General features: G+C 33.5%; 2 protein-coding genes and 1 pseudogene across 2 annotated transcripts; all 3 read right to left on the bottom strand.

Moving 5' to 3' along the window:
• Positions 1 to 28,066: 28,066 nt before the first annotated feature.
• Positions 28,067 to 32,251, bottom strand: LOC139850057 (uncharacterized). The gene is made up of 3 exons (XM_071839655.1): positions 31,126 to 32,251; positions 29,365 to 30,984; positions 28,067 to 29,247 (listed from the first exon to the last, which is right to left on the bottom strand). Exons 1-3 carry the CDS (start codon positions 32,249 to 32,251, stop codon positions 28,067 to 28,069), a joined length of 3,927 nt encoding a protein of 1,308 aa, XP_071695756.1.
• A 2,868-nt stretch (positions 32,252 to 35,119) lies between these two features.
• On the bottom strand, positions 35,120 to 37,980 carry LOC139850049 (inositol oxygenase 5-like; annotated as a pseudogene).
• On the bottom strand, positions 37,828 to 41,142 carry LOC139885821 (replication factor A protein 1-like). The gene is made up of 8 exons (XM_071869574.1): positions 40,632 to 41,142; positions 39,410 to 39,683; positions 39,236 to 39,323; positions 39,020 to 39,144; positions 38,852 to 38,939; positions 38,649 to 38,766; positions 38,394 to 38,560; positions 37,828 to 38,294 (listed from the first exon to the last, which is right to left on the bottom strand). The coding sequence occupies exons 1-8, from the start codon at positions 40,806 to 40,808 to the stop codon at positions 38,138 to 38,140; spliced, it is 1,194 nt and encodes a 397-aa protein (XP_071725675.1). The 5' UTR covers positions 40,809 to 41,142; the 3' UTR covers positions 37,828 to 38,137.
• Between the last annotated feature and the right edge of the window lie 30,947 nt (positions 41,143 to 72,089).

Below are 72,089 nucleotides of genomic sequence, written 5' to 3'. Positions count from 1 at the left end.
TTGACATGGGAGGAGTTTAAGAAGGAATTTTTCCAAGAATACCGAACTTCTTCCGATCTTGATAGAATCCGTGAAGAATTGCACAATTTGCAACAAGGGTCAATGGACTTGGTCACTCTTAAGTCTACCTTCTTGGCAAAGACTCATTTTTGTCCGGAATATGTGGGTGATGATCACAAGCTAATGAAGGATTTCTACCGTACTTTGAATGATGAGTTCAAGGGTAAGATTAGCCGGGGTATGGCTAAGTCTTTTGATGAGTTATTCGAATTGGCTCGGGGTTTTGAGCAGGAAGTTCCAAGAAAGTGCGATTTCACGTTTTCCAAAAGAAAGTTTGAAGGTTCTAGTCATTCTAACTTTTCAAAAAAGAAGAACAAGAACAAGAAGGGTTCCGAAAGTGTCAATAGTGTGAAGAAGGGCGCTACCTGTGGTTTTGGGAACTTTGTCCCTACTTGCTACAATTGTGGGGTACGTGGACATATGGTTCGAGATTGTCCGAAGCCAATTTCAACAAACAAGCTCACTTGTTTTAATTGCAACAAAGAAGGACACCGAAAGTCGGAGTGTCCCGATTTGCGAAATGATAATGTTAAGCGTCTAGAGAAAGCGGCGGGTACGGCTAGGGGTCGCAACTATTTGATGACCAATGATGAAGCCAAACAATTGAACGAAGTTGTCTCAGGTACTTTCATGGTTAATTCTAATCCGGCAAGGATTCTTTTCGATAGCGGTGCAAATTTGTCGTTTGTGTCTCCTAAATTTGTGCCAAAACTTAATAGACCGTTAGCTAAGTTAATTCATCCGGTAGAAGTCGAAATAGCGGACGGCAAGACGGTGCTAGTGGTCGATGTGTGCAAAAATTGTGATGTTGTGTTTGGTGCCGAAAACTTTAAGATAGATCTCATTCCGATGACTTTGGGCGACTTTGATATTGTTGTGGGTATGGATTGGCTCGATCGTAATAGAGCCGATATTGCATGCCATGAAAAATTTATTCGTGTGAAAACCCCAAGTGGGGGAAAGTTAATTATTCACGGTGATAAGCGTAGAAGACTTGTGCCGATATGCACTTTTGCACGGGCACGTCGTTTCCTTGTTAGTGGTGGCATGGCTTTTCTTGCCCATGTTGTTGATACTCGTGATGAGCCACCACCCATTTGTGAAATTCCGGTTGTTAGTGAATTCGAAGACGTTTTTCCGGACGAGTTACCGGGTGTTCTGGCAGAAAGACAAGTTGAATTTCGCATTGAGTTGATTCCGGGAGCTATTCCCATTGCTAAAACTCCTTAGCGTTTAGCACCGACGGAAATGCAAGAGTTGTTAAATCAAACCCAAGAGTTACTTGAGAAGGGTTTTATTCGACCGAGTGCTTCGCCATGGGGCGCTCCGGTTTTATTCGTGAAAAAGAAAGATGGAAGTATGCGGATGTGCATCGATTATCGGGAGTTGAATAAGGTGACGATCAAGAATCGTTATCCATTGCCTCGGATTGACGATTTGTTTGATCAACTCCAAGGTGCGACGTATTTCTCAAAGATTGACCTACGGTCCGGCTATCACCAAATGCGGGTCCGTGAGGAAGATATCGAGAAAACGGCTTTTCGAACACGTTATGGGCATTTTGAATTCGTAGTTATGCCTTTTGGTCTTACGAATGCACCGGCGGCATTCATGGATCTTATGAACCGAGTGTGCCAACCTATGTTGGACAAGTCGGTAATTGTGTTCATTGACGACATACTAGTCTACTCGAAAAGTATGAACGAACATGAACGTCATTTGCGCGAAGTATTGAAGACTTTACGAAAGGAGAAGTTGTATGCTAAGTTCTCCAAATGCGAATTTTGGCTAAGGGAGGTTCAATTCCTTGGCCACATTGTGAACAAAGACGGCATTCAAGTAGATCCGGGGAAGATAGAGACAGTGAAGAGTTGGAGACAACCGACTACGCCTACGGAGGTCCGAAGTTTTCTCGGATTGGCCGGTTATTATCGTCGGTTTATCCAAGACTTTTCTAAGATCGCTTCTTCATTGACGAAGTTGACAAGGAAGAACGCGAGGTTTAATTGGGAGAACGAGCAAGAAATTGCTTTTCAATTGTTAAAAGAGAAGTTGTGTCAAGCTCCGATGTTAGTGTTGCCGGAAGGAGTGGAAGACATGACGGTTTATTGTGATGCATCGTTAAATGGGCTCGGGTGTGTTCTAATGCAAAGAGGTAAAGTCATCGCTTATGCCTCACGACAATTAAAGGAACACGAGACGAGATATCCGACTCATGATCTTGAGTTGACGGCGGTTGTACATGCGTTGAAAATTCGGCGCCATTACTTGTATGGTGTCAAGAGTACGATTTATTCGGATCATAAGAGTTTGAAACACCTCTTTAATCAACGAGATTTGAATTATCGTCAACGTAGGTGGATGGATGTGGTGAAAGATTATGATTGTGAAATACTTTATCATCCGGGCAAGGCGAATGTGGTCGCGGATGCGTTAAGTCAAAAGAGTCATCACCTAGTGTTACGATTGGGATTGTTACGTATGATTATTACTAACGATTTTCTTGAAAAACTTGGTGTGATTCAAATAGAGGCTTACGTTCACAACAAGCATGCGGAGCGAATTGTGGGGCAATCGGAATTCATCACTATGGGCTCGCGTGGTTTGTTGTCTTTTCAAGGAAGGGTGTGGGTGCCTAAGATGGGTGATTATCGACAAGTGCTACTTGATGAAGCACATAAGTCAAAGTATTCCATTCATCCGTTCGCGACGAAGATGTATCTTTACTTGAGGAAGGATTATTGGTGGCCGGGCATGAAACGTGATGTTGTGAAGTATGTTGAGTAATGCGTCACGTGTTTGCAAGTTAAGGCCGAGCACCAAAAGCCGTATGGTAAGTTATAACCGTTAGAAATCCCGAAATGGAAATGGGAGCACATTACCATGGATTTCATCACAAAGTTACCTAAAACGGCGAGAACCCAATTTGATTCGATTTGGGTGATAGTTGATCGATTGATGAAGAATGCTTTGCTTCTTCCCATTAAAGAAGCGATATCGTCGGAGACTTTGGCTAAGTTGTTTATCAAGGAAGTCATCTCTCAACACGGTGTTCCTATATCTATTATTTCGGATCGAGATACCCGTTTTACATCTCGGTTTTGGGAAAAGTTTCATGAAGATATGGGTACGCAATTGAAATTGAGCACGACGTATCATCCTTAAACGGATGATCAAACCGAACGTACGAATAAAACTTTGGAGGATATGTTACGGGCGTGTATTATTGATTTTGGTGGTAGTTGGGACGAGCACTTACCTTTGGTGGAATTCTCGTACAATAATAGTTATCATACTAGTATCGGGATGCCACCTTATGAGATGCTTTATGGGCGAAGGTGTCGAACTCCAATTTGTTGGGGTGAAGTGGGTCAAAGGGAGATCGGGAGTACCGATTTGGTATTGGAGACGAATAGCAAAATTGATGTGATTCGAGAGCATTTGAAAAAGGCTCAAGATAGGCAAAAGTCGTATGCCGACAAACGTAGACGAACGATCGAATTTCAAGAAGGTGACATGGTGATGCTTAAGGTTTCGCCATGGAAAGGTATTATTCGATTTCGAAAACGGGGAAAGTTAGCTCCTCGGTTTATTGGGCCATTTAAGGTTTTAGCTCATGTTGGTGAGGTCGCGTATCATTTGGAATTACCCGAAGAGCTTGCGGGGATTCATAATACATTTCATGTTTCCCATCTCCGTAAGTGTCTTGCGGATGATTCATCTTGGGTGCCATTAGATGAGATTGAGCTAAACAATAAGTTAGAGTATATTGAGGAGCCGATTGCTATACTCGATGAGAAGGTCAAAAGGTTGAGGCATAAAGAGGTTAGGACCTTTAAAGTTCAATGGCGACGGAGTAAGGGTTCCGAGTTTACCTGGGAGCCCGAAGAGTTTGTGTTGGTTTATCTTTCTTCTTGTCATGCGGCTTAGATCGTGAGGACGCAATCCGAATAAGTGGGGGAGAGTTGTAAGACCCGTGTATTTTTCCTTGTACATACGTGTGTTTAAGATTCTTGTATTGGAAGTTTTGTTGTACATGATTAAAATGCAAAAGAAGCTGAACTGGGCATTTAGCGCGTCGCGCGGCCTTATGGCGCGCCGCGCCATTACGGGCTGACAGATTCTTCCTTCTTTTCAAATTAGATATTTTGGGGGAAATTTGGTAAAATCACTTTGGGGTCCGACTTTAAGGCCCCAAATCAGTTGTTGGAGTCTCCTTTACTCCATTTCCATCTACTTTATCATCATCCATTAATTCTAGTGAGAGATAGTGATTCAAGAGTGAGAAAGCTCCATTTAAGGAAGAAGAAGCTCATTTCGGGTTAGACCTCGGGTATTAAAGTTGTTCATCTCCTCTTTTGCTACGTTTTGATAGTTGTGGTAAGCCCTAAACCTAACTTCCTTATTTTAATTGTATAAGAGTTAGGTTTTGTGTAAGTGATGAACATTAAAACCCATTTTCTAGTAATTTGGGGGTTTTGGGTGAATTTGGGTCATGTAGACCCAAAGATGACTAATTAGGGTTTTCAAATTATCAAATTATGTTTATGAGCTTAAATTAGTTAGTTAAATCACTAGCACACTTAAATATATGTAAAGGGGTGTTAAGTGGGTTAGTGGATGACCCGAAATGGGAGTATTGACTTTAAATGGTCAAATGGGTTAAAATGGTCCTAAGTGGGTTAATGTATGTGTTTGATGCATAAACCTTGTATTGGAAAGCGTCTTAGGACTTAACTTGGCTAATGATTAGGGTTTTGGGGATGTTAACCCAAATATTAGGGTTATGGTTGCAAATGGGTCAAAATTGCACCATGGGTCAAGATAACCCTAGAACGGAGTTTTAGTGGGTTAACCAACTTGGCTTTGTGATTGATATTATGTATTATGTAATAGGTGCGTTACATTGAAGTTGAAAGCTCGGTTATCTCTCACCAAGGCGTTGAGGTGAGTGGAATAATTATATATGTATGTATATAGTTTATTTACTTGTGGGGTATGGGTTGAAGTCCGATGTTTACGGTACCATACCCTAGAGTATATTGTGTTGTTGATGAGGGTTTAAAGTTCGTTGTTGACGATACCTCACGTATGGATTTAAAGTTCGATGTTGACGATGCCATACGATTATTGTAGTGACGTTGATGAGGGTTTAAAGTTCATTGTTGATGATACCTCATATGTCGGTTTAAAGTTCGGTGTTGACGATACCACATTAATGTAGGCGAATGGGATTAAAGTTCGATGTTGACGATACCATTCGTTGGGCTAGCCTTGAGATCTTGAGTACTATGGATGTTGTGAACACCATCATTATATTTGCGTTGTAGCATAGTGTATTGTTGTGTTATATGCTTTTGTTATACTAGCTTTGTGTTCGTGGTTCTTAGCGTTATACATGTGAAGGTTATGCTAAATATGTAGCTAGTATGTATGCGGATTTGGTGTAAGTGTTTGCAAGTAAGTAAGTTATATATGTGTGTGTATAATTATTGCATTCACTAACCTTTGCTTACCCTCTCGTTGTTTACCTTTTTATAGGTTCGGTTGTGGACAAGGGTAAGGGCATCATCTTGGATTAGAGATCCGTCGTTGCTAGAGAATGCTTTTGGGCTATTTAGCTTTTGGAGTATTGACCGAGACTTGGGTAGTTTAATCCCAAACACCATGCTCGTAGTGTAGTTTGGTACTTAAACTTTTGATGGTCGAAACTCATATTTTGAATTAAACTCGTAAAACGGCCGATGTGGGCCCCGCTTCATAAAACTCATTTTTATTAATGGAATGTGTTAGTTTTACATATTTGAATATGTTGTTAAAAGCCTTTTGCCTAATTAGGTCGGGAAGTGGCCAATCTTTTTAGCATTTCAAGACTTTTTGGACAGACCTGAATGGCGCGCCGCGCCATATGCTGTTCCAACAAAAAAAATTATTTGTTATTTTTACGCGGGTTGTTCGTGGTTTGGTTTGGGTTGTTACAATATGTTTTGCGTCTTATCGTCAAAATTAATAGCTTTTGCTGAACTTAATCTTTGAAAGTGCGCTGTTTTACTCTGTTTTGTACATGAGATAAACTTCAAACATATACATACTTATATATATATATATATATATATATATATATATATATATATATATATATATATACATACTTATATATATATATATATATATATATATATATATATATATATATATATATATATATATATATATATATATATTTTTATTTATAAAACCTTTATTTATTAAAACAATTTAAATGAATAATTTTTTTAAAATTTTGTTTCGTTTTACTTTAGTTAGTTTCGGTATGTTTACCTAGTCCGTCCCTCGACAAAATTTAAAATTTGTCGTTTTTAAAGCGATTGTTTTAAAAGCAAAGATTTTTGGGTTTTTTTAATTTTTTTGGTATACTTTAGATCAATAATATTAAAAATAATGATAACAAAATTTTCCGCCCCACCCTCGGGTAAAGCAATTTCGGTTCCATGACCTAGTCTTCAACTTACGATGAATTTTAGAAATTATTTTTTAAACTTAATGAAATAAAGTAATTTTTGTTTTTAAATTCACATAAAACTTATATTTAAAAATGCATATTAATTTCATACAAAACCTACAAAACAAAAATTCAGAATGGGAGGAGAAAACTAGTTCTTTAGTGTCTGCTAGTGGAAAAGACCAACCGGATTCCATTCTCGGAATTACACGAGAATAGAACAACTAACTCTAGACAACATATTCTTTTTAGAACATTTGAATCTCCCCACACTTAGGTAGCTGTGGTGTCAAAATTGTGATTAATTTCATCGTCAATTTCTTTTGGACCATAATCAACTTGCATATCTGTGACTTTTGCTTTAAGCCATTGGTCGGATTCCTGTGTAATATCCACAAATTCAACTAGTTTCGTCTTTTCTTTAGGCGATAGATTGGATACTAACCGGTTACATAACTTAAAGTTCCCCTTGATTCTAGCATCGCGAATCCGTTTAATAAGTTTCTTCATTGAACTATTAATAACGGGGTCATTTATTTTCGTATCAACAACGGGGTTCTTTGTTATCAGGTCATCATTAGGTGTTACTTCATTTTCCCCACACTTAGGCGTTTTATTATTGTTAAGCACTACCGTTGGAGTTGGTAAAATAATGTGGTTCTTACCAATCGTTTTTGTTGGTTCAACGGTTTTGGTTGGTGGAGATTTAGACTTTCGACTCACAAAGGTGATCGATTTTTCATCATTACTAAGTGTCATTCTACCCTCTCTTACATCAAATAACACCCCGGTGGACTCTAAGAATGGTCGACCTAAAATTAGAGGAATGTTTGGGTCATCTTCTATGTCAATGACAATAAATTCGACTAGAAAGGTTAAATTACCCACTTGAACGGGTAGGTTGTCAGCAATTCCAACTGGGTGCCTAATAGTTTGATTAAAGAGTCGAACACTCATCTCTGTTGGACTTAACTCACCTACTCCTAGTCTCTTATATAATGAAAGAGGCATAACACTCACACTTGCACCTAAATTTGCTAGTGCATCATACATGACACAATCACTAAGTAGACAAGGAATAATAAATTCACCCGGATCACCCACCCTGGGTGGAGATTTTGGTAGAACTGTCTTCACCGGGTTTATCTTTACAGTTTTTGTTTCTTGCACTTTCTTATTCTTCTTCTTCTTTCCAGAGGTATCACAAACTTTATTACCTATCACTTGCTCATACTCAACTCCTTTTCTTGAAAACGGGATGGGTGGTTTGTATGGTGCCACCACTGGCTTTACATACTCGAGTGGTGGTGGTGTTGTAACTTCTTCATTGTTACTCACATCAAAAACCTTCCCATCTTCTAATGCTGGTTTTTCAGAATTTGTTGAAACCATATTAACATTCTCATTCCGAGGATTTACTTCAGTATTACTCAGTAGCTTTCCTTGTTCCCTCTTACTCATCATGCTAGCAAGAGTACCTACGTGTTTTTCTAGATTCAAAATGGAAGCTTGTTGAGTTCTTAATGACTGATCAAACCCCTCATTTGTTTGGGTTTGAGATGTAATAAATTGTGTTTGAGATTCCATTATCTTTGCCATCATTTCTTCTAGATTTTACTTTTTCTCTTCGGTTTGTTGTGATGGCTTATACAAGCCAGGTCTTTGTTGATTGAAAGTGTTGTTTTGAGTTGGTTGGTTATTCGGACCTTGTTGGTTATACGAGTTATTGTTTGGCCCATTTGGATTGTAAAGAATGTTTTGATTTCGATTGAAGTTTGGCCTTGGTGGTTGATAATTATTCTGTTAATTATTTTCCGGCCTTTGGTTCATGTAGGAAACATTCTCACGTTGTTCCATCGTTTGCTCAATGTGACAATCTTTCATTAAGTATGGTCCACCGCATTGCTCACAACTGATTCGTATTGTGTGAATATCTTTAGTCATCTTTTCCATTCGTCTCTCAAAAGCATCTATTTTTGCGGAAACGGAATCAAAGTCATGGCTAGAATCGGCTCTAGCAACTTTAGATGAACGAAAAATATCTTTTTCCTGGTGCCACTCATGTGAGTGGGAGGCTGTGTTATCAATAATTTTGTGAGCTTCGGTTGCAGTTTTCTTCATAATGGAACCACCAGCTGCTGTGTCGATGTCTTTTCGTGTAGCAACGTCGCATCCTTGGTAGAATATTTGTACTATTTGATAAGTATCTAAACCGTGTTGAGGACATCCTCTCAACAATTTTCGGAATCTTGTCCACGCCTCATATAGAGTTTCATTTGGCTTTTGCGTGAACGTAACAATTTCTCCTTGAAGTCTCACAGCTTTAGATGCCGGAAAGAATTGTTTAAGAAATTTTTCAACTAAAACATCCCATGTATCAATCGCCCCTTCAGGTAACGATTCTAACCAATCTTTGGCTTCTCCCTTTAAAGTCCAGGGAAATAACATGAGATAGATCTGTTCATCCTCAACTTCTCTGATTTTAAATAGAGTACAGATCCTATTAAAGGTTCGAAGATGTTCGTTTGGATCTTCTTTTGGTGTACCACTATATTGGCATTGATTAGTTACCATGTGTAGGATTTGTCCTTTGATTTCATAATCTGGCGCATTAACATCTGGCTTAATACTGGCGTGACCTTGGCCCATGCGTGTGGCTCTCATTCGGTCTTCCATACTTAGATGTTCCGTTACTTCCATAATTGAATTTGTTGAATACGAATTACTAGAGAATTCTGACTTAACGGTTTGTGGTTCAAGAGGAATGATTAGTGGTTCAGGATCTTGGAATTGTCCTTGAATATCCTCCAGGTTCTCGGTAGTGAAGTCGGGTTCAAAAAAATGGATTATCGGAAATTTGAATTGGAGTACTTGTTCGACTAGATGATGTTTCTAAAGAAAAATCAACGGCGACAATATTGGCTAGATGTCTTGATCTGGTTACAGGTGGGGAACGTATGAAAGGTGGTGAACATTTTGCTCGGTGCATTCACTGAATATCCTATTAGTTATAAAGATAAAAATTATATAAGCTATCAAATTAATAGACTTTTCTGATTTTGCCCACGTTTCGAATAGCCAATAGATGCAGCAGGTAGCCAGGACCCTTTAAATTGGAAGCCCACAACTCGCTTCTAACAAATCCAACTATTACTACGAACCAGAAAATTTTGGATGTGTATCAATTTAACCGCTTAAAATAATTTTTCGTCGAAATTTTGAAATAAAAATCTATGTCCTAAAAACTAGAGCGTCGAGAAATAAGAAAGAAAAAGAGTGCGTCGAAAAATGTCAAAAAATAAAAGGTCGAAAAAGAAAAATAAGAAAGAAAACGTCGAAACTTAAAAGTCTAAAAACTAAAAATTAAAACTTACGTCTAAAGGTATTAAAACTTAAAAGGAATTCTATATCCAAAATGGCAATAACTTAAAAGGCACTAAAATCTATTAAAACTAAAGCGATAAGTGATGTCGTAAATTTCTAAAGCGCCTAAATCTTAGTCTAAAGAAAAAGTACTTAAAGGATTTTACGGGAAAGCCTAAAAATCTAAAAATAAAAATAACTACGGCAAAAACTATATCTTAAAACTAGTTACGAAAGAAAAAATATAAAATTACGCTTTAACTAATAAAAAGATACAAAATATAAAATTAGCTTAAAGTTATAAAAATACAATTTTATAAAAATATTATTTTTAAATTATTTATTTTATAAAAGTATCAATTTATAATTAATAAAACTAATTTAAACTAAATATTACAAATTAAATAAAACTAAAACTAAATATAAATATATATTAATTAAACCCTAATTAGGTTAAAGAAAATAAAATAAAATATATAAACCCTAATTCGTAATTATTACGTTCGAGGTTCAGCCTGTCAGCCCTGTCATGCGATCGCATGTGTTTTTGCCTACCCGTTCATGCGGTCGCATGGCCCAGAGGTTCATATCATAAATTGGGCTGCTACAGTTTCCAAGCCCGATTCAGTTTTAATTATATATTTTTTTTTCCTGATTTATCTTTATATAAAATATTATGTAATAAAAAAAATATTACTTATTAGTTTTATAACTCTAAAATATAAACTTTTTTTTAGACACTTAAAAATGTATACATAAATATTTTTATGTTTTTATATTTTTGAAATTTTAACACTTATTACTAAAACAAAATATTTTTACAAAATAAGAAATATTATATTTTTACAAAAATATTTTAAAAACTAAAAAAAAAATTATAGCGTTTTGCTTTAATCCCCGGCAGCGGCGGCAAAAATACTTGATGTTATGCGAGGTGTATACAAAATAGTTATATTTTTGTTACCAAATACTATTAAATACGATAAAATTTTACACAAGTTATTTATTTATTTATAGAGTGGATATACCTAAATCTTGCTACAATACTATAGGCAGTGTACCTAATCGTAAAGTAGTGTAGTTTTTAGTAAGTCCGGTTCGTTCCACAGGGAGACGGCTTATTGCGTACTATATTTTTAACAACTATATTTGTATAAATATATAAATATATATATTAGTAATATAGTAGTATTATTATTATTATAAAAGGGGGGTTTTACCGTTTAATGACCGGTTTGTCAATTTTAAATAAAGCGTAAAGATAAATGACGATAATATAAATGACAGAATTTAAATTGCGATAAAGTAAATTGCAGTAAAAATGACAGTAAATAAAGGTATGATGAAATATAAAATAAAACAATTATGCTTATTTAAACTTCCGTATCCATGATGTTTGATGTTTTGATTTTAATTAATTGTTACCCGGGTTAATTGTCCTTTGTCCTGGTTTATTTGATACCTATCTGGTTTTTGTCCATAATAGTCTATTGGTCATAATTATAAAATGCTCGTCAAATTAACCTTATTCCCGAAGTCAAATATTCCAACTAATTAGGGATTCGAACTGTAACAAGGTTTTAATACTTTGTTTAATAATTACACTAAGTTATCGACTGCGTGTAATCCAAGCTTTTAATACTTTGTTAACAATTACACCAATTATCCTTGTATGTAAACCACCTGATAGTGCTCCAAATGAACATATATTTAGTCGCAATATCCTTCCAATATGTAAAGCTTTTAGTTGCTATTGTTTTATTTTTATGTAATATTCGTTTAAATAAATAAGTGCAAAGATAAAAGAAGAAAATGACGATTTGAAGACGCAAATGACCAAAAAGCTCAAACGTACAAGTTACAATCCAAGTGGTTCAATTTATTGATGAATAACGTCTAAATATTGATAAGAGTACAAGTCACGGAACGCAAAGTACAAGATATCTAAGTGTACGAAAGGACGTTCGAAAATTCGGAACCGAGACATAAAGCGAGTATCAACGTACGAGTCAACGGAACTAAAATTACAAGTCAACTATGCACAAGAATATAATATAATATATATAATTATATAAAATTGTATATATTATATTATATATTAAATAAATCTCAGCAGCCCGCGTTTTAATCAAGAATTGAGCTGGCCAGCCTGTCCATGCGAGTGCATGGGAAATAGGCATAAAACTCATGCGAGTGCATGAGCCCATGTGAGTGCATGAGCCCATGCTAGTGCATGGGATATACACTAAAATCTCATGTGAGTGCATGAGCTACAGGATTCAGAAAAGTACTATAAAGGGCCACGAATTCTGCTCGACTGATTACACCTTTTCTCTTCTTTCTTTCCTTATGTAAGAATTATATATTTATAATTTTAAGTTTAAATTAAGTTTAATAATAATTGGGTTAATGTAAGAAATGTTTTAAGGTTTTGTAAGACGGAACTCTGTCCGTGTAACGCTACGCAATTAATCACCACTGTAAGCTATGTTCTTCTTTTTTAATTTAATGTCTCGTAACTAAGTTATTATTATGATTATTTAAGCCAAAGTAATCGTGATGTTAGACTAAATATTAAGACAGGGTTATTAGATTTTGTACCATAATTAAGATTTGGACAAAAGACCGACACTTGTGGACATTGGACTATTGACTATTAATAGACAGGGGGTATTGTCTAATCGAATGATAACTCATTAGAATATGTCAAACCTATCTTCAAATTAGTTAATCTAATAATTATTAAAATGATTATGTATGTTCTATTTTGTGACGTTTATACGACATCTTTTACAATCATTTAATTAATTATTCGGGTTGGGTAATTGATTATTCATTCTGATCAAGTGGGTAAATTAATATTCATATCTCATTAAAACAGGGGTGGATTACATACAAGGATAATTGGTGTAATTGTTAACAAAGTATTAAAACCTTGGATTACACGCAGTCGATAACCTGGTGTAATCATTAAACAAAGTATTAAAACCTTGTTACAGTTCGAATCCCTAATTAGTTGGAATAATTGACTTCGGGAATAAGGTTAATTTGACAAGCATTTTATAATTATGACTGATGGACTATTATGGACAAAAACCAGATAGGTATCAAATAAACCAGGACAAAGGACAATTAACCCGGGTAACAATTAATTAAAATCAAAACGTCAAACATCATGATTACGGAAGTTTAAATAAGCACAATACTTTTATTTCATATTTCATCGTACCTTTATTTACTGTCATTTTAATTACAGCAATTTACTTTATCGCAATTTAAATTCTGTCATTTATATTATCGTCATTTATCTTTACGCTTTATTTAAAATCGATAAACCGGTCATTAAACGGTAAACCCCCCTTTTATAATAATATTACTACTTATATATATATTTTTATATAAAAATAGTTAATAAATATATAGCATTAAATTCAGCTAGCTCCCTGCGGAACGAACCGGACTTACTAAAAACTACACTACTTTACGATTAGGTACACTGCCTATAGTGTTGTAGCAAGGTTTAGGTATATCCACTCTATAAATAAATAAATAACTTGTGTAAAATTGTATCGTATTTAATAGTATTTTGTAGTAAAAATATAACTATTTCATATACACCTCGATAACATCACCACCCCTGTTTTAATGAGATATAAATATTAATTTACCCACTTGATCAGAATGAATAATCAATTACCCAACCCGAATAATTAATTAAATGATCGTAATAGATGTCGTATAAACGTCACTAAATAGAACATACATAATCATTTTAATAATTATTAGATTAACTAATTTGAAGATAGGTTCGACAGATTCTAATGAGTTGTCATTCGATTAGACAATACCCCCTATCTATTAATAGTCAATAGTTCAATGTCCACAAGTGTCGATCTCTTGTCCAAACCTTAATTATGGTACAAAATCTAATAACCCTATCTTAATATTTAGCCCAACATCACAATTACTTCGGCTCAAATAAGCATAATAATAACTTAGTTATGAGACATTAATTTAAAAAGGAAGAAAATAGCTTACAGTGGTGATTAATCACGTAGCGTTACACGGACAGAGTTCCGACTTTAAAACCCGTAAAACATTTCTTACATTAACCCAACTAATTTATTATTAATCTTAATTATAATTAAAATTAAAATTATAAATATATATTACATAGAGAGAAAGAAAGATTGAAAAAGGTGTACATAACTCGTCAGAAAATTGCTCAATTTATAGACTTGGCCAGCTACAGCATCACATGCGATCGCATGGCTTTTGTGCCTTCTGGCCATGCATTCGCATGGCCTCCTGATCCAGCTCATATACTTGCCAAAAACGTGGGCGGCTCTTGATTTATTTATTATATAATATAATATATAAAATTTTATATAATTATATATATATTATATTATATTCTTGTGCATAGTTGACTCGTAATTTTAGCTCCGTTGACTCGTACGTTTCTTCTCGGTTTATGTCCCGGTTCCGGATTTTCGAACGTCCTTTCGGATGCTGAGATATTGTGTACTTTGCGTTCCGCGGCTCGTACTCTTGTAATTTTTAGACGTTTCTCATCAATAATTCGAACCACTTGGATTGTACTTTGTACTTTTTAGCTTTTTGGTCATTTGCGTTTTCAAATCGTCATTTTCTTCTTTTGTCTTCGCACTTATTTATTTAAACGAATATTACATAAAAATAGAACAATTGCAACTAAAAGCTTTACATATCGGAAGGATATTGTGCCTAAATATATGTTATTTAGAGCACTATCAATCGTCTTCATCATTGTAGAAGCAGAAACTGAAGGAAACAGCAGGGATTTACGGTGGTCTGTGGTGGTGGATTGCGACGGTTTGCAACAGAAATAGAAAATAGAACTGCAGCAGTGGTTATGGGTGGTGGACTGATGGTTGCCATGGTGGTGAGGGTGGTTGTTTGGGTGTTGAAGGTGACAGATGGTTCAAGGTGGAGGATGGTGTTTATTGGCGATGGTTTACGACTAACAGTAGAATAAATAATTAACGAAGATTGGTTATGATGCTTGGTCAATCAAAAATAGAATTACCCGTTCGATGTTCATACGTTGGCGGTGGTTCTTTTGGGCTGTAGAAACGCTAAGAGACGATGATGGTGGTTTTAGGTTTCAACAAGAAAGAGATATGAGAGAGAGGAAGATGGAGAGATGATTGGAGATGATGGTGGTTTTCGTTGATCATCATGGTGGTGGAGGTGTTCGACTTGGAAGAGAGCCGAAAGGGGTTCTAATGTGGTGTTGGTCATCAACTGTAGCAACCATTCGAATAGTTGTTGTAATTAGTAGTAACAATTAATCATGGGCTTGGTTTTGAGTGCCAACTACAACCAGAAATAAACTAATAGTAGTAAACACAAAAGAGTATTAGTTTGTGAAAAAGTTGAAGGTGATGAAAACAAGTTGCAAGTTGGTGGAATTGTGATTTGTGAGTGTATCGATTTATTTATATAATTTGAAGATTTCACTATATAATTTGAGTGTGAAAGTGTAGATGTCTTGTAGTCTATTGCACACACACACACACACACACACACACACACATATATATATATATATATATATATATATATATATATATATATATATATATATATATATATATATATATATATATATATATATATATATATATATATAAATAAATATAGGTAAAGTAGTAGGAATTATCAAAAGTGGATCAAGTGGTGTTTGTTAGTAAAAAAAATAAATAAACTTTAAACACCCCTAGTTTTGTAATCGTGGTAGTGTTTGTTTGACAAAAAAAAAAAAAAAAAAAAGAACACCCAAATTCAACATATTAATTTAATTGTAGCATGTTTGTTGTGGATTCAGATTTGTGATACAATATTCATACACAAATGGTAGTTTCATTATTTAAGTGTTAAAGTAAACAAACATGTGGGTTATACTCTACAATATTTAAGTGTTGAATAGGTGGAAAGGCGAGTAATGCCAATTCAATCAATTGCACAGTGAAAGCAAATAATAATCTCAAATCTCTATTAGGCACAATAAACACTTTAATAATTAAATTCACCGATCAAGTTCAACTAAATGAGAATAGAAATATATATAATATAAATATATAAATGTGATAATATTAGCCGTCGTCTTTCGCGGACTAAATTTCGTACTCTGTTGTTAATCAGTGGCGGATAAAAGTATTCAGAAAAATTCTAAATTTTTATATTAATTATTTTTATTCATTCTAGTCATTATGGCATAAAATTCGATCATTAACTATTAAATAATAATTACATTAATTATTCACTCCCAACCTCAAATAAAATATAAAAAGTGTTAAAATTCAACAAATAGTTCCTAAATATATTTTTAGTAAGCCTAAAATTTATAGAACTCATTTTCGTATCACCGTTTATTTTAAAATTACATAAGTTTGAATTTAACTTGTTTAATATCAATCGAAACATCAAACGAATATTACAATCATTTATTATTTATTTTAATATACTTTATTTATATATATGAATATATTTTAAATAATAATTATTATAATATCTTATTTTTATTTTATTAATTTTACTAACAACAACATATAATACTTCCAATTATATTTCGAATTATTATGTATATATATATACACACACACACACATAGATATTTACAATTAATTGTTCGTGAATCGTCGGGAATGATCGAAGGTCAATTGAATATATGAAACAGTTCAAAATTTTTGAGACTCAACATTACAGACGTAGCTTATCATGTCGAAACCATATAAAGATTAAGTTTAAATTTGATCGGAAATTTACGGGTCGTCACATGAATCATCACGTTCCATTGAAAACTCAGCATGACTTACTGTAATATAATCACGTTGATCAAGTGTCATTATATTATACTAACTCATGCATAAATTTCTAACACTACTTCAAAATCATTCATAATTCAAATTCTGAGTTTTTAGAAATTTAGAAACTAAAAAAGTTTTCTTTTATGATAAACACAGATAGCGCGGAGAGATAATTAATATCGGACAAGAATATTTATGAAGATATCTTCAGAAATATTGTGGATATATATAATGAAAGATACGATAATATCTTATAATTCTACAATCAAAATGTGATGAAGAAATTCATTCACAATGATTTAGAACAATTACGGAGCAAGATATTCGCTAAAGATTTCATCAAAAACAGAATCATCTGGATTATTTATGTATAAGTTTAGTCCTTGTGATTTGTTCAGAGTCTCCTTCAAGGTTTGCTCAATTCATTTTTCAGTATCAAAATCTTTGAGCTTTTTCAACACTCCATTCTTTATCATCAAACTTTTGACTGTTAAGGCAGTCTTCAGTTTTCACTGCTTCATCAGCTTTTTCAAAACTCAGAAAACTGATTCATAGGCTAAAGCGCTTTTCAGAAATTCAGAATTGAAATTCGTAAGTGATTTGTCGAAGAGATTTAAGCCAAGGAGCAACGAGGTTGCTGGTACGTCTGCTGGTAATATGGTGGAATATAAAAGATTCCCTGGTAACAATAAAAGAGCACGCATATATATCAAGGTTATAATAAGGTTGTTTCGAACGAAAAGTCGAAGTTGACTTACTGGAGCTGTGACAAAACTGGCTATCTCGAACGGGAGTTGCAAAGTTATTTTTGGTAATAATAACGCTAAAGGAATTAGTACAGCTACGTGTTAAATGTTTACTCAGTTTCTGAGAGTTTTTCAGGTGCATAACTATATGCATAAATCTTTCCTTCCATAGATGAAGTGTGGTTGGTTCATCCTCTCGATTGAGGTGTTTTCAAGAATCATGAAAGGTTTGAACGCAGATTGTAATCGTCAAGATACAAATAAGGTTTAAGATGAAATCAAGTGGCAAACTTGGAGAAATGTTTAGTTTCATATGTTATAATCAATATTTTAATTAATTTTAATTGTCCAATATTAATAGTTCACGGTTAGTAGTCCACAGTTAGTATTTCAAAAATTCATATATAATATTAATTAATACGTATCGTGACCCATGGTATACATGTCTCAGACTCGATCACAACTCAAAGTATATATATTATTGTAGAATTAACCTCAACCCTATATAGCTAACTTGAGCATTACTGCATATAGAGTGTCTATGGTTATTCCAAATAATATATATAGATGCGTCGATATGATATATCAAAACCTTGTATACGTGTCCCGATATTTAAAATGTGTAATTAACAGAATTTAAATGACGATAAATAAAGTGCGTAAAATAAATAACAGAAATTAAATGACAATAAATAAAATTTAGAGAATTAAATTGCGATAAAATAAATTGCGATTATTAAAATGTAATAAGGAATTAGCAGTTAGCTAGGAATAGTTAGCTAGAATTTTGTTAGCGTGGATTCTTAACAAAATTTCTCATAGTTAATTTGTTTGTTTCTAACAAATTTTATTTTGTCCAATGTTTTCTTCATTATGCCACTTGTTGGATTCTAATAGGTCAAAATCCAAATATGAAATTGAATGAAAATGGTTATTCTGCGGTGAAAGGATACATATATCCGTGGATGTAAGTAGGATAGTAAATGACTGTTGAATCAGATTCGAAGAATGTACAGTGTAACTTATTAATGTGAAATCTAAATATTCCTCGGGTATTACCTACCCGTTAAAATATTTTCACCATTAACAGTTTGTACGAAAGAATTTTTAATTACAATCTTTGTGAAAATATACTTACATATATATTTTCTTCAGATGTAATCATGGATTTAATGAGTTAATATAGTATTAAACTCATTTGGTTTACCGTCAAAACTAGAATACATAATCTCTATAACATTAGAGATTACATAATCGCCATGAAGAACGAAGATAATTGATGTAGAACGATACGTAGAACGATGATTATACTCGAGGTACAGAATGAGATGTTGAGGCATGGATTGTTGATGGTACTGGTGCTGTTACTGATGGTACTGTTGGTGCCGATGATGTTGTTGAAGCTGGTAAATTTTGCACCATATTCTCCAAAAGTCATTACTCAGGCGCGAAGCTTGTTGACTTCTTCGATTACTCCTGGATGATTGTCGGTAAGAATGAGCGAATGAATAAGGTTTAGAATCTGAGATAGTATGTAATCATGATGAGATATTCGGGAAATAAGGGTGAAAATGGTATTTCAGACTGGTTCACTGGTAAGTGCTTCAGGTTCTTCGCCAAGAGGTGAATTTGGTTGATAGAAAGGATCACCTTCTTTTTGTCTCCAATTATTAAGTAGGCTACGAACCCTTCAGATGAATTGGGGATGGATGATTGGTTGATTCATTCTGGTGACACTGCTTTCGGAGCTTAGGTAAAACTCCATATCGGAATAGCTGTCAGAATCCGAGGAATTTGAACTGGTTGAGGGATTCATCTTGTACGATCAGATGAAGGATTTTCGATAAGAAATAGATTATAGGATGTAGATTAGTACCCTGCAATACATAATTTACATATGCATATATAATACTAAAATCCCATAAGTTACGGAGGAATTTATGGAATATGTCAGGCAAAGTTTACAGTAATAGGTACGCTAAGATATGAATTAGCAGATACGCTAAGATATGAATTTTGTCTATACACTATTCATGCAATCAATGAAGTAAGATGTGTTTAGACTAAGAGTGATAAGCAAGTGATTATCTAAGAATGATAAGCAGGTAATTTTTGACACAAAATGATAAGCAAAACCTTTGACATGCAGACATGGTCGAAGTCCAGACCCACTAATGCATCTAAACAACTATCAGTTAGACACACTAATGTAAGACCTGGTTCGCTAAGACCACCGCTCTAATACCAACTGAAAGGACCCGTTCATACTGATTATAAACGATTCACAATAGTTGATTTCATTGCGAGGTACTTGACCTCCATATGATACATTTTATAAACATTGCATTCGTTTTTAAAAGACAAACTTCCATTATATCGAAAGTTGACAGATATGCATATCCTTTCATAATATATCCAAACTATGAATGTCTTAATATTAATCTTGATGAACTCAATGACTCGAATGCAACGTCTTTTGAAATATGTCATGAATGACTCCAAGTAATATCTCTAAAATGAGCAAATGCATAGTGGAAGATTTCTTTAATACCTGAAAATAAACATGCTTTAAAGTGTCAACCAAAAGGTTGGTGAGTTCGTTAGTTTATTATAAACAATCATTTTCAATAATATAATAGACCACAAGATACTCATATTTGGAAAACAATCTGTGCAGGTCTGCTCACTACTGTAAAAATCATTCATATGAAGAACACCGGAACCTTTCAAAACAACTCACCAACGGTAGCTAATGCGTAGTGCAATGACAAAATCATCTCACCGTGGTAGTTAATACAATATAATTTTACAACGGTAGCTAGTGCGTAGTGCAATGCAAAATTATCTCACCGAGGGTAGTTAAAATGGTAGCTAGTGCGTAGTGCAATGCAAAATCATCTCACCGTTACTAACCACAAAATCGAATACAATATAATACAATACAACGGTAGCTAAGGCATAGTGCAATACGAAATCATCTCACCGAGGGTAGCTAAAACGGTAGCTAGTGCGTAATGCAATGCAAAATCATCTCACCGTTACTAACTACTAAATCGAACCATTTCGATAGCTAATGCGTAGTGCAATGACAAAATCATCTCACCGATGGTCAATAATACAATCCCATAGAAATTGAACCTCTGAATTCAAATAATTCTATCATAGAATGTAGTTTTGAATATTTATGTCTATTTTGTCAAACGTTTATAAAAGCAGTTCATGTATTCTCAGTTCAAAAATATATCTCAAAAGCATTTAAATAAAACAGTTATAAAACAACGCATGTATTCTCAGTCCCAAAATATATATTGCAAAAACGTTTAAAAAGGGAGTAATGAAACTCACAATACGATATTTTGTAGTAAAAATATGCTCACGACGGAACTGAACAATGCAGGGTTGGCCTCGGATTCACGAACCTATATCAATTATTATATATCAAATAATATTATCACTAAACAAATATATATATATTTTATAACGTATTAAGGTTAATATCTTTATATAAAATTTTATTGTTACTTATAATATGTTATATGATATATAATTTAATTAATATTACATTAATATAAATAATATTATATTAGTTAAAACTTAATATTAAGTAATATTAGTATACTTGTAATAAATATATTTTTATATAAATTTCATTTGTTTGCAAAATAATAGTTATAATAATATTTAGAATAAGAATAATAATTATAATAATAATAATGATATTAAAAATAATATAGTTATTATAATACTAATAGTGATAATAATAATAATGATAATAATATTAATTATGCTAATAATCTTATTTCTAATATTGGTAATAATAATAATTACTTAATAAAAATCAATAAATAATAATAATAATAATAATAATAATAATAATAATAACAATAATAATAATGAAATAATAATAATAAGAGTATAAGTAATAACTACCTCAAAGGAGTAGTCCTTAAAAAAATGCCCAAGTCCAGGTTTGAACCCGCGACCTCCCGCTAACCCGATTGCTCCCTAGACCACTCCTCCGTTCGTTTAATTTTGGATTTAATCAGATAATATTAATATATAATTCATACGATTCTGTTTCCTATTTCTTGTTCTTAAAACCTTATTACTGTCACGGCTCAAGCATTAATCCAACTATTGTCATGGCCCAAATCGTATATCTAGTCCAAGAATATAACCGATCCATAAGTTTACTGCCCATAACACATTTTAGATTGAATTGTTCGATGTGATTATGGTGGGGTTTCATCTGGTAATATCGACACAATCAAAGACATAGCTTCCACCTTTACAGCTCATTACTTACACCATCATCTATCACTAACATAACCTCACCATTAACATAAAATCATACATCATTGTGGATGTTATCATCATCTTCTTCGCATCTAATTATCACCATTTTTCCTTTAATTATTCGCTGAACAGGAGATAAATACGCCGCAACAGCGTTGCAGTTTAGTTCAGACCTAAAAACAGAAAAATATAAAGTCGAGCAAGAGAGATCGATTATCATAAGCATATTTTGGGGTGTTTACGATTTAAACAAGCAATTAGTTGCAGGTTTAGTGGGTTTCGTTTTGGATGGTTTTGAAAAACTGAAAACAGTCACAAGTTAATGGTTGTGGTGGTGATTGTATATATCTTGTGATGATTATGTAATTGAATCTGAACAGAAGGGAAAAGCAATAGGATCAAATGAAGAAAAAAAAATATAAATGGAGCAGCAGCGGTATCAATGGTTTTCATGGTGGTTTAGGCTTGCTTTCGGACATAAATATAATTGAGAAGTGATGCTAGGGTGGTGGTTAAATGGGTGGTCTTGAGGTGATGGGTTGTGGTTATGATGGTGATTGCTATGGTGCTTTGAAAGTGGTTTCCTTTAAACCAGAAACAGTCCCGTTAGTAGCAATACACAAGTATCGTTTAATGGCATTTGTGGTTGTGATAGTGTGTTCGAAGATGATGTCTGTGGTGGTTGTTTAGTCGAACCGGAGACCGGAAACAGAAATAAACAAGTCCCATAGTGGTTGACGGGTTGGTAGTTCCCGGTTATTTTCAACAGGCGAGGGTAGTGATGGGTTGGTGATCAACGCTAGTGGTGAGTTGTAAGGGTGGGGATATGGTGAAAACAAAAACCGTAGGGTGACGAAAGTGATGGTGTATTATGGTGATTTACGTAGGTTGGTGGCGATGGAACTGAGGTTAGAAAGATGATCAAACAGAAATAGAAACAGAAAACAAGTAGAGGTGGTAGTGGTGTGTGGTCTTCGAATAAGTAACAATTGGTTTGAGTGATGGAGGTGATCAAGTCAATAATCAAGGTGATGGTTGCCTAAAAATATTGGTGAAAGTGTTGGTTCTTGGTTTGGCTTCGAACAAAATAACAAAATAGAAATTGAATTAGCAAAGGTTTGATGGTTATGGTTCTTGTTGCAGGAAGAAGTAATAATATATCTTAGTGGGTTTGAAAAGGAAAAAAAATGATTGAAAGATGGTGGATGATATGTATCTATCTATGTATACCTATGTATATATATATATATCAGTTTGATATATGAGAATATATGATAAAGGACTAAATAGTAATTCCCACGTTCACAATTTACAAGTTGCCACAATTATTCAATTCTCGTGATTGTAAGTATCCTACCGACAGTTTTCACGGACTGTGTATCGTGCGAAATCAGTGGCGGATAAAAGTGTTCAGAAAAATCTCATATTTTTAAATGAACTATATTTATTTATTTTGATCATTATGGTATAAAATTCGATTACTAGTTTATTAAATAAAAATTACATCAACTGTCCCTCTCATTTATGGGTGAAATATAAAAAGTGTTAAAACTTAACAAATAGTTCCTAAATACATTTTTAATAAGCCTAAAATTTATAGAACTCTTTTTTGTATCACCGTTTATTTTAAAATTACATAAGTTTGAATTTAACTTGCTTAATATCAATCAAAACATCAAACGAGTATTACAATCATTTAATATTTATTTTTAATATACTTTATTTATATAGATGTGTTTGTAAATAATAATTATCATAATATCATATTATTATTTTATTTTACATAATTAATTTTAATAACAACAACATATAATATTTCAAATTATATTTTCAATTATATATATATATATATATATATATATATATATATATATATATATATATACACACACACACACACATATCTATTTACAATTAATTGTTCGTGAATCGTCGGAACTGGTCGAAGGTCAAATGATTTCATAAAATAGTTCAAAAATTTTGAAATTCAATTTAGTAGACTTTGCTTATCATGTCGAAACCATATAAAGATTAAGTTTAAATTTGGTCAAAAATTTCCGGGTCGTCACACAAAAACCGAGCAAAGTGAGGTAGATATCGCGAAATAAAATATATATAAATGGAGCCAGTGTTGTAAAAAACGGAAAAAACGGGGGTGTAGACGGGGGTATAGACGGATTTTGGAGTGTCCCGTCCCGTTTATACATAAAACGTTTGAAAAAACGGAAATCGGCCAAAAAAACGGTCAAAAGACGGTCAAACACGGTCCGAGACGGGAAAAAACGGGTTTTTCTGATTTTTTTCAAGTTTTTTTTTTTAAAAAAAAATTAAACGCTGTGCTATTACTTAGGGTTTCTTTTTTTGTGTTTGAAATATTGAAATATTTAAACATGTGTGAAATGCTTATGTTTGGAATAATGTAATGTACAATATATATATAATATATAACATTTTTATTTAAAAGTCAACGTTAGTCAACATCCGTCTAGACCTCCGTCTCGACCCCGTCTCGACCCTTTTAGGACCCGACCGTCTCGACCCCGTCTCGCGTCTTTTGCAACCTTGAATGGAGCGATATCAGAAACATCAATAAAACTTTGAGTGTATTAAGCAGACGCAAAGCCAGGATTTCAGTTGACTGGTGTCACTCATTAGAGAGCAACAACCACGAAAAGCAACAACTATTTTTTCCTGGTGGGGCCAATTTTTTTACCCGAATAAATCGTGGTAAACAAACCCACTTTGCATATAAAGTCTCCTTATTTTATCTTTTTGGTTTGGGTCATAGTGTAATTTTTTTTTTCTATCAGCGAGATTTCAAGGAAGATCGTATATATCTTTTTTTTCAATTTTTTTTTTTTATAAATCTTTTGTAGTGTTTCTTGCATCTTTATATTATCAACATCAATAATAACTATTAGTAAGATTAAGATGTATAAATAACAAATACAAAGAATGAATTAAACTACATTAAGCATAAACTCTATAGTAAAAAAATATAAGTAATAACCTAAACTTTAAAAATTACAGCTTGAATAAGTGTTGGATGAATAAATTTTGGGTAGTATTATTTTGTTATTGTCGAAAGACAAACTGCTGAAAAAAAATACAAACTTTTAAGAATGACAACGATCTTTCTGTTTTTTTATTCATAAATAAAAATTCAAAAAGTTCATGGGCCCTTTAACTTATATCTGGTGGGCTTAAAATTGAAACAAGGTGCATTTTGATAAATTTAAATAGAAATTCGGAGTATTAGGCACTTGGGCTTTTAAAATGGATGGTGTCACTTAAAGTAACAGACCAATTTTTATAACAAATGAGCTATGGTTAGTGAGGTTCTGGGTTATCCAGTGGGGTCACAGGCCCATACTCATGTCTATGTAGCTCCGCCTCTGGTATTAAGTGTAGTTCCATCAATCAAACAAACTCGTGGTTCCATTTAATAAAAATTGATCACATAAAATCAAACAAAATTGAATGTAAAAGTTAACAACAATCCGGGTTGGATCGAGTAATCGTATTTGCAAGGCTAGAATATAGAATTAAATTGATTGTAAATAAGAAAAGCATGGTTGTTGAACAATAAAATAAGGAGAAGAATAAATTATAACGGATGAGAGTTTATTAGTTTTATTTAGGAGAGGTTAGTATTTTCTTTTATAAAAGATATCGTATTATTTTTTTAATTAAATAAATATAAAATAATGACATCATCATTATCAAAATTTAAGGGTAATTAGTGAAATTATTATATCAACATTTTAGAAATTTATATGAATATAGATATAATATGTATATATATATATACATATATATATACATATATATATATATATACATACATATACATACATATATATATATATATATATATATATATATATATATATATATACACATACATATATATAAAACAAAAAGGTATTTGCTTAGGTGTCAATTTGTGATTAAATTGAATTAATTATTCATTATAATTTAATATATACATATAGATATAGATTTACATATATATTATATGAATATAATAAATAGAAATACATATAGTTGCTATATATATTGAAACATTAACGGAAAAGCGAATCATATAGGAGTATATACGTAACTATATATAGATTATAGATTATAGATTATTTATTTATTAGTAATAAAAATATATGTAACTATATGTGGGAGATTGAAACATTGACGGATAAGTCTGAAAACTATAATCTCTACATATTACAAAGCGTATGGATTTATATCCGACTTGTCAGGCTGTCATTAACTTTACTTAATCTAATCCACGTGTTAATCATCTATTTAATCAAGATTAATAAACTTAATTACAATAAAATTACGTGTGGCCCAGTTACAATTACGCTTAAACGTAGACCAATAAAATCCATAAACAAAAGAAACCTGCAACCCTATCTCTCTCTCTTCGCTCTTTTGGAAAAACCCCATCCTTCAAACCGGCGATTAACGCCGATTTCCGGCGTAAAGTAGTCTGCCGTTATCCCTAAATTATCCGTCATCATTTTATACACACAATGGTACAAATTTTATATAATATACCCAATGTTTTTTTCACCATGAAGCTTCTCCGGTGATTAAATCGGTGGGCGAACGACGAGCATTCATACCGATCATCAAGAATATCATAAATCCATAGGATGTGATTGCTTGAAGTCGCTTGAAGGTTTTCTAGGATTAGCTTACCAAATACGCTAAATAAATGTAATTACATGGTGATGATATCGAGTTGATATGTTATTAATAATGGATGTTTGAGTAGACTTGGCTCGTGTTCCGTTGTTCATCAGTTGAATCATTCAAAAAAAGAAATCTACAATAAGGTATGTTCGTCACTCTGTTCTTTATTTAAAACCTTAACTGGTGAAGTTTCAATTGGTATTTCACATCATTCTATGCCACCGTGAAACCCTGTTAGTACACATTTCAATGGTATAACGCCTTTCCTCATATGTTTAGTTCTTTTTTCAACGTCTTTTGGTTGATTCTCAAACGCTTAGCGTTAAAGGTTTTGAAATAATTGCATGTAAGCTTGATGGTGTTCTGCAGATGGGTACTCATCTAAATTTCACACTGATAAGAAGTATTAACCCTTTCAGTACACAGGTTACTCACTCTTAGTACGCTAATCAACTGACCTACTGAAATGCTATTAATAGTTATTTCTATCTTATAAGTACTCGTGTGTTTATAGTAAATGGTTTTAGAATCTAATTTGTGTTTTGATGGTTTATTTTATTCTCATATAGATATGATATTTCTATGTTTTTGGCTGACTTTCGAATACTATGTCTTGTCTAAACAACTAGCACAATCGGAAGAATATAAAAAAGGATTTGGATCTTGAATTATCTAAAACTTAAAAAATGATTTGGATCTTGAAATATTTTAAAACTCAGCAAAATGAACTACTTTTATTTTTATTTTAATTCTTCGAGTAAAAAAACTTTACTTTCTTAATAACACGAATTCACGGGTATTCAAGAACATGTGAATTCATGTAATCTTAAAGTTAAAATTTAAAATAGAGTTTCACTTGCTTATTAATTGAAATGGCCGACACACGAGTTTAAAATTTAGGAGTAACTGATAACTTAAAATTTAGGAGTAACTATAGATTAATACACTAATATTGATTATTCATGCTTTTTATAAATTGCCCAAAAGAAGGTCAACTATTATATTCAACTAGTTGCAGTGCCCGTGCGTTGCACGAACAGTTGCACTGGTTGAGGTTAAGACGTTGGGTCGTATAACAGTTGGTTAACGATGGCTGGTGGTTTGGAAGTTGGGCTAACAATGATGGTCTGCAAATAGGAAAACCACGAAATATATGAAACTCACATAAAGCTGAATTCATTTATATACAACCATACAATTCAAAAAAAGAAAAACTAAAGTATTAAACTGTAATATAAAGCATGATAAAGATAATGACGTGCAAAGTGAGTCGATTGTTGATGTAGCTTCTGCTTTAGTCGGATCGCGGTGTCATTTATTAGATTTGATGCAGGGCATAATGGGTGAAATCTGCAATATGGAATAATAACATTTAATGAATTTGTTTTTGATGGAATAAGTTAGCAGTTTAAAGTAGTAGTAAGCAGACTCTATGGATTGTGGTTCAAGTTGAAGAAAGTTTCTCTGTACACAACATTGCGTGTGTGATCCTTTAAACGGTCGTCGCTATCATTTATCATGACTATTTTTAAACCTGCTGGGTCGGTTACTCGTTATAGGGCTACGCAGAGTTGACCGTGGCTAAAAGCTGGCTTCGGTAGGTATACGCCGACAAATTTTAGAGATTTTCCTTGACTTTTGTTTATTGTCATTGCATAACATGGCTTGACTGGGAATTGGATACGTTGCATGACAAAGGGCCATTTCGATTCGGTTGAAGTCAGAACTATGCGTGGAATGATGACTGTGTTTCCTACATGAGAGCCAGTTATAATCCGGGCTTGAAGAACAAACTTTTGGAAGTCTGTTAGGATGAGACGTGTTCCGTTACATAGCCCTGCGCTTGGGCATAGATTTCGCAGCAACATAACCGGCTGACCTATTTTCAACTTAAGTTTATAAGGAGGAACACCTGGAAAGTTTAATTTATTTAAGTATTCCACGGGATATGTTTGTTGTTGTTCAATGCTATCAGTTGACCCCTTGCAAATCTCATCAGAGCTTTTATATGTCATTGTCGCGCCTTGTAGTTTCTTGAACATATGTTTGTTAATCTCGTATGCGTCATCATTTCTTGGGGTCAAAATAGCCCTTTCTCGCAAGTATTCTTCATCTTCCTGTCTTACGGGGAAATCTGGGAAGATTGTGTCAACGATTGTTTCAACCGGGGGTTTGTTGGAAGATATAATGAATTCTTTGTGGATCTTTATCCACGTTGGCTCATCTTCCCCATCTTTAGCAATTGCAGGAATCCGACCTTCTCCTATATCTAGTACCCATTTATTGAATTCCTGTTTGTGTGTGTCTAGATGTCCCTCTGGAGTGTATTCGTTGACTCGCATGATGCGGGTTAGTGTGTGCAGTTTACAATGTTGCCATAAATTTGACCTGTTGATGCATGCATGAACTATCTCTTGTCTTTTGCCTTTTGGGATTACTGGGAGTATTTGTCTAAAATTGACCCCTAGTAAGACAGGCATACCGCCAAAAATCTTTGATCTGTTTATGTCATTTTTTGCCCCTAAAATATCTCGCAAACTTTTGTCAAGGGCCTCAAAAGCTAACCTTTGTGTCATCGGTGCTTCATCCCAAATTATTAATCGGGCCTCTTGAATAAGTGACGCCAAGTGTGTTTGTTGTTTTATGCCGCATGTGCTGTTTTCCAATAATTCAAGGGGGATCATAAATCGGCTGTGTGTTGTCCGGCCCCCTGGTAAAAGCAAGGAAGCAATACCTGATTTAGATGTATTATTGTTTGTTACTGGATTATATTTGAAAGGGTTTTGTGTAGTAGGTAATATATCAATGGAAATATGAGTTGGGAATCATATATAACGAAAGGTAAACATACCTGAAGATGCAACTGCGAGTACAATCATCCTTTCTGATCTTAATTTTGCGAGGATGGCATTGTATAAGAATGTTTTTCCGGTGCCCCATGGACCGTAGAGGAAAAAAAGACCACCTTTTTGTTTATGAACAACGTTAACGACCTGCAGGTATATATCTAGTTGTTCTGGGTTGAGTGAGTTGAATAGGGTGTTATGCAAGGCAGCCATTTCTTTTATATTGTAGTTTAATTCCTCTCGGATCAGACGATTGTCCATTTGCGTCAGCATTGATGTGTCCGGTTGAGGAAGGTCTGGGTAGTCAGATAATGATTTGCCATTTTTATTTAAGATGCCTTGTATCTCCATTAAGCAATAATTTTTAAGCTGTGACTCAGTTAGGATCAAATCTGGGATGTTAAAGATTTTCCTTTTTTTATATAGGATGTCAACTGATAAAGCTTCCCAATTTTGTTCCCATAGTGTGAGTGGTTTACTTACGTTGCAAAAGACTAACATGGTTACAAATAAGTCACGAAGTTGGGAACCAGTTGCCCATAACCTTGCTTCAGAGATGGCTTCTGTCCATTCTTTATCATCGTTCAACAAACCGTGTGCAAAGCAAGCGTCTTTAAACGTGGGATGCAATGTACCATCTACAATTCGAATTTCCTCAAATGTACGCGGACCTTTAACTATGTTTAGCAACATCCGAAGGTAGTAACGTTCACCAGATGCAGGGTTTGAGTACACAATACGTCCGATGCAAGTTCTTAGTTTTCTGCGGGTCCACATTTTCGCATCTTGATTCCAGACATAATCTTTTGGGATTTTTGTGTAAGTTAATGTGCGTGCATGGGCATCCTGTTTGTTAAGTTCAAACCATTGTGTGAACATCGTCTCTTTAATGCTCGGTCTGTGTAAAAGGGGAGGAAGCCGTTCTGAATCGCGCAATGTGACCGATTGTTGATTAGGCAAATGGTATGACAATTTGATAACTGACGGCCGTGAGTAATGGATGTCGAATGAGAACAGTCGCCATACAGCTTCACACGGTGATAAATATCGACAATCCAGATAATTTTTTATCTCGTCAACGTCAATAACAGTTGCTACAGTTGAGTTTTCGGTGGGAATCATGTTTTCTTGAATGACTATTGTTGCTCGGTCCGGCCCTTTGTTTAAGTATTTAAATAAGTACTTGATTGCGCGTGATCTGTTGCACCATTCTACGTTAATATGGGCGTTGTACTTGAGTAACAAATATCTGTTGTAGGGTACAACAAAACTATTATCAAGGTTACTGTTGTTTTTGCGGAATTTGACTCCGTTGTTCCTACGCCTATAATTAGCGTATCCGTCTTCATCAATAGTGGTCTCTGCATAATATGGTTTCGGGAAATGTTTTGAACATTTCCTATCAATAATGCATGGAGCATCCATATGCATACCACCGCAAGGACCGTGTAACATGTATTCAGTGACTGCTTTAAACCCTGCTGGATCGTCTATCTGAGAGGGTATTTCTGCGAATATGAGATCGTCGATTTCAGCTGCCGTCTTGCACTTGTAATCACGCGTCAACCATATTAACATATGTACATGTGGTAGCCCGCGCTTTTGGAATTCGATAATGTATAGCCCTGAAACCACGCATGCCAATAAAGGAAGTGTTAAGATATGTGTAAGTTAGAGCGAGGGTTTAAAGATATGGTTAATTATACAATTATAAAAAGCATGTCATTTTATGTAATTTCAAATGGTTAAGTATGTGTTGATTGAACCTGCTTGACACGTGCCGAATATGTGTGCTTGCATGATATCGGTAATGAGAGCATCTAGTTTTTGTTTGAACACTATTGCGACAATCTCAGGGCGATCTGGTGCCTTCTGGCCCTCGACATAGGCGAGTATTTCATCAATTTCGGGCCATTTGGGGTTAGAAGTGAAGGTGATGAATAAATCAGGGTTATCATATTCTCGACATAAAGCCATTGCATCTTGGTAATTTTGGACCATATATCGTGGGCTCCCTGTATGGGAAGCTGGAAAAATGATTCTCTTTCCGATTGATGCCGCTAACGTGTCGCCCCTTGTCACAGCATCACAAACGTTATTGTATAGGTCGGTTCGAAGCTCATTTTGGTGATGTCTGACCCACTGTAATCTTTGTTCTTCAACAGATGTGTGTGCATCTACCAAGAATTGTTGAAATAATCGACCACCTCTTAGGAGAGTTGTGCCCTCATTATCACGGTGCTGAATTCTATAGCAATAGTACTCTCGCATTGTGATGAAACCTCTTGTAGTTTGCCTTCTCCCACTATTATTATTATATGGTATTTGGTCGTGATACCCGGTTTCCCCATATGGAAATAGCAGGGGATATTGCAACGCCATATAAATCTGATGTAGGTCTGATATTCTTTTTGGGGCACAATTCTTTTTTTGGACAATGATATCTCGTGAAGAATTGCAGTGGCCAAAGTCGCTAGTGACTAACGCAGCTATTTCACCTACATTAGGTGCATTATATTGTCGTGAGTTGGTAATCTTAGCAACTAAATGGAGTTCGCAATCTAATGTGGGGTTGTTACTTGACCAATCCCTTGCCATACGAAATGCTTTTGCTACGGCACTATATTCATCTAGCATGCTAATGAGATTCTTGGTTAGAGTTTCATCAACTATGTCTTTTGAATCATGGCCTAGGAAAGCTGACATACGATTTTTAGCTTCGTTTTGTGTATCATAAAAGTATAGTTGTGCATATTTTGGTGTCCCGGCTTGCTCCGGTATAAGCGAACCAATTTTATGATACGTCTGTCCACTGATCCGAAATGTATATGGACCTCGTCCACGGTTGACCGAATGGTCTATTTTAGCCCCAAAAGATGTGAAACAAAACATGCTGTTGTAAATGCGTATTTGTTCTCAGAATTTGGCTATTGAAGAATCATTGTAATCAAGCAATGTTGCCAAGAATGGAGGAGACGGCATGAGCTCTGGTAGCAACACTTTACCATTTTGGCAACACATCGAGAAGGAAGGTCTAGAAATTTTTTTTGGCTTGTTGTTCCGTTCTTCATACCACATTGTTGCATTGCAGTTCCGACACTTATATGCAGGAGGTCCATGAGAATGGTAAGAGATATGTGCGCCTAGTCCATCACAATAGGAGTAATTTGTAAGATTTAATATGATTGCATTTGTAATAATTTATAAATACCATCACTACATATTAACAATAAAAGACACCTAAACAACAACAATAATAATAATAATAATAATAATAATAATAATAATAATAATAATAATAATAATAATAATAATAATAATAATAATAATAATAATAATAATAATAATAAATAATTAAAGACACAACAAATATATCTTTTACATTAATAAGGGGAACACGTGGACAGGCAGTCTAGTTGTTTGACAATAATCTTAAAAATACAAATAATAAGAAAGCTAAGTTCAGCTTATCAGTAACCATGGGCTTATACCTGTGTCATAATGGAGCCGTAATAAGTTCCATGTTATTATTAAAGTTATATAAGAAATACATGCACTAATAAATACTTAATGTTTCCATCAGTTAAGAGAAATGAAAAGGTTAAACACGATACAAAACGTGACTTTCAAATCCCATCTAATTATATATATATATATATATATATATATATATATATATATATATATATATATATATATATATATATATATATATATATATATATATATATATATATATATATATATATATATATATATATATATATATATATAGTTATGGTTTATAGGCGTACAGAGCAAATATAGAAGGTTCGGAAAACGTAAATGGGTTCCAGTAGTTTAACGTGTTTAGTTCGGAGCAACTCGGTTTCATTTTGAAGGCAAATATTAATCAAAATCCAATATTTTTCTTTAAGTAGAATTTAATAATTCTTGAGTATGTGTTCATTAGTTCATATTTGCAATTTTACTAAATCTTTTATTGACATACGTTTGTTTTTAAGCAAACAACAACCCGTATAAACATTTTAATGTGGGAATGAGTACCTGCGGAGGTGGATGCGGGTGTTATTGGGCGTTTGATACATATCACCGGCTTCATACTCAATGCGGCTGAGACAATTTAAATACACGCAGTAAACAGGTTGTGCTATGTACAGGAGTAGAAGTTGTTCAAGCTGGAAAATAATTTGAAATGTTACTTGTGGAACTATAGGGGACCCGGGTAACAGCTTCAGGTCTGGAAATTCTTGGTTTGTCAGGTGTAGTTGGATTTGCCTGGATGGGGACAGTTAATCGCAGGCCATAATATTGCTGGCTTTTTCAATCGGGTGTGGTTGCAGTTGATGAGGAGAGGGATAAGGGACCTGCCAAGAAACTCGAGGGGTGCCAGACACGAGAATCTGCTGTCATCCAGGAAGTGAGTATAAGATGTCAACAGTTTATATAATTGCGAGCCTGGTTTTGGAACCGTTGGAAAAAGTGAATGATGTAAATACCTACTGACACGGATGTGGGTGTTACAATGGGCTGTTTAAGGGCTTTGTCATATGTGATCAACCTCCCTGCACCATTGACACTCATATAAGAAAGTAGGAAGCGTTAATCTGGAAAAGGGGATATAGAGTGTATCTGTGCATAGTAGTGAGTTACCTGTAGGGTTCCGACTATAAACTGAAATTCCGTCGCCAGGTTCCGTTGTGTGCTTGGCTCCAGTACTTGCTGTTGTGCATCGCTGAGGTTTTAATTGTAAGCCACCGAACGAAAGTAGCCTCCCACAACCTTGTGCTTTTGATGATGTGTGAATTGTCAACGGGCCGTTGAGGAAATCCGAGAGTTGAATGTCTTCCAAAGCACCTGCTAATCGGAAAATACAATAGTTGATTGGTTTTTCAGGTGCTTCCATCTAATTATTTGAAGTTGGGCTGCCATATATTTATCTATAATTTATGGATATTAAAACCACTTTGTGTGTGTGTGTGTGTGTGTGTGTGTGTGTGTGTGTGTATATACATGAGGCCTGTAGACATTGAGTACGGGTTGTCAGTGAAAACCAAATATTATATGTAAACGGGGTTATTACCTGAGGCCTGTAGGGTGAATTTTTTAGCGAGTTTATTGGAGACTTGGTTCTGCCCAGATGTATTGCCTGAGGAAGGTAACGATAGTTGAGTATATATATTATGATGAAAGTGGACAGTGAATGTTGAGTGCATATTGTCTTACATGGTGGCTCACTGGAACTGACACGGGTCGGAGGATCAACGGCTAGAGAGCCTGGAAAGTCTGAGGAGTCACGTATTATGAGACCACAGAAAACGTGGGTTCGCCCGGTGTGTGTAGTCGTTTGTGAAGTGTGAATTGATATGGGGCCATCGAGTAAATCCGAGAACTTTAGATGCTTCCAACAACATGTAAAAAAAATTGATCAAACATTGAAGATAAAAAATAAAAAAAACCAACTCTAAACAGGCAAGACAACACGGGCCATTCCTTTGGAAATATGGGCAGAGGAGGAGGGGGATGCACCAGAAGCCATGTGAGATGAAGAACCGATAGTAGGTGGAAATTATACTTATAGGGTTGGTGAACAAAGTAAACTGTTAGGCTGTTTGTATTTAGAGGGATGTTTGAGCTTCCAAGGTAATTAATACTACACCCATTGCATATAACTTATAGAATTTTAGAGCAGAAATTATGAAGGGGAAATATGAAAGGATTCCGTCATTAATATACTCAACTCTCATCCCATTTGACCCATTAATTTGGAAGCCATTTAAAATTTTCAATATCCTGAACGTTCATCAAATGCATATATGCCCCATTTCTATGCAATGTGGTAACAATACGTAAGAAATTAACGAAAGTAACATTTTATATCAAAATGTAACCACTACTATGAATACTATGTTTAAAGTAACAGAAGAAGTATATTTTTTGTTGCTTACGACACAACAAATGATAACGGATGATGAACAATCCTGCTTGAGGCAGGTTACTTCCATTTTCCTTGGCCACCTACAAATACCAATGTAGATATATTAATTTTACTTTTAATTTTGGTCTTAATTACTATAATTAGAAATAATGAATGGTCATCGACTATCATGAGTACCCGGTGGGACCTATGATGCAAGTAACGTTGTGCAAAATAAAATAATAAGAAACCTTTTATTTTATGAAATTTAATTAATTTTAAGATAACGTACCAAGTACATGTAATCATGATGCCCCCATGAAATCATCACTTTTTCCAATCCACATCCTTCTGAATAAACTACATTCTTAAATTGATAAGGAGGATTGTTTGTCGACGGATTTTCATTGAAATACTGCAAAGTAACCGAAAACACAGTAGCCATTAAGTTTGTTACTACAATTTTTTGAAAGATAACTCAATTATGTGATTCAGATTAACATTATACCTTGTGGTGAACGATCGATTCATCGAACGCACAACCGAGAGGGTGTGTATCACCCACAGCAGCCCATTGGAGAAGCTATCCAAATCTTGGAAGAAATAACAGTTTTCCAAGATCTACAAACCATTTTCAAATATTGAATATGATTATAACAAAGTTATTATCTTATATATCCATGCATCTATATCCTTATCTATAATCATCCCAAGATATAGAGTTTGTTCTGGGCCCTCGAATTCTTGCAAAATGTCTTAGGTTTAAATCATGTGGTGGTCAAATAATGGTTATATCTATATTCGTGTTATATTCAGGTGTGTAGACAGTGGTCTTGGCACTCATATTCTTGTAAAAAGTCTTAGGTCTAATCAGTCAGGGATATACTCAGCTAGGGCGTGTTAGAACGTATTGAAAATACACGCCTACACTGCTACCCTGAATAGGAAATACCTTATAAGCTATAACTCTAACTTTAACTTTATAGTATAAAGTATAGATATAGATATATTATTATATAAATATACCAAGAATTAGGGAAGTCAATTGAAGCTAACCTTCGTTCGGGTAGTCTTTTCTAATGGCTTCATTGGTCTGCAACAGATGTTCGATTTGTGGGTCGTCTAAATTGGTTTGACTTTTGCCCACAACCTGATTTAACATTTCACAGCATTCCCAAATACTCATCTCCAACTTATCCAATCATCATAATATTTGTACTGTAAATAAAAGGAATACCTGTATTGCACATGGTAACATTAACCTGATATTGCTAGCCACTCAAATCCAGGGTCGTGATATGATTCCCGCTAACCTGAGTTTGGTCTATATATTATTTGTTTTTGTTGTATGGAAACATATATGTATATATATATATATATATATATATATATATATATATATATATATATATATATATATATATATATATATATATATATATATATATATATCTCAAGAACTGTATTATTATGTGACTAAACAGAACGATTATAAACCGCCTATAAAGACTAAGCTGATCAAAACAATATACATCATACAATAAACCTATACAACACGTATATACATACAACGGAAACTAACATGCATCTATCAGTGACAACCTAATACCTATAACTAAAAATGAAAGCCAATCCCTAACGAACGTATAGAATTCGTTTAGCACTCACTTTGTGTGATTGTGTAAAACATAGCATGCCCCACCATTTGATGAACACTTGCATACCTTTTTTAATTATCCCAGATCTGTTTCATGTTGCACATATCTGGAAAAACCTACACATACATGTTCCGGGGAGACCTGCGTTTAAACCTGCACATACCAAAACACCCTCGGTAAGAACCTGAGCGTTAAATCTGAAATGCACGTATAGAGTGCAAAACTATAATTTATAATGAGGATATTGGTATGTTTTCCGTATGCAGATGCCTTACATATATTCCTAACCTGTTATAGAAAAAACCCTGAATCATTTAAGAATGTTACAGGGCAGGGGAAAAAAACACAATATGGCAACGTCATCTAAGGGTCTGAAGTTACCACTTACAACCCATATATCATGTACCATACAATCAAAAATAAATGCTAGTTAACTTGGGAAAACCACACGAATATGATGCGAATGTAATGCATTAAATTATCAACCAAAACACCACAAACATGATCAAAATGAAGGCTGCCAATGTATAAGCAAAAATTGCTTATAGGGATGCAGTTTATTATTATAAGTACCATGAAAACAAAACAAAAACATATGAAAACCAACATGTCTCTTCGAAAACCAACATGGATAATTAAAAGGTCAACAGGCTGACCCATTTATTCATTACTAAAAAACCCTAAGCTACGCTACAGACGCTAGTCTTGTCATTAGCCTCATCTCCGCCATTTTCTTCTTCCTCCTCAGTGTCGCTTGTAACAACAAACCTGTGGTGGAGCATTATGGTGTATATCAGGATAAAAATGTTGTATGAAGGACTTAAAAAAAAAACATATATTTTATAGCTATCTGTGAAAGCATGGGTCATTAAACAAAAAACATATATCTTCGCAGGTGTAGGCACTTCTATTGTTCGTTTTGCGGTTTTTGGTGTTGAGGGTAAAGGGATGACCCCTTTGGTAGGTGTGGCAACGGGTGCAGGTCCGATAACGTCTTCCAAATCATCACTTGGTGGGTTCTCAGGAGCAATTTCTTCGGGGTACATTTTTACACAGTTGAAACTTTCATATGGCCCGTGCTCAAAATATGATATTGTCTTCAACAGAACCGCATGGTTGGTGTTCAGGAGATTAGCGAGCGCATTCGGCAACACCGTGTTGCAAGTCTCCTAAACCAAAGGGCGTTAGAAAACCAAACACCGATTAAAGTGAGAAGGTTATTTTTAAAAAGAGGCTCAACGCGTCTAGCTCGAGCAGCAGCCTCGCTGCGGTGGTCTTGGTCATTTCCTCAGCCGTCTCATCAAAAAGAACAATAACTGTCGATGCACTTCCATCTGTCACATCACACTGGACACGAAACCTGCAAGATTCAAACGCGTGTGTTAAATCTGTTGGTATAAAGGTAGAGCTGGTGGTTAACCACGACATTTATAAAGGCTGCTTTCGTGGAAGGGAATACCGTGTTAGTGGCTCCGGAACAACATCATTGCACGACTCGCACCAGTGTTGGTTATACTTCCTTGAAAGGCCCTTTCGTGCCTTACATACGCTGCAAGTGTTGTAGTACCAGCTGTTCTTTAGACGGATGTTTCTGATCTCGACTCTGCACTTGAACACATCATCCGACTGCAGTGCAATGGTAAAAACCAACCATAATTAGGTGTGCATTTCAGGTGATAAGAGAAGCCGAGGGCATAGGTGCAGGGATACTTACAATGTGCTTTTTCCCCTTTCGGACCATTGCAAGCTGATCAGATAGGGTGCCTTCTTTTGAAGGTGGTAGCTGCCACACTGCAGAGGTGTTGTCCACCCCGGGTGGGAGTTCAACGCCACTGCAAGAAGCACGGTGGGGCAGTTTATGGTACTAAACAATCTATAATGTACATATTACAAATTAGTATTACGGGGGGACCAAACCTCATTTTCTCGATGAACTTTGTAAGAGTTGGAATCTGATTGTCATTGATAATCAGCGTGGCAGAGGTGCTCGAGAGTGACAGGTTACCTGAAAATAGCAGAAATCAGTGAAACAAACAGGCCATAACAGTACCAAAATAATTTATATACGCTATTTTCATAAGATACCGTTGAAGGTTTTCTTGACTGACACGGAGGTTAGAATGATGCAATATAAAGCATTAGCAGCAGGCAGCATCTCCACGAAAGACGGACCCAACGTTCCCCAAAGTGTGGTTTTCATTCTTCGACCCCTATGCCGAAGTAAAAGGTCAGAGACAAACGTACACAGAGTAATTGAAAGAGGAAAAACTGGAAAGTTATAAAGCAGGGATCGTTGAACACCTTTCATTAGCCAGATCAAATTCGAGAATCACCGCCCCTGATTTCTGTGTTTGTGGCTCCCCAACATTCATTACCCGCCCTACTACGTCTGCAAAATTCAAAGTGCACGTTTTAAGTGACTTACAACAACTATAAAATATAGGCAAAAAGTGGCCAAAGGTAACTAAGCTATACCGATGACGTATTTGCCTGATGTGACCTCCATGTCTTCCATTTCAATGCAGCAAAATGGATGGCGGACAAACAAAGCTTCCTCACTTGCGGGTTGTTTTCTTAGGAATGTGGAACCGGTGAGCTGAATGATGTGCTTGTTCTCCTTCATAATGCGGTACTCGTCTTTATTGCGTACCACATCAAAGTGGGTGAGCAAGTAGACGGATCCCTCCTTCAATCGAGGGATAAAATGGTGCGCAACATTACTCTTAGCGGTTAACTGGATTACATCTCCCTGCATCACATGAAGATAAAAACAAATTGAAAAAAAAGTAGTCTTTATCATAACAAATAGGTTAGCATCTTGAAACAATCATCACCACCATCATTGTTAGCATCTAAAACAATATTGCTTCAAAACATTAAGAACATACAGTAGCTTCACATTTGAATTTACAAAATAATTATAAAAAGGAAATAAATTACATGAACTTGTGGTATGTTTCAACTTTTTGCAACAGTAAAAATTTAATTTTTAGAAATACAAAACTAAGGATACATAGTAGGGTAACAGGTGACGGTATTTCAGTTGTTTAACAAAATCACAGAAGCTTGGTAAATTGGAGAATGAGGGTTGACAAAACCGTAACGCGTAAATTGCATACAATGGTGGTCCTATTTAAATCCCTACTTATTATTACAGTTTAAGAACAAACATAAAGAAGCAGGCTACTTTCGATGGTGAGTACAACCCAGAATTTTTTCTTCAAAATAGAACAATAACAAAGCCACTCTATATATGAAAGTAAATAAGAGACATATATGGGGGAACAATGTTAAAAAATGACACTTTGAAAACTAAGAATACATAGTATTGTAAAAGATGACAGTAGACCAGGTGTTTCAGAAAATAAGAGAAGCTGGGTAAAATGGAGAATGAGGGTCGACAAAAGCGTAACGCTTAAATTGCATACAATGCTGGTCCAATTTAAATCCCTACTTACTATCACAGTTAAACAACAAACATAATAAAACATGCCTTCTAAATACAAATATAGCAAAAGTATATATGACTTCTTTTTATCAATAAATTCTCTAAAAGGCTATAGTTTCACCAATTATGTATACGCATCATTCAAATGCTGGAACTCATCCGATTATTACATATTCTGTTAGAACTAAGCACATCATAATTCAACAAAATCATACAATGTAAATGTGAAAGAAAAGTAAATTTATCGACCTGTTCATCGGAAGCGATGAAGTCTGTGCTCAGATACGTGCCGTAGGCAGTGTGGGTGTCCCAACTTCGACATATCATGAGTTTCACCTCCGCTTCCTTGCCAATTTCGAGCTCCCTAAGAAAGGCGTATGGTTTCCTCTCAACACTGCCATCAGATGTTTGTTTTCCATGTGCCATCTTCTAATATTAATAATTGAATCTTCTATTGCAGTTGATAGTGAACACAATAGTGGCTGACCATGCAATTTATACCCATTGCAAACATACTCAACAGACGAATTTAATTGGAATATTGAATTGGAATATTGAATTGGACAAACGAAGGGTTCTGAAACAGGGAAATTCAATTCAGATATTGAATGGAAGAAATATCAAACACAATAACCGTCCAATTTTTTAGCACAATAATTTGTTCAATTAAAAATCACTGGAATATAGGAATTGAATTGGTGTCGGGTTGGGAGAATTGGGCTTACAGGATACAGATCTGGGGTGAGGGGAGGTAACCGATTGCATTAGGGGGACGGTAGGGCTCATGCAGAAGAGGAGATGGCGTAACCGTCGAGCATGAATATGGAGGTGAGCTCGATAAGGAAGAAGAAGAGGTGAAGGAATAGAATACAGATCGGTGGCGGGATATAATATAGTTTTCTTTGTTTTTTTAATGTATTTATAAAAACTTTTTTTGTATGAATTCAATTTACATATTTATATATATATATATATTAATAATTAAACTTAAACTGTATCTGATTTCCAATTGTAAGATTATTTAACATGGAATTAATTATAGCTAATTTATGACACAGGGTGTCAATATTTAGGTAGTAATAGATGTCAATGGCTTAATGCATTAGTATAAACTTTATGAGTTTTCCAACTTTTTGAAGAACTGCAAATGGCAGTATTTCACCACCTAAATTCTACAATTAAAAGATTGACATTTTTTATTTTTTATTTTCTATCACTTGCATTTCATCGAGCTGCAAGAGGATATGTTGGAAGCCACTAGAGCAACTCTGCTTCATGACTGTACTCTTTTGTGTAGTTGGATGTATCTTTACTTTGTATATGATTAAATATGCTTAGGCTGATTTTTATACATTGTTGTATGTAATGATCATTTTTTTTCAAGATTTTTGAACTTCATAAATAATAGTTTTGTCAATTGTTACAGAAGTTGTACAATCTCAAAATTAATAAATATGTGGAAATAAATAATTGGATGTTCTAACCACATGATCCATTTGGCATAGCTGTTGTTGTCTACCCTATGTTTCCATCTCCATTCCTTGGTTCTTTTCATCTTTTCAGGTGTGCCATGTGCAATTTAGCGAGAATGAGAAGTACTGCTAAAAATGGTTTAAGTGCTTATCATAAGGCCGTTGTTTTTTATGTTAACATGCCTTTTTCTTGGTGTTGGTATCACATCCATCGCTACACTCCTGTGCTGCACCAAATGGATAGTCTTGCTGGAACAATTGTTCAATCGATGGTTTACTTTTATCTCGACATAAGCTTTAGCAGGTTTACTTTTATATATACATTTATCTTTATGTGCAAACTTTTTGTTCAATTTGCTTTGTTTTTAGAGGAACGTGACTTAGTATTAAACTTAGCAGGTCTGAATGTGCATGTTAGTTTTATTTATTTTGTTGGTAAATTTTGATCATTAAAAACTTCATTTATTTAGTTTATATACGTAGTACCAGCAACTGTTTTTCATCGAAGTGTTCAGATCGTGGTTGCTTCTTCTGCGTGTGTGTACGGTCTCTGCCGTTGACTAACTGATGGTTAATGTTGCATCTGCCACCCCTGGTATGGTTTTTCTCCATTGTTTTGTTTTTGCACGATAAATTTAGATGTTATTAATGCACAATTTTGATTTGATACTTTTATACTACGTATGTTATATCAGTTGGCTACTCAATTGCAATTGTGATGTGGATGTAAGCGGGTTAGGGACTACATATTCGATCTCTGCTCAATCTAGAGGTATGTTAGCTCAATATTTACACTATTGTAACATCTTTTTATGCCTTCATGTAGATATTAGAATGTTGTTTAGCTATCTTTATTGTTCTCATCCTTGACTATATGTTATTATGTTCTCGCAAGGTAAATCATCTTTGGATTGCCAACTTTGTGGTTGCGATGCAACTACAATATTTTTATATTATGTTTTGTATAATTACACAACTTTTCTTTATAACTTTATGTTATAAACTTTATGTTATATGCCTTGGTTTAAATGTTGTGGTAGTCATGAAACTAAAATCAAAGAATTATTAACATTATTTTGTGGCAGTCAAGTGTATTAAATATTTTGTTATTGAGGATATATTAGTAGAATCGGAAGATAATTTGTGACAATGCAGTATAAAAGGTCGAATTTTTTAAATGTATAATCTTTTTAAACTCTTTATTTTGATCATATCAATTGTTAGTGTTATGTTTTTTACAAATTTAATTTTACAACTATATCAATATGTCATTCTTGCATTATAATGCTATTTATTCAGAGAATTAGTAAAAGTTACTTTTAACATTTCTTTACTTTCAATATTTAATAATTATATTACTTAAGTGTTTCATCATAAACATGCTATAAACATCGACTACTGAGTTACACATTTTAACAAACACACAAACTATTTTTTAGAGCTACCGTGCAACGCACGGGCTCTTAAAATCTAGTAATATTAATATTAATCAATATTACTGGATAACTCCAAAAACTATATTAATTTTAGGATATATACGTATATTAATTTTTTTAAGGGTATAATTGGAAGATCAATTGTATATTTTTAGTTATAGCGTTATAATTTTTAAATTTTTAAATGGATGGCTATATTTTTAAATAATTATAATGCAAGTAATATAATGACATTTTTGCATTTTTTTGAAAATGAATTTAATTTTTTATTCAACAGTTGTGGAATGCGCTAGTTCTACAAAGAAGTTTTACAACACTGTTTTAATATATAAATCACAAATTATGTTTTTGTACGATTTTTTATCGATCCGTTGCACGAGCTCTAATAAAAATAATAAGTAGGGATGGCAATGAGTGACAAAAAACTCGTGACCCGCGGGTACCCGATGCGTGATGGACGGGTAAAATCATAAAATCTTACCCCGCGAGTACGGGTACGGGTAAAAATATACCCGCAAACGGGTCGCGGGTACATACTACCCATCACGGGTAAAATCCGTTCCGCTAATTCACGAGACTTTTTATAATTTATCCGCGAGTTTATATATACAATTATCGATTTAAAATGGATTTTTTACTTATAATGCAATAATGATTAAAAATATAATATTACATATAAGTAAAAAACTTGACTTTAACGTCATTTTACACATGTTAATTGTACAAATTGTTTATAATTAAAAAAAATTTCTAACTCTTCCAAAAGAAAAAATTAACGAAGTTGTATATTATTATTACCCACAAGTTACGGGTATTCGCGGGTTACGGGCATGGGCGAAATTTGCAGACGGGTAACGGATCTCAACGAGCAAAAAACAACCCAACGTGCGGGTCGCGGGTATATAGAACCCGTGCCCGTTGCCTATGGGCGCCATCCCTAATAATAAGTGAATCTAAATATATTACATGTACATCATAATATGTAAATTAGGTAAGGATTTTGTCAATTAAATATTAAGTTAAATATATATAATTATAACCATATATTATCATTATTATAATTTGTTATTATTAATATAAAACTAATTAGTTACATCAAATTTTGTTTGAGATATGTTAGTGCTTTAATTGCATTTGAATTTATAAATAATTTGTCAATGTTGAATGATGCTTTTAAAATTTAGTCAATAATTTTTAAATAGTCTACTCACTCGATATTATTACACGTATATTATTTTCGTTCATTAACAAACTGAAATGTCCCGTTTATATCGATTATAAACGTTTCATATTATTGATTTCGTTGCGAGGTTTTAACCTCTATATGAGATGTTTTTCAAAGACTGCATTCGTTTTTAAAACAAACCATAACCTTTATTTTATCGATAAGGGTTTAAAACATTACGAAGATTATCAAATAATGATAATCTAAAATATAGCGTTTTCACACGACCATTACATAATGCTTTACAATAATATTACACAACAATTTAAGTCTTCGAATGCAGTTTTTAAACAATATTATACAAGAATGATGACTCCGATTCTTGTCTTTAAATTAGCATGCAACAGTGGAAGCTCTTAATAATCACCTGAGAATAAACATGCTTAAAACGTCAACAAAAATGTTGGTGAGTTATAGGTTTAACCTATATATTATCAAATCATAATAATAGACCACAAGATTTCATTTTTTCCATAAATATACATCTCGGTCAACACCTAACATCTAATGACTAACCCGACTCGATTAAGTCAAACTCACACGGTCAACCCGCCTCGGTCAACACCTAACATCTAATGACTAACCCGACTCAGTCAAGTCAAACACACATGGTCAACCCGCCTCGGTCAACACCTAACATCTAATGATTAACCCGACTCGGTCAAGTCAAACACACACGGTCAACCCGCCTCGGTCAACACCTAACATCTAATAACTAACCCGACTCGGCCAAGTCAAAACCCGACCCAGCTAGTCATTACATCACATGGTAAACCCATTTATTACCCAACATCACACATATAACAAAATAAAATAGGTACCGAAATTGAATAGTACCTTAATCCCACGTCACAAGGTTCTTGCGCCTCGTCATCAAATCAACTCGGGACACTCCGACCTCCGGTGTCCATCCTTTCGGCACTTAAGACACGTGACTTTACCCGACGGACAATCACGAGACTTATGTCCCGTTTGCCCACAATTATAACACGCAAATTTAGAACCACCCGTGCCACTCAACTTCACGCTTCCGACTCCTTCGGTAGCACCCTTAATTTTCTTGTTCGAAAACATCGTCGCTTTGAACTTCCGCTTACTAACATCGGAAACACTTGTCTTCGGGGCCTCCGGTTTGAAACCCCGAGCCAACTCAAATAATTCTTCAAAAGACTTAGCCATTCCTCGACTAATCTTACCCTTCAACTCATCGCTTAAAGTACGATAAATATCTTGCATCAACATTCGATCATCACCGATATACTACGGACAAAAACGAGTTTTTGACAAGAAAGTAGACTTGAGAGTAACCAAGTCCATCGAACCTTGTCGCAAATCGCGTAACTCGTCCTGGATTTTATTAAGGTCGGATTGAGTTCAGTATTCATCAAAGAACTCCTTTTTAAACTCTTCCCATGACAGGCTCATACATCGTTCTTCACCATATAATTGAATCTTGTCATCCCACCACATCTTGGCTTCTTCATGTAACATACTAGAACCGTATATTGTTTTCTTCTCGGGAGGACATTCACTAGTACGGAAAGCCCCCTCGATGTCGGAAACCTAGCATGTACTCTTCAACGGATCCCTCACGCCATTAAACATAGGAGGTTGAGCATCCTTGAAGTTCTTGTAATGGAAGTCTCGCCTTCCATGTCCACCGTCACCATCACCCTCTTCACCACGAGGATGAATGTTTCTAGCTTCGAATGCCTTTTCGATCGCGGCAACCATTCGTTCGTTGATTAACTCGGTTACTTGCCCATCAACTGATTCCTGGAAAACCTTTCTAACATCCTCCAGAAACTCTGCTTTTTAATGTTTAAAGATAGCCTCAACCTTAGCCGTGAACTCAGAGTCTTCGCCTTGATCTTCGTTAACTTATTTGTTCCTTGTCGTCATTCTAAGAAATGAACTCGGTTAGGAACGCAACACGAATAAATTACATACACCGCCACGATCTATATTCACAATCATATAAGTATATCATCGTTCGTACACCCCATCTAGTTCAATACTTGTTGTACATTACTCATTTGACTTGGCTTGCAACCGTAATAATGGTCGCGAAGCATTATTACGCTCACATGCCATGCCGAACTCATAAATACAACAACCATCTCGCTAGATGTTCAACACAAAACAACGTGATTAGTAACAACATAATCAATACATAGCTAGTTCACCTACAATCTAAGGCACTAGCTAAAACCCAAACTGACCCGAAGTCCTACAAGTCCCACATAATAGCACCACAAAAGTCTAAGTCTAGGCGTCTATCTCAAGCCACCTAAATCCCTTAGACCATGCTCTGATACCACTTGTAACGACCCAACCCGTTATCCAACCGAAAACACGACTTAAAAAAAAATTCTGATTCAGTGTATCTGGACGGCGTCCAGTTATCTGGACGGCGTCCAGTTGTGAAGGGTTAGACGGCGTCCAAGCAATTGGGAAGGCGTCCAAATGAACTGCCAGGGGCTGTCCCCGGAGCCCAACTTAAGCGAACAGAAAACTCGCTTCCCAACACATTTAGACAAAACCGTTTTCACAACACGTTACAATAATTAAAACTAAGAGATTTCCACAATAAAATCGAGTTTTACAACACCGGGCCCACATCGACCCTATTTACGAATTTCGTACGAAATGCAATTTTCGACTCAAGTGAGTTTATGTTCCAAACGACTACGAGCATGATGTTTGTGGATAACTACCCAAATCCTAGGCCGAATTCAAAATATAATCCAAGCAAGCATCAAAAGGGAAATCATCTAAATCCCGAGCATACCCTTGCCACATCCGCCTTCGCACCTAAAAATGTAATCAACGAGAGGGTAAGCTAATTGCTTAGTGAATGCAATACTTATACATATACATATGTAATTTACCTACACGCATCCACTTACTAATACCATACAAAGAAAAATGCATAAACGAGCTAGCAACGCCAAACATACAACTAGTAACATCGTTAGTATATAAATCACCGCAACAATATACTAAATTAAAATAATGCATAAACATGACAAAATGTTCCCCGCTATGGGACTACCGACATGTAGACGACCAATAACGTCGAGTCTCACTCGTATGATGTCACTGACTTGTGACTCATCATAAGGTGTCACCGACTTGTGAATCACCAAAGGGTGTCACCGACTTATGAACTACCCACCAATACCTATGGATCTCCAACTTGTGAACACCATGTGGCGTCACTGACTTGTGAAGCACCACCAATAAGTGTCACCGACTTGTGAAGCGCTACCAATAAGTGTCACCGACTTGTGAAGCACTATAGGGTGTCACCGACTTGTGAATCACCCGCCAATACATACGAGGTCACCGACTTGTGAACCTCCAAGAGGTGTCACCGACTTGTGAATCACCTAACGAAATACTAAAGGGGTCACCGCCTCGTGAACTACCATGAGGTGTCACCGACTTGTGAGTCACCTAAGGAGACACTACCGACTTGTAGTTCTCTTCACCCATAACCTCAATAAGTCAGCATCTTGTGACATAACGCCCAATACTCACGATGTGGCGCCTAAGGCCCACATCGCGTACGAGTAAATAAACCACATACATACATGTATAAATATTCCACTCACATCGATTACAAGAAAGGCAACTCCAGCTTGAGCTCCTAATCGTCCAACGTGAATTACCTAGATAATTCACAAACAAATAAGCTAAACACTCTAGCTTATGCCCAAAACACCATAAGTGAAAATTCGACCCAAAAGCACTTCCGAGCACAATCCGCGCTCAAACTAACCAATAATCACTAACACAAGTGAAAATGGCCCTAAATCACCAATTTACTCAACTCATAAGTGTTAAACACTTATCTTACCCAATTTGACACTAAACCCTAATTTTGACCCATTTCAAAATTATTCAACCAAAATACATCCATAATCACTAAACCTAGTGATTAACTCATTTTGTAAGTCTTGAACTTGACCAAGACATCAACCAACCCAAAATCCACCAACGACACTATAAAAACCGATTACTAGCATCACTAAACTCACTTCATGAGTTTGAATGGGTTTATCAACAATTTAAACTCAAACCCTAACTTTGAATATCAAATCAAACAATGAAATTCGGAGTTAGAACTTACCACCACAACCAAAACGTAGCTAGAAGCGAGATGAACAACTTTAAAACCCGAGCTTTGGTGAGAATCCAACTCATTCTTCTCCAAATTAAGCTCTCTCTCTCTAAACTCTTTCTCTCTCTCTAGAATTGGATGGGAGTGTTTGTGTGGATGAAATGTGATCCACAAATGGGATCTAGATCAGTTTTGAGGGCTCCAAACCAACACCCAAGTGATTTGACCAAAATACCCCTTTTCAAAACAAAAGTATACAGCTGGCCCGTCAACATTTGGACGGCGTCCAGAATGTGGGACGGTGCCCAGTTTCAAAGAGCAGGATGGCGTCCAGGATTTGGGACGGCGTCCCATTGAACTGAAACAGGAACAGGGTCTTACAACTCTCCCCCACTTAAATTGGATCACGTTCTCGTGATCTTATCCCCAAAATAGCCAAGAAAGTACGCCTTCCTTGAATCTTCGAGTTCTCACGCATTCTACACCCCTCGATGCCACCAATGCATCCTATCGATCACACGTTCTCACCACACAACGTTCCAAGCACATAACCATTCTTCATGACTCCTTGGCGCACTCCAACTCACTACTTAGAGTTCTACCGCCAATCGACAATCCAATTGAGTCGTCTGCATCACGCACACGGTGATGGAATTTCTCGCAAGCCTTTCGGTACTCCAACCGACGCGCAACTCCACAATTTCCATAACCCGTCCACCATTACACGGTGAACATCAATTCGATCGTCCATCAAAGATGATCTTCACACCTTTCGCACGTACAAGTCCTCAATACTCTAAGGAACTCACTCTCGAACGTGCTCTATACTTACAGAGATAGTCAAAAACCGAGCAAAGTGAGGTAGATATCGCGAAATAAAAAATATATAAATGGAGCGATATCAAAAACCTCAATAAAACTTTAAGTGTATTAAGCAGACGCAAAGCCAGGATTTCAGTTGACTGGTGTCACTCATTAGAGAGCAACAACCACGAAAAGCAACAACTATTTTTTTTCTGGTGGGGCCAATTTTTTTACCCGAATAAATCGTGGTTAACAAACCCACTTTGCTTATAAAGTCTCCTTATTTCATCTTTTTGGTTTGGGTCATAGTCTAAATTTTTTTTTTCCTATCAGCGAGATTTCAAGGAAGATCGTTTATATCTTTTTTTTTTTCATTTTTTTTTTTTATAAATCTTTTGTAGTGTTTCTTGCATCTTTATATTATCAACATCAATAATAACTATTAGTAAGATTAAGATGTATAAATAGCAAATACAAAGAATGAATTAAACTACATTAAGCATAAACTCTATAGTAAAAATTAATAAACTCTATAGTAAAAAAATATAAGTAATAACCTAAACTTTAAAAATTACAGCTTGAATAAGTGTTGGATGAATAAATTTTGGGTAGTATTATTTTGTTATTGTCGAAAGACAAACTGCTGAAAAACAATCTTTCTATTTTTATTCATAAATAAAAATTCAAAAAGTTCATGGGCCCTTTAACTTATATCTGGTGGGCTTAAAATTGAAACAAGGTGCATTTTCATAAATTTAAATAGAAATCCGGAGTATTGGGCACTCGGGCTTTTAAAATGGATGGTGTCACTTAAAGTAACAGACCAATTTTTATAACAAATGACCTATGGTTAGTGAGGTTCTGGGCTATCCAGTGGGGTCACAGGCCCACACTCATGTCTATGTAGCTCCGCCTCTGGTATTAAGTGTAGTTCCATCAATCAAACAAACTCGTGGTTCCATTTAATAAAAATTGATCACATAAAATCAAACAAAATTGAATGTAAAAGTTAACAAGAATTCGGGTTGGATCGAGTAATCGTATTTGCAAGGCTAGAATATAGAATTAAATTGATTGCAAATAAGAAAAGCATGGTTGTTGAACAATAAAATAAGGAGAAGAATAAATTATAACGGATGGGCGTTTATTAGTTTTTATTTAGGAGAGATTAGTATTTCCTTTTATAAAAGATATCGTATTATTTTTTAATTAAATTAATATAAAATAATGACATCACCATTATCAAAATTTAAGGATAATTAGTGAAATTATTATATTAACATTTTAGAAATTTATATAAATATATATATATATATATATATATATATATATATATATATATATATATATATATATATATATAAAACAAAAAGGTATTTGCTTAGGTGTCAATTTGTGATTAAATTGAATTAATTATTCATTATAATTTAATATATACATATAGATATAGATATAGATTTACATATATATGAATATAATAAATAGAAATACATATAGTTGCTATATATATTGAAACATTAACGGAAAAGCGAATCATATAGGAGTATATACGTAACTATATATAGATTATAGATTATAATTATTTATTTATTAGTAATAAAAATATATGTAACTATATGTGGGAGATAAACACTGACGGATAAGTCTGAAAGCTATAATCTCTACATATTACAAAGCGTATGGATTTATATCCGACTTGTCAGGCTGTCATTAACTTTACTTAATCTAATCCACGTGTTAATCATCTATTTAATCAAGATTAATAAACTTATGGTGCGTTTGATAAAACTGAACGATTTAGCACTGAATGATTCAGAGTTCTGAATGGTTCAGAAGCTCTGAATCAGTATCATCTGAATGAAGTTTCACTGTTTGATAACAATTCTGAATGGAAACTCTGAACGACATAAAATTACTATTTTAACCTTATGTAGTTATTTAGTGTTGAATAAATAAATAAATTATGCTTAACATGTTCTTAACTGAATTATCTGAGTATATACTGTAAATACACATACACATAATACACATAAACATTAAACATTAAATAAATAAAATTTAATAATGAACTTAAAATAAATAAAAATACAATATCAATTAAAATTTAGAAAACAAAATACGGACTATATTGTACAAATGAGGATAAGATCATGAGAGATTTTTCAAAGTGATTTTCTCTCTATCCCATAAAAAAAACATCGTATATCTCTCAGACATCTTCTCAATCTATCATCTTCTCCATATACCTTCAAGTTTACCAATTGATCTCTAATATGATGTTTTAATGTAAACAAATTGCCCTATGATCTTCAATCTATCATCTTCTCCATCTACCTTCACCATCCACCGCCGCCGTCCACCTTCACCATCCACCATCGCCATCCACCATCGCCATCCACCTGAATTAGAGAGTTAGGAAGAATTAGGATATGTGCGTGTATATATACTAAAAGAAGAGAAACAATTAGGGGTTTAAAGGTAGCAATATTGAAGATGAAAGAAGAATTACCTTAGAAGATTGTTGGTAAACTTGAAGATTGTTGGTATACTAAAAGAAGATCTACTGCCATCTCGTTCAAAAAGAGAGCTTACCTGAGGATGCTTTACCTGGTAACCGTGAGGGTCGACTTGCGGTTTACCCGGGGGGTTTACCCGCTGCGTTGGGGCCAATGTATCTGCTTCGTAGTTGGGGTTCCACCGTTACCCAAAAAAAAAAAAAAAAAACTTGAAGATCTGTGAATGAGAGATTGAAGTGGAGGAGATGAAAAAAAGGAAATGAGAAATAAAGGGTAATTAGGGGAGATTGAATCTGAACGATTTAGAGATGACATTGAAGGTGAACCATTCAGAGTTATTTTTTTTTTCTCGTTCAGTTTAAATCTCATTCAGGGGTGCAAATCAAACACTCTAAATGCTGACCGATTCAGTGTTCAGATCTGAATGGTTCCATTTAGAAGCAATCAAATGCACCCTTAATTGCAATAAAATTACGCGTGACCCAGTTACAATTACGCTTAAACGTAGACAAATAAAATCCATAAACAAAGGAAACCTGCAACCCTATCTCTCTCTCTCTCTCTTCGCTCTTTTGGAAAAACCCCATCCTTCAAATCGGCGATTAACGCCGATTTCCGCCGTAAAGTAGTCTGCCGTTATCCCTAAATTATCCGTCATCATTTTATACACACAATGGTACAAATTTTATATAATATACCCAATGTTTTTTTCACCATGAAGCTTCTCCGGTGATTAAATCGGTGGGCGAACGACGAGCATTCATACCGATCATCAAGAATATCATAAATCCATAGGATGTGATTGCTTGAAGTCGCTTGAAGGTTTTCTAGGATTAGCTTACCAAATACGCTAAATAAATGTAATTACATGATGATGATGATGATATCGACTTGATATGTTATTAATAATGGATGTTTGAGTAGACTTGGCTCGTGTTCCGTTGTTCATCAGTTGAATCATTCAAAAAAAGAAATCTACAATAAGGTATGTTCGTCACTCTGTTCTTTATTTAAAACCTTAACTGGTGAAGTTTCAATTGGTATTTCACATCATTCTATGCCACCGTGAAACCCTGTTAGTACACATTTCAATGGTATAACGCCTTTCCTCATATGGTTAGTTCTTTTTTCGATGTCTTTTGATTGATTCTCAAACGCTTAGCGTTAAAGGTTTTGAAATAATTGCATGTAAGCTTGATGGTGTTCTGCAGATGGGTACTCATCTAAATTTCACACTGATAAGAAGTATTAACCCTTTCAGTACACAGGTTACTCACTCTTAGTACGCTAATCAGCTGACCTACTGAAATGCTATTAATAGTTATTTCTATCTTATAAGTACTCGTGTGTTTATAGTAAATGGTTTTAGAATCTAATTTGTGTTTTGATGGTTTATTTTATTCTCATAGATATGATATTTCTATGTTTTTGGCTGACTTTCGAATACTATGTCTTTTCTAAACAACTAGCACAATCGGAAGAATATAAAAAATGATTTGGATCTTGAATTATCTAAAACTTAAAAAATGATTTGGATCTTGAAATATCTTAAAACTCAGCAAAATGAACTACTTATTTTAATTTTAATTCTTCTAGTAAAAAAACTTTACTTTCTTAATAACACGAATTCACGGGTATTCAAGAACATGTGAATTCATGTAATCTTAAAGTTAAAATTTAAAATAGAGTTTCACTTGCTTATTAATTGAAATGGCCGACACACGAGTTTAAAATTTAGGAGTAACTGATAACTTAACTATGTTCACTTTATAGATTAATACACTAATATTGATTATTCATGCTTTTTATAAATTGCCCAAAAGAAGGTCAACTATTATATTCAATGTCAATGGCTTAATGCATTAGTATAAACTTTATGAGTTTTCCAACTTTTTGAAGTACTGCAAATGGCAGTATTTCACCACCTAAATTCTACAATTAAAAGATTGACATTTTTTATTTTTTATTTTCTATCACTTGCATTTCATCGAGCTGCAAGAGGATATGTTGGAAGCCACTAGAACAACTCTGCTTCATGACTGTACTCTTTTGTGTAGTCGGATGTATCTTTACTTTGTATATGATTAAATATGCTTAGGCTGATTTTTATACATTGTTGTATGTAATGATCATTTTTTTTTCAAGATTTTTGAACTTCATAAATAATAGTTTTGTCAATTGTTACAGAAGTTGTACAATCTCAAAATTAATAAATATGTGGAAATAAATAATTGGATGTTCTAACCACATGATCCATTTGGCATAGCTGTTGTTGTCTACCCTATGTTTCCATCTCCATTCCTTGGTTCTTTTCATCTTTTCAGGTGTGCCATGTGCAATTTAGCGAGAATGAGAAGTACTGCTAAAAATGGTTTAAGTGCTTATCATAATGCCGTTGTTTTTTATGTTAACATGCCTTTTTCTTGGTGTTGGTATCACATCCATCGCTACACTCCCGCGCTGCACCAAACGGATAGTCTTGCTGGAACAATTGTTCAATCGATGGTTTACTTTTATCTCGACATAAGCTTTAGCAGGTTTACTTTTATATATACATTTATCTTTATGTGCAAACTTTTTGTTCAATTTGCTTTGTTTTTAGAGGAACGTGACTTAGTATTAAACTTAGCAGGTCTGAATGTGCATGTTAGTTTTATTTATTTTGTTGGTAAATTTTGATCATTAAAAACTTCATTTATTTAGTTTATATACGTAGTACCAGCAACTGTTTTTCATCGAAGTGTTCAGATCGTGGTTGCTTCTTCTGCGTGTGTGTACGGTCTCTGCCGTTGACTAACTGATGGTTAATGTTGCATCTGCCACCCCTGGTATGGTTTTTCTCCATTGTTTTGTTTTTGCACGATAAATTTAGATGTTATTAATGCACAATTTTGATTTGATACTTTTATACTACGTATGTTATATCAGTTGGCTACTCAATTGCAATTGTGATGTGGATGTAAGCGGGTTAGGGACTACATATTCGATCTCTGCTCAATCTAGAGGTATGTTAGCTCAATATTTACACTATTGTAACATCTTTTTATGCCTTCATGTAGATATTAGAATGTTGTTTAGCTATCTTTATTGTTCTCATCCTTGACTATATGTTATTATGTTCTCGCAAGGTAAATCATCTTTGGATTGCCAACTTTGTGGTTGCGATGCAACTACAATATTTTTATATTATGTTTTGTATAATTACACAACTTTTCTTTATAACTTTATGTTATAAACTTTATGTTATATGCCTTGGTTTAAATGTTGTGGTAGTCATGAAACTAAAATCAAAGAATTATTAACATTATTTTGTGGCAGTCAAGTGTATTAAATATTTTGTTATTGAGGATATATTAGTAGAATCGGAAGATAATTTGTGACAATGCAGTATAAAAGGTCGAATTTTTTAAATGTATAATCTTTTTAAACTCTTTATTTTGATCATATCAATTGTTAGTGTTATGTTTTTTACAAATTTAATTTTACAACTATATCAATATGTCATTCTTGCATTATAATGCTATTTATTCAGAGAATTAGTAAAAGTTACTTTTAACATTTCTTTACTTTCAATATTTAATATTTATATTACTTAAGTGTTTCATTATAAACATGCTATAAACATCGACTACTGAGTTACACATTTTAACAAACACACAAACTATTTTTTAGAGCTACCGTGCAACGCACGGGCTCTTAAAATCTAGTAATATTAATATTAATCAATATTACTGGATAACTCCAAAAACTATATTAATTTTAGGATATATACGTATATTAATTTTTTTAAGGGTATAATTGGAAGATCAATTGTATATTTTTAGTTATAGCGTTATAATTTTTAAATTTTTAAATGGAGGCTATATTTTTAAATAATTATAATGCAAGTAATATAATGACATTTTTGCATTTTTTTGAAAATGAATTTAATTTTTTATTCAACAGTTGTGGAATGCGCTAGTTCTACAAAGAAGTTTTACAACACTGTTTTAATATATAATCACAAATTATGTTTTTGTACGATTTTTTATCGATCCGTTGCACGAGCTCTAATAAAAATAATAAGTAGGGATGGCAATGAGTGACAAAAAACTCGTGACCCGCGGGTACCCGATGCGTGATGGACGGGTAAAATCATAAAATCTTACCCCGCGAGTACGGGTACGGGTAAAAATATACCCGCAAACGGGTCGCGGGTACATACTACCCATCACGGGTAAAATCCGTTCCGCTAATTCACGAGACTTTTTATAATTTATCCGCGAGTTTATATATACAATTATCGATTTAAAATGGATTTTTTACTTATAATGCAATAATGATTAAAAATATAATATTACATATAAGTAAAAAACTTGACTTTAACGTCATTTTACACATGTTAATTGTACAAATTGTTTATAATTAAAAAAAATTTCTAACTCTTCCAAAAGAAAAAATTAACGAAGTTGTATATTATTATTACCCACAAGTTACGGGTATTCGCGGGTTACGGGCATGGGCGAAATTTGCAGACGGGTAACGGATCTCAACGAGCAAAAAACAACCCAACGTGCGGGTCGCGGGTATATAGAACCCGTGCCCGTTGCCTATGGGCGCCATCCCTAATAATAAGTGAATCTAAATATATTACATGTACATCATAATATGTAAATTAGGTAAGGATTTTGTCAATTAAATATTAAGTTAAATATATATAATTATAACCATATATTATCATTATTATAATTTGTTATTATTAATATAAAACTAATTAGTTACATCAAATTTTGTTTGAGATATGTTAGTGCTTTAATTGCATTTGAATTTATAAATAATTTGTCAATGTTGAATGATGCTTTTAAAATTTAGTCAATAATTTTTAAATAGTCTACTCACTCGATATTATTACACGTATATTATTTTCGTTCATTAACAAACTGAAATGTCCCGTTTATATCGATTATAAACGTTTCATATTATTGATTTCGTTGCGAGGTTTTAACCTCTATATGAGATGTTTTTCAAAGACTGCATTCGTTTTTAAAATAAACCATAACCTTTATTTTATCGATAAGGGTTTAAAACATTACGAAGATTATCAAATAATGATAATCTAAAATATAGCATTTTCACACGACCATTACATAATGCTTTACAATAATATTATACAACAATTTAAGTCTTCGAATGCAGTTTTTAAACAATATTATACAAGAATGATGACTCCGATTCTTGTCTTTAAATTAGCATGCAATAGTGGAAGCTCTTAATAATCACCTGAGAATAAACATGCTTAAAACGTCAACAAAAATGTTGGTGAGTTATAGGTTTAACCTATATATTATCAAATCATAATAATAGACCACAAGATTTCATTTTTTCCATAAATATACATCTCATATCAGGCATTTCGCAAACTGCATAGAGATAAAATTCTTTCATATGTTGAACACCTGGTAACCGACCTTAACATGATGCATATAGAATATTGATAGTGCTTCAAATGAACATATATTTAGGCACAATATCCTTCCAATATGTAAAGCTTTTAGTTGCAATTGTTCTATTTTTATGTAATATTCGTTTAAATAAATAAGTGCGAAGACAAAAGAAGAAAACGACGATTTGAAGACGCAAATGACTAAAAAGCTCAAATGTACAAGATATAATTCAAGTGGTTCAATTTAATGATGAGAACGTCTAAAAATTACAAGAGTGCAAGCCGCGAAACGCAAAGTACAAGATATCTCCGCGTACGAAAGGACGTTAGAAAATCCGGAACCGGGACATAAACCAACTATCAACGCGCGACGCAACGGAGCAAAAATAACAAGTCAACTATGCACATGAATATAATATAATATATAAATAATTCTTAAAATTATATATATATATATATATATATATATATATATATATATATTATATTATATAATAAAACGTCGGCAAAACTAGAAAACAAAGTGATGTATGCTGGCCAGCCTGTCCATGCGATCGCATGGAAATAACAAAGGGAACCCATGCGATCGCATGGATCCCAAAATCAGCTCACATCTATAAAAGGCCAGCGAATTGACGAGTAATATACACCTTTTTCTTCTTCTTCCTCTGTAATCATAATTATATTTTTAATAATTTTAATTTTAAATTAAGTTTAATAATAATTGGGTTATTGTAAGGAATGTTTTACGAGTTTTAAAGTCGAAATTCTGTCCGTGTAACGCTACGCGATAAATAATCACTGTAAGCTATGTTCTTCCTTTTTCAATTAATGTATCGTAACTAAGTTATTATTATGCTTATTTGAGCCGAAGTAATCGTGATGTTGGTCTAAATATTAAGATGAGGTTATTAGATTTTGTACCATAATTAAGGTTTGGACAAAAGACCGACAATTGTGAACATTGGACTATTGACTATTAATAGGTAGGGGGTATTGTCTAAATTGAACAACAACTCATTGGAACCTGTCGAACCTATCTTCAAATTAGTTAATCTAATAATTATTAAAATGATTATGTATGTCCTATTTAGTGACGTTTATACGACATCTTTTACGATCATTTAATTAATTAGACGGGTTGGGTAATTGATTATTCATTCTGATCAAGTGGGTAAATTAATATTCATATCTCATTAAAACAGGGGTGGATTACATACAAGGATAATTGGTGTAATTGTTAACAAAGTATTAAAACCTTGTTACAGTTCGAATCCCTAATTAGTTGGAATTTTTGACTTCGGGAATAAGGTTAATTTGACGAGCATTTTATAATTATGACCGATGGACTATTATGGACAAAAACCAGATAGGTATCAAATAAATCCAGGACAAAGGACAATTAACCCAGATAAATAAATTAAAATCAAAACGTCAAACATCATGATTACGAAAGTTTAAATAAGCATAATACTTTTATTTCATATTTTATCGTACCTTTATTTACTGTCATTTTAATTACTGCAATTTACTTTATCGCAATTCAAATTCTGTCACTTATATTATCGTCATTTATCTTTACGCTTTATTTAAAATCGACAAACCGGTCATTAAACGGTAAAACCCCCTTTTTATAATAATAATAATACTACTATATTACTAGTATATATATATATATATATATATATATATATATATATATATATATATATATATATATATATATATATATATATATATATATATATATATATATATATATATATATACACAAATATAATTGTTTAAAAATATAGCGTACGCAATAAGCCGTCTCCCTGTGGAACGAACCGGACTTACTAAAAACTACACTACTCTACGATTAGGTACACTGCCTATAAGTGTTGTAGCAAGGTTTAGGTATATTCCATCCGTAAATTAATAAAACTTGTGTAATATTTCATAGTATTTCGTAGTAAAAATATAACTATTTTGTATACACCTCGCATAACATCAAGTTTTTGGCGCCGCAACCGGGGACCCTGAAAGCGAAACGCTATATATATATATATATATATATATATATATATATATATATATATATATATATATATATATAAGATTTTTATTAAGTCTTAATTTACTTTTGTAAAAATACGTTTTAAATATCAAAAATATAAAAACAAGAAAAAGAAAAATAAATATATATATTACTATATTTATACATTTTAAAATTAAAAAGTTTGTATTTTTTTTAGTTACAAAAACTAATAGGTAATTTTTTTTAAAATATAAGTTTTTATAAATATTTTATAAGTTAAAAACATAAATATAAAACTGAAAAAAAAATTTAAAAATAATCGGGCCGACACTGTAGAAGCCCAAATATCTGGCCTGGATCCACGAACTATGCGACCATATGGAATTAACAAAGAAACCTCATGCGATCGCATGAGGTAACCTGACACGCCAGGTTTGACCTTGTACAGCATTAATTACGGAGTATTATTAATTATTATTATTATTAAACCCTAATTAGGGTTAATTATTATATTAATTAGTTTTAGTTTTATTTATTTTGTATTTTTAAGTTATAATTAGTTTTATTAATATAATAAATTAATACTTTTATAAAATAATAATATAAAAATAATATTTTTATAAAAATTGTATTTTTATAACTTTAAGTTTTATTTTTATATTTTCGTATCTTTTTATTAGTTTAATTCGTAATTTGTATTTTTCATTCGTAACTAGTTTTAAGATATAGTTTTTGCCGTAGTTTACTTTTATTTCTAGAATTTTAAGACTTTGCCGTAAAATCCCTTAAGTGCTTTTTCTTTAGACGAAGATTTAGGTGCTCTAGAATTTTACGACGTCGCTTATCGCTTAATATATTTAATAAATTTTGGTACTTTTTAAGTTATTGCCGTTTTGGATATAGAACTCCTTTAAGCTTTAATACCTTTAGACGTAAGTTTTAATTTTTAGTTTTTAGACTTTTAAGTTTCGACGCTTATTTTCTTATTTTTATTTTTCGACTGTTTGTTTTTTGACCTTTTATTTTTCGACGTTTTTCGACGCACTCTTTTTCTTTCTTATTTCTCGACGCTCTAGTTTTTAGGACTTAAATTTTTTTTCTATTTCTTCTCTAAAATTTCAAAACGAAAAATTATTTTAAGCGGTTAAATTGATAGACATCCAAAATTTTCTGGTTCGTAGTAATAGTTGGATTTATTAGTGGCGAGTTGTGGGCTTCCGATTTAAAGGGTCCTGGCTACCTGCTGCATCTATTGGCTATTCGAAACGTGGGCAAAATCAGAAAAGTCTATGAATTTGATAACTTATATAATTTTTATCTTTTATAACTAATAGGATATTCAGTGAATGCACCGAGCAGAACGTTCACCAACTTTCATACGTTCACCACCTGTAACTCGATCAAGACATCTAGCCAATATTATCGCCGTTGATTTTTCTTTAGAATCGTCATCTAGTCGACCAAGTACTCCAATTCAAATTTCCGATAATCCATTTTTTGAACTCGACCTCACAATTGAGAATCTGGAGGATATTCAGGGACAATTCAGAGATCCTGAACCACTAATCATTCCTCCTGAACCACAAATCACTCATCCAGAGATTGTTGAGGAAGAAACCATTAAATCAAAATCCTCTAGTGATTCAGATTCAACAAATTCAATCATGGAAAATCTAGAACCTCTAAGTATGGAAGACCGAATGAGGACTAAACGTACTGGCCAAGGTCACACAATTATTCAACCAGACATTAATGCGCCAGATTATGAAATCAAAGGACAAATCCTACACATGGTAACTAATCAATGCCAATTTAGTGGTGCGCCGAAGGAAGATCCAAACGAACATCTTCGAACCTTTAATAGGATCTGTACTCTATTTAAAATCAGAGAAGTTGAGGATGAACAGATCTATCTCATGTTATTTCCCTGGACTTTAAAGGGAGAAGCCAAAGATTAGTTAGAATCGTTACCTGAAGGGGCGATTGATACATGGGATGTTTTAGTTGAAAAATTTCTTAAACAATTGTTTCCGGTATCTAAAGCCGTGAGACTTCAAGGAGAAATTGTTACGTTCGCGCAAAAGCCAAATGAAACTCTATATGAGGCGTGGACAAGATTTGGAAAGTAGTTGAGAGGATGTCCGCAACATGGTTTAGACACTTATCAAATAGTACAAATATTCTACCAAGGTGTCGACGTTGCTACACGAAAAGACATCGACATAACAGCTGGTGGTTCCATTATAAAGAAAACCGCAACTGAAGCTTACAAAATTATTGATAACACTGCCTCCCACTCACATGAGTGGCATCAAGAAAAAGATATCTTTCATTCATCTAAAGTGGCTAGAGCCGATTCTAGTCATGACTTTGATTCTGTTTCCGCAAAAATAGATGCTTTTGAGAGACGAATGAAAAAGATGAATAAAGATATTCACGCAATACGAATCAGTTGTGAGCAATGCGGTGGACCACTCTTAACGAAAGATTGTCACATTGAGCAAACCATGGAACAACGAGAGAATGTTTCCTACATGAACCAAAGGCAGAGAAATAATTATCAAAATAATTATCAACCACCAAGGCCAAACTTCAATCGAAATCAAAACATTCTTTACAATCCAAATGGGCCAAACAATAACTCGTATAACCAAAAAGGTCTGAATAATCAACCAACTCAAAACAACACTTTCAATCAACAAAGACCTGGCTTGTATAAATCACCACAACAAACCGAAGAGAAAAAGTCAAATCTGGAAGAAATGATGGCAAAGCTATTGGAATCTCAAACTCAATTTATTACATCTCAAACCCAAACAAATGAGAGGTTTGATCAATCATTAAGAACTCAACAAGCTTCCATTTTGAATCTATAAAAACACGTAGGTACTCTTGCTAGCATGATGAGTGAGAGGGAACAAGGAAAGCTACCGAGTAGTACTGAAGTAAATCCTCGAAATGAGAATGTTAATATGGTTTCAACGAATTCTGAAAAACCAGCACCAGAAGATGGGAAGGTTTTAGATGTGAGTAACAATGAAGAAGTTAAAACAACACCACCACCCGAGTATGTAAAGCCAGTGGTGGCACCATACAGACCACCCATCTCGTTTCCAAGAAAAGGAGTTGAGTATGAGCAAGTAATAGGTAATAAAGTTTGTGATACCTCTGGAAAGAAGAAGAAGAAGAATAAGAAAATGCAAGAAACAAAAATCGTAGAAGTAAACCCGGTGAAGACAGTTCCACCAAAACCTCCACCCAGGTTGGGTGATCCGGGTGAATTTATTGTTCCTTGTCTACTTAGTGATTGTGTCATGTATAATGCACTAGCAGATTTAGGTACACGTGTGAGTGTAATGCCTCTTTCATTATATAAGAGATTAGGAGTAGGTGAGTTAAGTCCAACAGAGATGAGTGTTCGACTCTTTGATCAAACCATTAGGCACCCAGTTGGAATTGCTGACAAGCTACCCGTTCAAGTGGGTAATTTAACCTTTTTAGTCGAATTTATTGTCATTGACATAGAAAAGGACCCAAACATTCCTCTAATTTTATGTCGACCATTCTTAGCGTCCACCGGGGCGTTATTTGATGTAAGAGAGGGTAGAATGATACTTAGTAATGATGAAAAATCGATCACCTTTGTGATTCGAAAGACTAAATCTCCACCAACCAAAACCGTTGGACCAACAAAAATGATTGGTAAGAACCATGTTGTTTTACCAACTTCAACGGTAGTGCTTAACAATAATAAAACGCCTAAGTGTGGGGAAGATGAAGTAACACCTAATGATGACCTGATAACAAAGAACCCCATTGTTGATACGAAATTAAATGACTCCGTTATTAATAGTTCAATGAAGAAACTTATTAAACGGATTCGCGATGCTAGAACCAAGGGGAACTTTAAGTTATGTAACCGGTTAGTATCCAATCTATCGCCTAAATAAAAGGCAAAACTAGTTGAATTTGTGGATATTACACAGGAATCCGACCAATGGCTTAGAGCAAAAGTCACAGATATGCAAGTTGATTATGGTCCAAGAGAAATTGACAATGAAGTTAATCACAATTTCGACACCACAGCTACCTAAGTGTGGGGAGATTCAGATGTTCTAAAAAGAAAATGCTGTCTAGAGTTAGTTGTTCTATTCTCGTGTAGTTCCGAGAATGGAATCCGATTGGTCTTTTCCACTAGCAGACACTAAAGAACTAGTTTTCTCCCCCCCATTCTGAATTTTTTGTTTTGTATGAAATTAATACGCTTTTTAAAATTAATTTTTTATATGAATTTAAAAACAAAAATTTACTTTATTTCATTAAGTTTTAAAAAAATGATTTCTAAAATTCATCGTAAGTTGAAGACTAGGTCATGGAACCGAAATTGCTTTACCCGAGGGCGGGGCGAAAATTTTTGTTACATTACTTTTAATATTATTGATCTAAAGTATACCAAAAAATTAAAAAAACCAAAAATCTTTGCTTTTAAAACAATCGCTTTAAAAACGACAAATTTTAAATTTTGTCGAGGGACGGACTAGGTAAACATACCGAAACTACCTAAAGTAAAAGGAAACAAAATGTTAAAAAAAAATTTCATTAAAATTGTTTTAATAAATAAAGGTTTATATATATATATATATATATATATATATATATATATATATATATATATATATATATATATATATATATATATATATATATATATTTGTAGTTTATCTTATGTACAAAACAGGGTAAAACAGCGCATTTTCAAAGACTGGCATTAAGTTCAGCAAAAGCTACTAATTTTGATGACAAGACGTAAAATATCAAATGTGATATAAAATAATATGTTTGCAAACTCGGTATTTTTAATCACTTTTCTACACTAATCACCCTCCTGAATTTATAATTATAGTCCGATTTCATGCAAATGAGGGCATTGCATGATCTCAAGTGTGGGGAAGGGTTATAAATTCTCTCGGGTTTACACTTAGTTTAATTGCCAAATTTTGTGAAAATTTGAAAAATTTTCAACTAAATGAATTCAAAATCATGTTTATACATATTTATGAACGATAAAACTAGGTGTTAATGCCGAAATTATTGTTACCTCGGAGAGAACATAAATGGAGAAACAACCCAAAACGTTAGAATTCATTTAAAATGGAATAGAGGAGAATAAAAAGGCAAATAAAAGAATAAATAAAAGCTAAGTGTGGGAAGAATTTACTAATTTCTTTAAAACACATATCACATATTTGGTACAGATTATTGCAGGTACTTTTGCTTTGGACTAAACAAATCAGTTTTACCTGATTTATTGTAATATATTTGAATGAAAAGATGGAGCTACACGATGAATCAATTCCATCATTAAAAGGAAGTAAAGTCTTCTGAGAAAGACACGCGCTTCTTGATTTAGGTCAGGAAGTTGTCGTCCAGACCAGCTGTAGGTTGACGAAAAATCTAGAAAAGTCATCTCGAAAATCAACTGGGAATCCACGGACCTCAGCATCAAACAGGGTCGCCAAGTGGTCAGACTTATCCTAACCATGAGAGGATCTGTCTCGTAAAATGGGGAGGGCGCCGTGCAAATTAGCTTGATAAGACTAATAAATCAGACCCCCAGAAAGGATAATCTCCTTAAAAGATTAAAAATCAGCTTTTAAGACTGATATTACTCAATCCTTGAGATTGACTTTAAAGATTGAGAATTACAAACTCATAGAATTCAATGATATCTAAACTCGAGCTTGAACGAGAAAATATTTTGATCAAATTAAAACTGATTTGTTTTCTAAAAACCTATTTTCAATGCGTTCATTACCATTGAACGTAAAATCCTGAGAATTCATCGAAATTCATTAGGTCACCTGAACCAAATCGGGTGTCAACCGTAAGAACGGTGGTTGCATAGCATGGTCGAAGACAGGACCTTGTGCCAGACCGAAAAACTAAAGGGTGATCTTTACTATTGCTCCTACAAAGGATAGTAATTGCATCCGACACGTTATAGACCATAATTAAAAGCATGTCACAGGACATTGCCTTAACAGTTGCTTGTTCAACGCTTTCCTTTACAACCAGACGGTAGTTTACCGAAAGGTAATATACGGAGCAAGTATACTGGACGTGTGCTTTCCTAATACAAGGTTAGCAAGTGGGTGACACAAAACCATAAGTTTTGAGCTAAAATTTTCAAATATGAAACCCACACAACCCACAAAAACATTTTGCAAACACCGGTGAAGGGTTATTCCGGAAAACTTATCTAGGGTAAAAGCTAGATTGAATTTTCAAAAGATCAAATGTTTTCATAAAGATTCAATTTTCTTAAAGGATCTAAATTTTTATAAGTCATGTGGGACTGTAAACCACATCGTTACTATCATTGTGTATACCCCTGTATCAAAATCACTGATGTATAAAGTGTGAGAATAAAAAAAAGTGATTCAAGTGAAGTGTGATTTTATTTCAAGTTCTGTATTGCTTGAGGACAAGCAACGTTCAAGTGTGGGGATATTTGATAGTGCTCCAAATGAACATATATTTAGGCACAATATCCTTCCAATATGTAAAGCTTTTAGTTGCAATTGTTCTATTTTTATGTAATATTCGTTTAAATAAATAATAGCGAAGACAAAAGAAGAAAACGTCGATTTGAAGACGCAAATGACCAAAAAGCTCAAATGTACAAGATATAATTTAAGTAGTTCAATTTAATGATGAGAACGTCTAAAAATTACAAGAGTGCAAGCCGCGAAACGCAAAGTACAAGATATCTCCGCGTACGAAAGGACGTTCGAAAATCCGGAAACGGGACATAAACCAAGTATCAACGCGCGACGCAACGGAGCAAAAATGACAAGTCAACTATGCACATGAATATAATATAATATATAAATAATTCTTAAAATTATATATATATATATATATATATATATATATATATATATATATATATATATATATATATATATATATATATATATATATATATATATATATATTATATAATAAAACGTCGGCAAAACTAGAAAACAAAGTGATGTATGCTGGCCAGCCTGTCCATGCGATCGTATGGAAATAACAAAGGGAACCCATGCGATCGCATGGATCCCAAAATCAGCTCACATCTATAAAAGGCCCGCGAATTGACGAGTAATATACACCTTTTTCTTCTTCTTCCTCTGTAATCATAATTATATTTTTAATAATTTTAATTTTAAATTAAGTTTAATAATAATTGGGTTATTGTAAGGAATGTTTTACGGGTTTTAAAGTCGAAATTCTGTCCGTGTAACGCTACGCGATAAATAATCACTGTAAGCTATGTTCTTCCTTTTTCAATTAATGTATCGTAACTAAGTTATTATTATGCTTATTTGAGCCGAAGTAATCGTGATGTTCGACTAAATATTGTGACGACCCCGAAATTTCCGACCAAATTTAAACTTAATCTTTATATATTTCGACACGATAAGCAAAGTCTATAATGTTGAGTCTCAAAACTTTTGAACTGTTTACATAGTTTATTTAACCATTCGACCAGTCCCGACGATTCACGAACAATTGTTTGTAAATAAACATGTATATATAATATAAATATAATAACTTGGAATAAACAAATCTCAATATAATAAGCAGAAGTAAGAATATAAAATAAAATATAAGATAATAAAATAGTTATAAAACTGAAACCTATATATAAAGATATATAATTTCTCTAAACAATTATTAGGTATATGAGATTGTATGTATAAAGACTAACTATCATACGTTATTATCGATTATTGAATATTATATAACCTACAATAATAATAGATTAAATGAGATTACAAGTTAAACATATAATTACTATATAAAAATTATTAACATTACTTCATTAAGATAAATAATGTTAATATTAATATCTGTATTATTAATATTATATGTTATAAATATGGAAGTTGATATATTTAAATTGTTATAAAATTACTAATATTATTATTGTCATCATTAATATAACTATTATTATTATTATACTTAGTAAAAAGATTATAATTTTTATTATTAATATTAGTATTATTCTTATAATTAATATCAAGAGTAATATTATTATTGTAATTATATTTATAAGATTAATTAGGATATATAAATTTGGATATACATACAGATATATATACGCATATGTGCAAATATATCACATTCATGTTACTAGTTCTTTACCTACTTCTTTGCCCTCTCGTGAATCTATGTTGACTTCCATACACACCAAAACAAAACTTCTTTTAATTATTGTGGATAATTCATTCAATCAAGGGATGATATATACAGTCTGCCATTCGTAAATCAGAACACAGAAATAATTTTTTTTCCTTTTAAAACCCATTGGTACTCTGTAGGGTACACTTTTTGGCAAAAATCAAAAATAGAACCAATCTTTGAAATCCAGTAATGCAGTTTTGTTAAGATTCTTTTACTCAAACTAACTTCAAAAATTGGGGTTTCAATTCCTTCTATCGATCTCCAATTTTGAAGTCAAACTTAAATTTCAAAAAGTCAAAAGCTGTGTTCATCGTAAAATTCGTAGTCTTTTCGGTGTTTCTTGTTAAATTGATGATTCCATTAGCTTCTAGGAATGATTTACAAACTACTTCGTGTTTAAATCTAAGTCCAATACGTTCTTAAAATGGGATTCATAAATTTTTTTTTATTATTAATAGCGTCGGCAGCAGCAGTAATAATGTTTTTTTTTTTTTTTTTACGAATAAATAATAGTGATTCTTTATAAGTATGAGAAGTATATAAAAGAAAGAGAGAAATCCTTGTTTGAATTTAAATATGGTTTGGTCGATTAGTTTGATATTGATGAGGAAGATGATGAATAAAAGAAAAGGGATATATTTATTTTGGTTAGTGTAATATCAGAAAAATGAATATTGGTAGAAGGGTTATGAGTGTTAGGAGGGAGCGAGGGGTCTCAGGTTCAATTCCGGTTCGTAGCATTTGTTTTTTTTAAAAAGAAGAATAAAAATTTCGACCCAGGAAATTGCTATGATTCGGCTGCTGGATCCATTTAACTGATGGGCCAAAGGGATTTTAAAAGGGACTAACCAACTTGGGCTCTTAATGCATTTCCAAACACAATCTTATATAAGTCAAGTTATAATCTAAATCGAAAAAAACATGGATAGCGAAATGGTTTGTTGGTGTGTTGGGCTAGCTAGTGGTCGTGAGTTCGAACCTCAGCAACGACAACTATTTATTTTCTTTGGAACTCAAGAGGAGGTAGTTTTCTTATTATTATTATTTATTACTATTATTATTGTTATTATTAGTATTATCATTATTATTATCATGATTATTACTATTATTGTTAATGTTAGTATTGTAATTATTATTATTATTATTAATATCATATTTATATTTGTAAGTATTATAAATATTAATATAAATATCATTTAAGTATTATTATTATTATTATTATGATCATAATAATAATAATTATTAATATTATTAGTAAAAGTATTATTATAGATATTATAGTTATTATTATTAATACAATTTTCATTATTATTATCATTAGTAGAAAAACTTTTGATTTAGTTTTTGTTATAAGAATTGTTATTATTATCATTACTAATATCAGTACTAAAATTATTATTATTATCAGTATTGTTATCATCCTAAACAAATACGATTTTTATTACTATTATAAATGTTATTTTACCAAATAAATATTATTTATACAAAACTATACTTAAAAGTAATTTTGCATATAAATATGTATTAATCATATTAACAATCTATATATAAAAAAAGTATATATAACAAATTAGGTAATTTTTAAAATAATATGTTACATATATTAATAAAATCATATAAATAGTAATCTTTTTGAATATATACACAAATTATATATATATATATATATATATATATATATATATATATATATATATATATATATATATATATATATATATATATATATATATATATATATAATATAAGAAATCGTTTGATTACAAGTATATGTATTAATATACATATGAATGATATAAGTTCGTGAATCCGAGGCCAACCCTGCATTGTTCAATATTGTCATATGTATTTTTACTACAAAATACATTAGGTGAGTTTCATTTGCCTTTTTACCCTTTATATTTTTGGGACTGAGAATACATGCGCTGGTTTTATAAATGTTTTACGAAATAGACACAAGTAATCGAAACTACATTCTATGGTTGGATTATCGAATCGAATATGCCCCTTTTTATTAAGTCTGGTAATCTAAGAATTAGGGAACAGACACCCTAATTGACGCGAATCCTAAAGATAGATCTATTGGGCCTAACAAACCCCATCCAAAGTACCGGATGCTTTAGTACTTCGAAATTTATATCATGTCCGATGGAGGATCCCGGAATGATGGGGATATTCTTATATATGTATCTTGTTAATGTCGGTTACCAGGTGTTCAATCCATATGAATGATATTTTTGTCTCTATGCATGGGACGTATGTTTATGAGAAATGGAAATATGAAATCTTGTGGTCTATTAAAATTATGAAATGAATATTTATGTTAAACTAATGAACTCACCAACCTTTTGGTTGACACTTTATATCATGTTTATTCTCAGGTACGAAAGAAATCTTCCGCTGTGCATTTGCTCATTTTAGGGATATTACTTGGTGTCATTCATGACATATTTCAAAAGACGTTGCATTCGAGTCGTTGAGTTCATCAAGATTAATATTAAGTCAATTATAGTTAGATATATTATGATATGGTATGCATGCCGTCAACTTTTGATGTAATGAAATATTGTCTTTTCAAAAACGAATGCAATGTTTGTAAAATGTATCATATAGAGGTCAAGTACCTCGCGATGTAATCAACTATTGTGAATCGTTTATAATCGATACGGACTTCGTCCGGATGGATTAGGACGGGTCCTTTCAGTTGGTATCAGAGCGGTGGTCGTAGCGAACCAGGTCTTGCATTAGTGTGTCTAACTAGTAGTCGTTAGGATGCGTTAGTGAGTCTGGACTTCGACCGTGTCTGCATGTCAAAAGTTTTGCTTATCATTTCGTGTCAAAAATTACCTGCTTATCATTCTTAGAAAATCACTTGCTTATCATTCTTAGTCTAGACACGTTTTACTGCATTGACTGCATGAATAGTGTATAGACAAAAATTCATATCTTAGCATATCTACTATTTCATATCTTAGCGTATCTGTTACTGTAACTTTGCTTGACAATTTCCGTAGATTCCTCCGTAACTTATGGGATTTTAGTATTATATATGCATATGTAAATTATATACTTCAGGGTACTAATGTACATCCTATAATCTACTTCTCATCGAAAATCCTTCGTTTGATCGTACGAAATGAATCCCTCAACTAGCTCGAGTCCCTCAGATTCCGACAGCTATTCCAATAGTTATTCCGATAGTTATTCCGGCAGCTATTCCGACATGGATGTTCACCTAAGCTCTGAAAGTAGTGTCACCAGAATGAATTAACCAATCAAGCCATCCTCAATTCATCCGATGGGTTCGTGGTCGACTTAATCAATGGAGACGCGATGAAAACGATCTTTTCCATCAACCAAATTCACCTCTTGACGAATAACTTGTAGCACTTATCGGTGAATCAATCCGAAACGCCATCTTCACCCTCATTTCTAGAGTAGCTCGACATGATTATATTCTATCCACAATTTGAAACCTTATTCATCTGCTCGTTCCGACCGACAATTATCCCGGAATAATACAAGAAGTCAACGAACTTCACGATCGAGTAATCAATTTGGAGAATATGGTGCAAATTGTACCAGCTTCAGCAACATCACCGGCACCAACAGTACCATCAGTAACAGCACCAGTACCATCAACAATCCATGCCTCAACATCTCATCCTATATCTCGAGCATAATCATCGTTCTACATGACGTTCTATATCATTTATCTTCATTCTATATGACGATTATGTAATCTCTAATGTTTTAGAGATTATATATTCTTGTTCTAATGGTAAATCAAATGAGTTTAATTTCATATTGACTCATTAAATCCATGATTACATCTGAAGAAAATATATATGTATATATTCTCATAAAGATTGTAATTAAAAATTCTTTCGTACAAACTGTTAATGGTGAAAATATTTTAACGGGTAGGTAAAATCTGAGGAACATTTAAATTTCACATTAATAAGTTACACTGTACATTCTTCGAATCTGATTCAACAGTCATTTACTATCCTACTTACATCTACCGATATACGAATCCGTTCACCACAGAATAACCATTTTCATTCAATTTCATATTCGAATTTTGATTTATCAGAATCCAACAAGTGGCATAATGAAGAACACATTTGACGAAATAAAATTTGATAGAAACAAACAAATTAACTACGAAAAATCTTGTTAATAATCCACGCTAACTGTTTCCAGCTAACTGTTCCTAGCTAACTGATTACATTTTATTTATCACAGTTTATTTATCGCAATTTAAATTCTCGCAATTTTATTTATCGTCATTTAATTTCTGTTATTTACTTTACGCATTTTATTTATCGTTATTTAATTTTTGTTATTTACTTTACGCATTTTAAATATCGGGACACGTATACAAGGTTTTGACATATCATATCGACGCATTTATATATATTATTTGGAATAACCATAGACACTCTATA

The sequence above is a fragment of the Rutidosis leptorrhynchoides genome, chromosome 1, assembly GCF_046630445.1.
Source record: "Rutidosis leptorrhynchoides isolate AG116_Rl617_1_P2 chromosome 1, CSIRO_AGI_Rlap_v1, whole genome shotgun sequence".
Taxonomy (NCBI): domain Eukaryota; kingdom Viridiplantae; phylum Streptophyta; class Magnoliopsida; order Asterales; family Asteraceae; genus Rutidosis; species Rutidosis leptorrhynchoides.
Note: the sequence above shows the minus strand (reverse complement) of the source record. Positions and strands in the feature narration are given on the sequence as shown.

Bases quoted from the DNA above. Each gene is read 5' to 3' on its own strand.
- LOC139850057 (XM_071839655.1), bottom strand. From the start codon at position 32,251: ATGTTTTGTTTCACATCTTTTGGGGCTAAAATAGACCATTCGGTCAAC. The intron at 30,985-31,125 runs GTTCAATCAACA...GCGTGGTTTCAG, and splicing joins ATTCGGCACGTGTCAAGCAG to GGCTATACATTATCGAATTC. The intron at 29,248-29,364 runs GTATGTTTACCT...CATCTAAATCAG, and splicing joins ACTCGCAGTTGCATCTTCAG to GTATTGCTTCCTTGCTTTTA.
- LOC139885821 (XM_071869574.1), bottom strand. From the start codon at position 40,808: ATGGCACATGGAAAACAAACATCTGATGGCAGTGTTGAGAGGAAACCA. The intron at 38,940-39,019 runs GTATCTTATGAA...TGCTATTTTCAG, and splicing joins AGTCAAGAAAACCTTCAACG to GTAACCTGTCACTCTCGAGC. The intron at 38,767-38,851 runs GTTTGGTCCCCC...TGCTTCTTGCAG, and splicing joins AAGTTCATCGAGAAAATGAG to TGGCGTTGAACTCCCACCCG.